Genomic DNA, 72,089 nt, shown 5'->3' on the forward strand with positions numbered 1-72,089 from the left:
ATACTGGTAGCTATGGATTTAGTACCCGATGAATGAACTTTAGAAGCTATGGAATTAGTGTTTTAGGAATAAGCATTGGCAGCTATGGACTTAGTGCAAGTCCTATAACCCTGGAAGCGAAGGACTTCAGAATGAACAAATGCAGGATAGATGACCCTTAGGGTAGAATCTTAAGAGTAAGGAAGATAATGGGGATGGGTAATTGGGTTGATTGTTTGATTGTTTAAACATAATAATTATATTAGTGTGGGTTGAAAACCCTATGTACTCACCAGGTTTCCCAACCTAACCCAATCAGTTTATTTATATTACAGGTATTGATATGAAGTCACATTACACTAAGAGATTATAGAGATGTAGATCAATAGTGTAAATAAAAGTAAGTTTTGTTTATGCTTATGTTTCTGTATTGACGATGACATCCCAAACATTTTAAAATGAATAAAATACGTTTCTTCAAAAATGTTTTGATAACGTATTTATCATGTTTTTTTGGGAATAAATTCCGCAATATTTTTATGAAAAGAAGTACTCTGATTTTTACAAAGCATAAACAAAATCGGTCTTTTATGGCCGTGAAAAATGGGGATATCATAGGTAAAGTTGGAAAATTTACCCTTACGAGTGTATTGCTAGTATGTAGATGAAGTTTGGAGCAAAGATCTGAAAGGTAGGAGCTTAATCCATTGGGATGGCTCAATCAGATAAGGGAACTCGACGAGTCTAGGGAAGGACTTGACAAGTTGAAGCAGACTGTCCCGATTATTATGACAGAAAGAACTTGATGAGTCTGTAGAGGGACTTGACGAGTTAACTCAGTCAACCATGAGTTTAAGAATTTCATGGACTCACCAAGTTAGGAGACAACTCAACGAGTTGGGTTGAATGGGAGTTGACCTTGACTTTGACCTTGACTAGGACATTGACTTTGACCATGGATAAAATGGTCATTTTACCCTAAGGATGATTATCAGATTTTGATTAAGTATTATTATGGAATTGATAGCCGGAGAGTCGCCGCCTCGCCGGAGCAGCACACAGGGATTCCTCACTCGAGTTTTCAACAGTCAATCTTGCAAGGTGAGTTTCATGTTAGTAGGGACGGGTCGAAGGCACCAAGGCTGGCCCGTATTTGTGATATGTTAGTAGTTGAGTGTGAGCGGGGCACAAATCTCATAGCAGTCTAGTATGGGTGGGGCCTAAATCTCATAGTATTATTTGAGTATAGTTATATGATTGTTAGATAGATATACTTGTTATCTGTGTGATACTTGTATGCATGTTAGTAGCGGAGTGTGGGTGGTGCTCGAATCTCCTAGACCACAGAGTGTGGGTGGGGCCCGAATCTCCACGAGAGTGGGCGGGGTCCATATCTCCTAGTTGCATGATATTTGTATCATATGTGGTAGTTTGGGGAACTCACTACGCTTCATGCTTATAGTTTTCAGATTTGGTTTTAAGTACTTCCACTAGCAAGGGAAGGGCTCGGGATGATCGCATGGCACACACCACAGTTTCAGCCTGGGATGTTTAGACTCTGATATTTGTCTCATGTGATTTTGACACGATACTTGACATGATGTTTGAGATACATGATACTTGATTTTCTTTATGACTATGGATAATTTGTGGTTTTATATTAAGTTTCAAAACGAAAATTTTGGACCATATTTTTGGGATGTTTCAAGTTGGTATCAAAGCCAAAGTTTGAGGTATTCGGGCACACTCTTGGGTGTGTCTGAACTCAAACTAAGGAGTTGGTATGGAATTTTTTATAAGAAAATCATTTTAGGAACAAGAACTTTGACAAAAAAGAAAAGAATTTTGAAAAGAGAAAAGAACTTTGAAAAAGAGAAAAGGGTGTGGTGCATGCAATCAGCCAAGCTCAAGTAAGTACTCACAAATTACCCATACAGGTTTATGTTATGATATGTTTATCAACTTTATAAGAACAACATGCTATATTAGGACTAAGGATCTAGGAAGGATGCCTTATGTGCCTGTTATATGTGTATCAACTTTATTAGAAATGCATGCTAGTACAGATTAGCCCGTATGATAGCAAAAGTACTATATGTTTGATTATGAGTAGTCAATGCCCGAATGATGCTTGCTCTATGGTTTTAGGAGTTCTAGTTGTCTTTTACTAACCAGTAAACGAATATGTTAAGTTACATATTGTGAGGACTAAATAATTTCAGACGGTTAGGTCAAGATCTATTCCGTAGCTCTTGTTTGAGTCCAACCGTTGTAGGGTAGGATCTCTCATTCGAAGAATTATCTAGTATGAGTGATATGTAATAGTATTCGCGAGCTAGTTAGGGAAAGATAACATGGAATTCTTATGCAACTGATGGCAGAGAGTGGTTTGGTGGTTACCCTAGGGCATGAACCAGTAGTAGTAGAAGGGACTTGGCGAAGTCAAGGCAGTTCTTGAGGAAAGTATAGATAGATGTGGAAGGTAGTATAGGACCGTACTACTGAAAGCAGAGGATTCGTACTCGAATGAAGGAAGGCTGAGATGAATCCAGGAAATTTGTAGTATGTATGATCCCTCGAGATATGATTTGCATACTGATGTTTGTTTTGATGTGTTTTAGTATGCTGGTTCTATGCCCTAGACCAGCAGTTGGCAGTTCAGGTGCCGGTGAGGGATCAGGCTCAAGCTTTGGAGCTGAGCAGCTAGACGAGTAGACTAGGGAGTTCATATCCTCGGAGATCATGCACATCATACTAGACCAGATTCCTGTGATATTTGGCACGATCAAGGAGGGCATTATTGACCTTTTGGATGAGAGGTTAAGTCCTTTCCACACTGAGGTGGCAGCCATGATGGGGTCGCGCACGCTGACTTTTAGGGAGTTCAAGGCTTATGGAGCTCCCGACTACCATGGGGCTCGGGACCCCATTGTGAGTACTAGATGGTTGGAGGATGTCGGCAATGCATTCCGTATCAGCAGATGTCCCGAGGGGGACAAGGTCCGACTTATGTCCTATCTTCTGAAGGACAGGGCACGTGATTGGTGAGAGGAGGTCGGATAAGCGATTGGTGATGATACAATGTTAGATGCGATGACCTGGGGTGATTTCACGACTAGGTTCAGGGCCGAGTTCGCACCTGTTATTGAGGTGCATCAGCTAGCTAGGGAGTTCCAGGATCTCCAGTAGACAACAGAGACAATGGTGGAGATCACTTCCAAGTGTAGGGAGAGGGCCCTTCTTGTTCTGTAGTATGTGGCGGACGAGGAGATGAAAAGGCCCGATACCAGTAGATGTTGAGGAGTGACATCCGACAGTTTGTGAGCCGGTCCAGCTGCAAGATGCTGGAAGATATGATAATGAGGGCTTGTGAGAGGGAGATTGATTTAGAGATGGATAGGAAGAGGAAGCTAGAGGCAATGTCTGGCATAGAGGGATCGAGAAAAAAGTTAAAGGTAGATTCCCGAGGGAAGGGCCAGTAGGGTCGAGGATGCTATGGCAAGTGTGGCAGGGGGTATGAGGGGCCGTGTAGGGCGGGTAGTTCAGGTTGCTTCAAGTGCAGCCGAATTGGACATGTCAGCATGGATTGTACTGCTACTACCACCACCGCTACATCATCTGATATGATTTGCTTTTAGTGCAATCAGAGGGGACACAAGAAGTCCCAGTGTCTGAGTTTAACATCAGCAGGACAGGTGGTGGCACTCACTCCTACCACTTTGAGGATTACAGATGGCCGTCAGGGCCGGGCTGAGGCGCTAGTGGTGAAGAGCAGATCCTTCCAGTTGACAACAGAGGAGGCATGTGCATCCCCTAATGTGGTTACGGGTATGTATCTTCTCCATTATCTTTTTATTATTTCTGATTATTACTCATGTTTGTGTGTTTGTTTATAGGATCGTTCTTCGTGAAAGAAATATCAACTATGGTACTATTTGATTCGGGGGTTACCCGATCTTTTGTGTCGCTCGCACTTAGCAAGCGATTTAGTAGAGCTCCAGGGGAGCTAGATTGTCCCTTAGATGTTGAGATAGCAGATGATAGGATTGTCTGAGTTTCTAGGGTTCATCGAGGATGTACTCTACAGTTATTCGATCAACAGTTTTCAGTAGACTTGGTTCCTATTCCCCTACGTGGGAATAAGGTTATAGTGGGTATGGATTGGTTGACCCCCAATGGGTCAATGATTGATTGTGAGCTGCAGCTAGTGAGGGTTTGCACTCCTAGTGGGGGAGAGCTAGTGATTCAGGGTGAGAGGCCACAACATGGACCGATTCTCTGTTCAGCAGTGAGGGCGAGGCGCCACCTTCCGTAGGGTTACGCGGGATACATCACTATGTCATGGATACCCGGGATAAGGGTAAAGCGACAGTTGATGATGTACCGGTAGTACAAGAGTACCCGAACGTATTCCCGGAGGATTTGCCTGGGGTACCTCTGGAGAGACAGGTTGAGTTTAGGATTGACCTGGTCCCTGGTGCGGCTCCGATAGCCAATGCACCATATCGGTTGGCTCCTCCTGAGATGCAGGAGTTGTCTATGCAACTACAAGAGTTGCTAGACAAGGGTTTTATCAGGCCGAGCAGTTGACCATGGGGAGCCCCGATCCTGTTTGTGAAGAATAAGGATGGGTCACATCGCATGTGCATCGACTACCGAGAGCTGAAAAAGGTAACAGTGAAGAACCGTTACCCACTTTCGAGGATAGATGATTTGTTTGACCAACTTCAGGGAGCATCTTGGTTCCCCAAGATTGATCTACGAACAAGATATCACCAGATGCAAGTCAGGGATGATGATGTGCATAAGACAATTTTTAGGACTTGTTGTGGTCATTATGAGTTCGTGGTGGTGTCGTTTGGGCTCACCAATGCTCCAGCCGTGCTCATGGACCTCATGAACCGAGTGTGCTGACTAATGTTGGATCGATCTGTAATAGTTTTCATTGATGAGATTTTTGATTACTGATCACCTGAGAGAGGTGCTAGAGACACTGAGGAGGGAGAGACTTTTCACAAGGTTCTCCAAGTGTGAGTTTTGGTTGTGCGAAGTGAAGTTTCCTGGGCATCTTGTCAACCAGAAAGGTATTCTAGTCGATCTGGCCAAGATAGAGGCCATGATGCAGTGGGAGATTCCGAGGTCTCCAACTGAGATTCGGAGTTTCCTGGGTCTGGCAGGGTATTACAGGAGATTTATTCAGGACTTCTCCAAGATTGCAGTTCCGTTGACCCGCTGACCAAGAAGTTGGTAGTTTTTCGCTGGGGACCTGAGCAACATGCAACCTTTGAGGCGCTCAGACAGCGATTGTGTGAGGCAACGATTCTCACCCTGCCAAAGGGTGTAGATGACTTCGTAGTTTACTGTGATGCATCGATCACAGGCATGGGAGCAGTTTTGATGCAGCGGGGTCATGTGATAGCTTATGTTTCGAGGCAGTTGAAGACTCACAAGGCTAACTAATCGACACATGATTTAGAGCTAAGGGTTGTGGTGTTCACCCTCAATATTTGGCGTTATTACCTCTATGGGATCTGTTGTACAATTTACACGGATCACAACAGTTTGAGGCACGTCATGGATTAGTCAAATCTAAACATGAGGTAGCGTCGGTGGTTAAATGTGGTGAAGGACTACGATTGCGAGATCCTTTATCACCTGTGCATGGACAACATAGCGGCTGACGTCCTGAGATGTAAGGCAGTAGCGGCCACGATCTAATACATCTGTATGAGGATGACAGTGATTACTCCATTGATGGAGCGGATCCGAGAGGTGCAGGTCGATGGCCTGAAGGAGGAGCATCGGAAGTGAGAGCAGGTTATAGGCCAAGTCGCTTCCTTTGATTATGACAATCGTGCGTTTTTAACCCTACATGGGAGGGTCTGGGTACTGTACTAGGGTGAAGTACGGTAGATACTGATGGACGAGGCCCACAAGTCCAAGTTCTCCATCCACCCCGAGCCAACAAAGATGTGCAGAGATCTTTGACTCCATTATTGGTGGCCCTGCATGAAGCGGGATGTAGCCTGATATGTAGAGAGATACATGACCTGGAGGAAGGTCAAGGCAGAGCACCAGAGGCCTCATGACACGATGCATCCATTAGACCTGGTGGCCCTGTGAAAAAAATAAAGATTTCTATTAGAACCAAATCACATGTGAAAATGGTCTGAACAAAACTTTTCAAAGACAAAAACAAAAACATGTTTGGGAAGTAAAAAGTGAAAATTCAAAAGTTGTTAATCAAACCAAAGAAACTATTTTGAAATCTCAAAAGACAAAAATACAAGTTTTTAATGAAAGTGTTCAAAATTTTGTTAGTGAGGAAGGTATTCCGACTACAAAAACTTGAAACAAAGTTTATTGGAAAAATGTTAAGGCTTTTCAAAAACAAAAAGTTTTTAAGAAAAAATCAATTAAACATGTTAAGAAAATTTCTCAAAATAAAACTTCTGACATACCAAGTCCTCTCAAAAGCCAAATAGTTTTTGAAAAAGTCAAACTCATGTTCAGAATCAAGTTCGATCTCAAAATGTTCAAAAGCAAGGAAATGAACAATTTGTTCAAAATCAACGTTTGAGAAATTTTGGTCCAAATCATGAAATGGAAGGTTTGATCAAAATCAAAAGATTTTTGTTCGAAATAACGAACAAAGAAACTCCAATCCGACTAATGTACAAAGACGTTTTTAACAAGGACAAAATGTTTTCAATCGAAGTGTTGTTGGTTATAATAATCAATATCATAATCGATTCCAACATTCACCAAAACCATCTTTTCCAAACGAAAACTTGAAAAAATTTGATGTTCAAGGGAAGATAAAGGAACTTTTTAAGCCCAAAAATCCTTACTTTCCAAATCCTGAGTCGAAGCAGAAGGTGAAAGCATCTTTTGCGAAAGGTAGAAGTGATGTGAAAAACATCAATCATTGGCTCGAGGCTAAAGGAAAACAATATCAGACGAGAAAGTATTGCCAAGAACAAATCAAGTCGGCTTGTGAGAGTTACTTAAATGACTCAATGAATGTAAGTTCATCATCACAAGTGTCGAATCCATCTGTGAAAAAGTGGAAAGAAATTCCCAAAAAGAAGGATGAAGGACATCGAACTGAGGATGGAAAAGAGCAAATCAGTGTTGAACCTTTCCCATTGAATGATAACATTTCAATGCCAAATCTGTTGAAATTGACTTAACTGATAGTTTAAAGTCAAAAGTTCGAAATTGGGTACTTGGTTCATCCTTTTATCATGCATTCCAAACTAATGTCCAAGGACCCAAAAAGCCTTAGGGACCTAAATTCTTCTGAATCGTCGCAGGTACTATGTGACGAGCAATACGATGAACATTGGTACATTGATAGTGGTTGATCTCGTCACATGATTGGGGAAAGGAGAATTCATGAGACTATCGAAAGTTAGATAATACAGGAGTAGTGAAGGTTGGTAACAATAACAAATGTAAAGTCAAAGGATATGACAAGGTGACGAATGGAAATTTTATAGTAAATAGATTGGCATATGTCAAAGGCTTACAACATAATTTGATAAGTGTTTCACAACTCTTTATAGGCACTAGAAATTGAGTGATTTTTGGTGAATAAGGAAGTGTCCTCTCTAACAAAGAAATGAAGGAGGTTCTTCTTAAGTCAAAAAGAAAGTGAGACATGTTCACACTCGACATGAAACCTATAGTTAGTGTTCCCTCTGTATGTTTATTATCGAAAGCTTCGTTAAACCTTAGCTGGTTATGGCATTGTCATCTTTCCCATCTGAATTTCAAAAATCTCAACAAGCTGGTTTTACATGATTTAGTTCAAGACTTACCTATATTAAAATTTGAAAACGATTATTTATGTGATGCTTGTGAATAGGGAAAGCAACATAGACAAGGTTATCCAATAGTAATCAATTCCAAGATCATCGAACGTTTGGAACTTCCTTACATTGATCAATGTGGACCTTCGACTGTTGAGACTCTCAATAAGAAGTACATATTGGGCATTGTTGATGATTTTTCAAGGTTTACTTAGGTTTTCTTTCTTCTACAGAAGTCTAAAACAAATCAAGTGATGATTAATTTCATCAAAAACATAGAGTTGAGCTTTAGGAAGAAAGTTCAAAAAATTAAGAGTGATAGTCATTTAGAATTAAAAAATTGGATTCTTGATTCGTTCTTGAATGAATTGGGAATTTGGCATAACTTTTCATCTCCTTACCGCAATAAAATGGTGTTGTAGAAAGGAGGAATCCCTCTCTATGCGAAGCTGCTAGAACCATGTTGACATATACAAATCTACCTTAATATCTTTGGACAGAAGCAGTTTCGACAACGTATTTTACACAACATCGTTCTTTTATTCATCGACATTTCAACATCACTCCTTATGAGATAATTAAGAAACGAAAACCTAATGTTAAATTCTTCCATGTTTTTGTAAGCAAGGTGCTTTATAATGAATCTCAAGGTGTAACGACTTGTTTCTAGTATGAATTTATCATTCCAATTATTTATATTTTCTTGTATGTAACAGCCCGGAATCTCAAGTATTGTTGAAATTATATTTATGGGGTGTTTTAAGGGGGGACTCGGCGAGTTGGAGCCAGACTCGCCGAGTAGGATCGCAGACCTGGTCGCGGGTTCGCGACTGGACTCGACGAGTCAGATAGGGACTCGGCGAGTCTGCGCTGTTTAGCGAAAACCCTAGCCGTTTAGGTTTGGGACTTATAAAGGGGGCTTATAGGCCGTCATTGTTCGTTTTGTCCTTCTGAGAAGAACTCTAAATCGATTGTGTGCATCTAGATCAAGATTAAAGGCCATTGGTGATGTTGAAGGAGTTGTTGTGCAAAGAAGAGAAGGGCTTGGCTAAAGGAACAACAAGGGGGTCACATTCTGAGGATTGGGGACACAGAGAACACATTATCCAGGTAAGAATTCGTGTATACTTTGCCATGGTGATGTATTTAGAGGATTAGGGTTTATGGAACCCTTTTATGGATAGATTGAATGTTACCCTTGTTCCCCAAACGATTGTAACCCTGTATTAGGACCCTTGGAGGTCCAGAACATCCCATGTCTGTGCATTTTGGGAATTGGTGAAGGTTTTGGATTGAAATCCTTATGCCTTAGGTCAACATGTAAATTATAAGTCTTGGGGTGTATCATGAGCACCTAAATGAAGACCTTATGTAATGGACCAGTCGAGGAAGGCCAGACCTATGAATGGTCGGAGCAGTTATGACCTTAGGAAGCAGTTTGCGCGACTGCATGGCATGGACTCGCCGAGTCAGATGAGCAGACTCGGCGAGTAGCTTGAAGAATAACTGGGATTCGTCGAGTTGTTCATCAGACTCGGCGAGTGGAGTCGGGGTGGCCCCGCGATTCTTACAGGAGTAACTCGTCAGGTCAAGGAGGATACTCGACGAGTAGAAGGGAAAACTTAAAGGATTGGAGGACGACTAGACTCGCCGAGTCGCCAGAGTACTCGCCGAGTCCGGTCGAGTTGACCGTGGACTGTTGACCAGAGTTGACCTATGTGTGATTTCTTATGGTCAGTTGTCTTGAAAGATAAAAGTATCAATAAGAGAATACATTATCCAGGGAGTTTGAAGCTCGGCGGATCAAGTGCAAGTGGTTTCAGGAGTTGCTAATTTCCAGTATCCACGAGGTGAGTCTTCTCACTATACTGTACCCGGAAGGGTTTGGCTGTGTGACCGGAAGGTCGGATATGATATGTGTTATAAGTGCTATAAATGGAAAGGTAATTGCTATGCGTGCTATGTATGTTATGTGGGCCGGAAGGCAGTATGTTATGTGACCGAAAGGTCGGATATGATATATGATATATGTGCTATATGTGTTAGGATAAATGTATTATGTGCTGTGTATGTTTATGGGCCGGAAGGCAATATGTTCTGGGCCGGAAGGCAATATGTTATGGGCCGGAAGGCGAATATGTTATGGGCCGAAAGGCATTTATCTCATGGGCCGGAAGGCGTTGTATTGTGGACCGGAAGGTCAGGGCCTGGAAAGGCGTATATGCGTAAGTTGTATATTGGGGAACTCACTAAGCTTCATGCTTACAGTGTTTTGTGTGTGTTGTTTTCAGGTCTATTCAGTAACACGGGACGGCACCGGCTCGATTGTACACACCAGAGAAAGAGTTATGTTTTGGAGGATCCTGGTTTTCTATTCAAGTGAAAATGAACTATGATTTGTACTTTAATTATGAATGAAACTTTAAACAAGTGTTCTAATAAAATGATTAATTTAAATGAAAAATTTTGCCTTGAAAATCACGGTGTTACAAATTGGTATCAGAGCCTTGGTTTGAGGGATTCGGATGCGCCTTCGGGTAAATCTGGACTCAAATTGAGGAAGTAAGAAAAAGTTTTCAAATAAATAGTTTTCTAAAAGAGAATAAGAGTTCAAAGAGAAAGCAAGAAAGAGCAGTGTGTACAATCAGCCAGAGCCAAACGGTGATTTCCCAAAATACCCTTACTTTTGTGTTATGAAATATCTATGATGCACTTTATGAGATATTATTGCATGCTAGAGACAGGCTAGGTATTTCATATCTTAGGACTAGAGTGGCCTGATTTGTGATGCCTTAGCCTAGGGTTTGTTGTTATATGTGCGTTATGCTTTTGAGTATGTGATGAGTGAGAGTATCCAATTAGAACGCACGAGGGGTAGAGTTACAGAGTTCAGGGGTATTTCCGAGGATGAGCCGAGAAGGTGGAGTTATCACAGATAAGGAGTCCTATGTATTCTTCGATGCTCGAATGCTGCTTGCTTTGTGCTTTGTGGAACTCTCGATGATGGGAGTCAGCTACTAAGTGAGTATGACGATATTCAGGAGGTAGATGGCTGACATCATTAGGAGCTCTTCAGCAGCTGATAGCAAAGAAGTGGGAGGACGACGAAAGAGACTAGGGAGTAAACCTAGCCAGATGAGTGCGCTGGTAAAGTAGAGGATTTCGCTAGAGAGCGGGCACGTGCGATGGGATTGGTGAAAGAGCAGGTCGAGCAGCTACTTAGGAGCTCTGGGATGGTCCGTGTGGAAAGTATGGGTAGATGTGGCAGGTAGTATGTGTTGGGTTTTAGCCATAAGAACTTTCCTATGTGCGCATGCAAAACCCTAATGCTTGGATCTAGGCTTCCTAATAAACATGCTTTTGAATCCAAGACTTCTAATAGCTAATTAGGCTAAATAACAACATTAAAACAGATCTAGAATCATACCTTTGAGTTCCTTGTTGATCTTGTTTGTCTTGGAGCTTCTAGAGTCACAATTGTCACTCCTCTAATGGCTTACAAACACCAATAGCAAGCAAGATGATTTAGGAGAGAGGAGAGGGGAGGAATTCGGCCAGAGTATCCTTGCTTTAGGTTGTGTCTAGGTTGTACACGAATTCCACATCCCAAGGGCCTATTTATACTTGTAGACTCCTTAAGGGTTTCACCCTAAACCCTAATTGGATAATCTTCTCTTAAGGCTATCCAAATCCATTCCATAGATAACCATATGGACGATTTGAGCTATCCTAAAGCTCTTAGAATCCGTCCAAGGTCAATCCTAATGGATTTACAGTCTAAAGTCTAACTATCAAACAATTGACAGTTCATACCCTCTTATTTAATTAATCTCTTTAAGTCACCAAATTAATACCAATTAATTTATGACTTATATTAATCAAATAACTAAATATTATTTCTTATAATATTTACTCTCTCTTAACAAATCATCCTTCAAGTTGCTATGGTGAAGGCAACCCAAAAGGACCATGCACCACCGAATATAGTTATAGCCTTAGACACTATTCCAACAGTCTCCCACTTGGATAAGTCTAGTAACTATACAAGTACAATACGGTTTGCAATCGTAGCTCTCAAAGACGCTGTCAACTCTGATCTAATCAATCTTGTCCTTCAGATAAGGGATCTTACAGTCCTCTGTTAGATATCATGCTGACAATCCTATGGAATGGTTAGTCTAGCATTTAGATTTCTCGATCTTCGATTTATTTGACATAGAACTTAATCGAACACATCAATTCAGTTCTGACCGGGCCTGGCACATAAGTCAAATCAAATCATCGAGTGGCCAAGATATCTCTTCTATCCTCATAGGATAAAATCTACAGATAAACTTCGACTTATATGCATTTACTTATTCATTAACCAACTATACACAACAATGCGTTTTATAACATCAAGTTACTGATGCGTTTTTCGCATTATCAATGCACAATCAATTAACAAATAATAAACCATATATCTAGGTTTTAAGACCATATGATATTATCGTCTTGCGATCACCTTTTATATCGTATTCCATAAGGTGATTCCAGCAAGCGCGGGTTTATTCCAATGCTCAAAACTAGTTCATAAGCACTCATGAACGTTGCAGCAACCCTTGCTATGTCTAACACCATTTAGACACTCTACACACCAATTCATGACAATCTTCATTCATATCTACTCCCAACATATGAACAATTGTGGACCATTTGAATAATTCGATTATTCCTAATAAACTCAATTATTCTGGAAGTCAAAACATGCAAAGTGAAACAATAGTTAAACAATTAACATGTGATAGTAACTTTACTCATAAATAAAACTCCTTTATTTAATCATCAAATGTTAATTACATTTATCTATTATACGTTTCTAATACTATCTAATCTATGCTAATATCATCCTTCAGCCTAATACTCCTAGCATGCTGCAAGTGCTTAACCCTACTCAGTCCCTTCGTAAGCGGATCTGCTGGGTTATCTTCTGATGATATCCTCTTCACTACGAGTTGTCCTTCTTCTACACGATGTCTAATGAAGTGATATTTTCTGTCGATATGTCGAGATCTACCATGATCCCTCGGTTCCTTGGTCAAGGCAACCGCACCTTCGTTATCACAGAAAATCTCCATGGGCTCCTTTATGGCCGACACAACTCCAAGATCACCGATGAAGTTCTTCAGCCATATTGCCTCCTTCGACGCTTCGCTCGCTGCGATGTACTCTGATTCGCACGTTGAATCAGCTACGGTTTCTTGCTTGGAACTTTTCCATGTCACTGCTCCTCCATTTAAGGTAAAGACCCAGCCCGACTGCGAACGGTAGTTGTCCCCATCGGTTTGAAAGCTGGCGTCACTATACCCTCGCACCTTCAAGTCATCACTCCCTCCAAGGACTAAGAACCATTCTTTCGTCCTCCGAAGGTACTTAAGGATATTCTTCACCGCAATCCAATGTGCTTTGCCAGGGTTCCCTTGATATCTGCTAACCATGCTCAAAGCGAAGGCTACATCAGGGCGAGTACAAGTCATAGCGTACATGATTGAGCCAACTGCGGAAGCGTATGGTACTCGGCTCATTTCTGCTATCTCAGCTTCGGTACTCGGACTTTGAGTCTTACTCAACTTGGCATTTCCTTGTATCGGTAATTCTCCCTTCTTTGAGTTTTCCATACTAAAACGTTTTAGTACCTTCTCCAAGTAAGTATTCTGACTAAGTCCAATTAGTCTCTTACTTCTTTCTCTTACTATCCTTATTCCCAAAATGTAAGAAGCCTCTCCGAGGTCCTTCATAGCGAAGCACTTCCCGAGCCAGGACTTAACCTCCTGCAGAGTCGGGATGTCGTTTCCTATGAGTAATATGTCATCGACATATAGAACGAGGAAGCTTACTACACTCCCACTGGCTTTGACATATACACAAGATTCGTCTTCGCTTCGTACAAATCCAAACTCTTTGACTTTCTCATCGAAGCAAAGATTCCATCTGCGAGACGCTTGCTTAAGTCCATAAATGGACTTCTCAAGCTTACACACTCTATTCGGATGCTTCGGATCCACAAACCCTTCTGGCTGAGCCATGTAAACATCCTCAGCCAACTTTCCGTTAAGGAAAGCGGTCTTGACATCCATTTGCCAAATCTCATAATCATGAAATGTGGCAATTGCTAGCATCACTCTAATAGATTTAATCTTCGCAACTGGTGAGAAGGTCTCATCATAGTCAACTCCGGGAGTTTGAGTAAAGCCCTTCGCAACCAATCGCGCTTTATATGTGTGTACGTTCCCATCCACGTCGGTCTTCTTCTTGAAGATCCACTTGCACCCTACGGTCTTACGTTCGGGCACGTAATCAACCAAATTCCAAACTTGGTTATCGTACATGGATTGGATCTCGCTATCCATCGCCTCTTTCCATTTTGTAGACTCCGAGCCTGCCATGGCTTCCTTATAGCTATTAGGTTCATCAAGATTTACTAGTGTACCATCACTAATATACGTGTCCCCTTCGGTAGTAATATGAAAACCATAAAACTGGGGATGAACTCTAACTCTATCGGAACGTCTAAGAGGTAAGGATTCGTCAATCGGTTCAACCGGAGTTTCCTCCTCGGGTTGAATGCCAGCGGTAGAGGTTCCTTCATCTATCGACTCTTGAATCTCTTCAAGTTCGATTTGCCTCCCACTGTCTCCTTGGCTTATGAGTTCTCGCTCTCGGAAAACTCCTCTCCTCGCAACAAAGATAACATTATCTTTCGGTCTATAGAAGAGATATCCAAAGGAAGTTTGCGGGTATCCGATGAAAATACATCGCTCACTTCGAGGTTCAAGCTTGTCGTGAGTATCTCGTCTTACGAAAGCCTCGCAACCCCAAACCTTGATATGTGCCAACGAGGGAGCTTTCCCTGTCCACATCTCGTGAGGTGTTTTGGCAACCTTCTTGGTAGGGACTCGGTTAAGGATATGGGCGGCAGTCTCTAAGGCATACCCCCAAAAGAAGATAGGTAGTGAAGCACGACTCATCATAGAGCGAACCATATCCAATAAGGTTCAATTAAGCCTTTCTGCCACACCATTCAGCTGCGGTGTCCTAGGAGGCGTCAATTGCGAAACTATTCCACACTCCTTGAGATACTCGTGGAATTCAAGACTTAGGTACTCTCCTCCTCGATCGGATCGAAGCATCTTGATTTTCCTACCCAATTGATTCTCCACTTCATTCTTGAACTCTTTGAACTTTTCAAAGGTTTCTGACTTTTGCTTGATTAAATAGATATACCCATATCTACTATAATCGTCGGTAAAAGTCACATAGAAGCGGTTCCCATCCTTCGTGGTTGATCTAAAAGGTCCACATACATCGGTATGTATTAGGTCTAATAGTCCCTCACCCCTTTCACAAGTACTCGTGAAGGGTGACTTAGTCATCTTTCCAAGTAAACAAGACTCGCATGTGTCATCTTCCCTAAGGTCGAATGACTCCAACACTCCATCCTTTTGGAGTTGGGCTATGCGTTTCTTGTTGACATGTCCAAGACGACAATGCCACAAGGATGCTTTATCCATACTAGTGGAAGAATCAATATTCAAAACATCATTTCCTAAGTTATCAACAATCATAACAGTTTCATATATTCCATTACATGGTATAGCTTCAAAGTAAAAGACACCATTTAGATAAGCCAAAATAGAACCATTCTCATTATTAAAATAAAATCTAAATCCTTGTCTATATAAACCATGAAATGAAATGATGTTTCTAGCCATTTCTGGCGAATAGCAACAATTGTTCAAATCTAAAACTAAACTATTCTTAAGCACTGAAGAATACACTCCAATCTTGGTCATAGGCGACGATCTTCTGTTCCCCATGATTAGATTGATCCTTCCTTGCTCCACATCCCTACTTCTTTTTAGTCCCTGCACATTAGAACAAATGTGATAACCACAACCGGTGTCAAGAACCCAAGAAATAGCATGATTAGAATCGTTAGATTTTATTGCATATATACCTGCGAAAGATGGCTTGATCTTTCCTTCCTTGATGGCTTGCAGGTAGTCCGGGCAGCTTCGCTTCCAATGTCCTATCTTGTGGCAGTGGTGGCACTCTGCCTCCTTCGGGTTAGAGCAGGGCTTAGAGGGATCAACTTTGGTCCCACTAGAAGAGGAACCATCTGGGGCTTTCACCTTTCGATAGTTACTTGAAGAAGCTTTCCTCTTCTTTCCCTTCCCTTGACCAATAGCCAAGACAGGAGCAGCGGATGGATTGGGAGTCGGTGCAACAGACTTGTCCTTGAAATTGCTCTCAGCAACCCTCAAGAGACCTTGGAGTTTACTTAGAGTGACCTCCTCTTTGTTCATGTGGTAGGTCATCCTAAATTGATTGTACATCGGAGGCAACGAGTGAAGCACCATGTCGATCGCCAAGTCTTCGCCGAAGTCAACATTTAACTTGCGAAGGCGGTCGACATACCTTTGCATCTTTTGCAAGTGCACGGTAAGAGATTCTCCATGACCCATCTTGGCGGAAATCATGTTAGTGAAGATCTCATAACGCTCTTGTCTCGCGTTTTGGTGGTACCTCTCCAACAAGTCTTGATGCATCTCGTATGGATACATGTCCTCGTAGGACTTTTGGAATTCGGAGTTCATGGTGGCGATCATGATGCAATGTACTTTCGTTGCATCTCGCTCATGGGTTTCAAAAGCGGTGATTTCGGCGGGAGTAGCAACTTCGGGGTTGATTTTCTCGAGCTTCTCGTCGAGGACATACTCTTTATCCTCATAGCGAGCAATGGTGCGAATGTATCTTATCCATTCGCCAAAGTTCGTTCCATCGAAGGTGACCTTTTGGCAAAGGCTCATCAACGTGAAAGAACTAGCAGCAACGTTGTTTGCGTTTGACATCTATAGAAAGGACAAAGATAGATTAGAACAAGAATCCCTAATTATCACCCAATAAGAAAAATTAGGGCTAGGATCCAACAATAACATTTACATACTAGAAAAGGGATGCCGTAATCCAACATGCAAATAAATTGAAGGTAAGTGAATGACGATTCACTAATTCTCCATCACAAAACTTAAACTTTTAGTCCTAAGTGTTTTTGAGAATTCCTAGATTCGGATGAGATTCATTGAACTATTCAATGGCATGTTTAAATCTCGATATGCCCCTCTTGTTTGTGACTGGGATGCCGAGGATCACAAAGCGGGTGTGAATTACCATGCAAATTCACATGGTGCCTTCATTGTAACGATCACCTATTCGATGTGCCGGTAAACCACACACGCTCCATCGAACTATGATAAACAATGAATCACCCTTTGCCACCTTTGCTTAGAACCAATTAGTGTGCCGGTAAACCACACACGCTCCACTAACATCTTAGCAAGGTGCAAAGTGTAATTTCATGGGATTGCATCAATTCACTTTTCCTAAAGTAACTAAGATTGGGAAGTTTTAAAAGAAAGTTTAGTTACTTCGTATTTCTTATTATACTTTTAATGAGAGGATGAGGTTGCCCTATCCTACCCGTTCGGCTAACGACCCTCCACCAATCAAGCAAACGGTGGGTGTGAGTGTACACCCATTAAGCGCCATTTTATAGGCCGCAACCTTATACCCACCTTATAGATCGGCTTCGTGAATGAGGCCTACTAGCGGTAAGACTAGCATTTAGTTATACATATATATATTATTCTAGTAATCTCATATAAGTATAGGGTTATATTTTAAACTTTTAAAATCTAGGGATTGAAATTTAAGTTGTCTAAATTAGAACTTTTAATCACAAACATAAATTTCAAAACTATAGGGTAGGTTTTAAACATTTAAAAACATGGAGGATCAAATAACAAATAATTTCAATTAACAATTAATATCTTAATTATCTTTATTTGATTTATCTTTGATTTCTTTGAAGATAATTACCAAAAAGAATCAAAATAATTAATTAATTATCATATAAGGAAACTAAATATTTAATTAGTTGATAATTACCTTTAACTAGATCAAGATAACACTTATATTTATCAAGAAATCGGATTCATATTGATCTAATTAGTTTATGGAAAGTTTGGATAAGATAAACACAAAGAAAACCCGAATTTGGCCCTTCCTGACGCTTGGACTCGCCGAGTGCCCAAAGGGACTCGCCGAGTCAGGCCTACTCGACGAGTCCACCTTGGAACTCGACGAGTCAGTGACTCAAAACCCAAAAAATCGAATTTTGCAGGTTTGTTTCAGTTATTCAAGCAACAATTTAAAGAAAACCAATCTAGGCTCTGATACCACTGTTGGGTTTTAGCCATAAGAACTTTCCTATGTGCGCATGCAAAACCCTAATGCTTGGATCTAGGCTTCCTAATAAACATGCTTTTGAATCCAAGACTTCTAATAGCTAATTAGGCTAAATAACAACATTAAAACAGATCTAGAATCATACCTTTGAGTTCCTTGTTGATCTTGTTTGTCTTGGAGCTTCTAGAGTCACAATTGTCACTCCTCTAATGGCTTACAAACACCAATAGCAAGCAAGATGATTTAGGAGAGAGGAGAGGGGAGGAATTCGGCCAGAGTATCCTTGCTTTAGGTTGTGTCTAGGTTGTACACGAATTCCACATCCCAAGGGCCTATTTATACTTGTAGACTCCTTAAGGGTTTCACCCTAAACCCTAATTGGATAATCTTCTCTTAAGGCTATCCAAATCCATTCCATAGATAACCATATGGACGATTTGAGCTATCCTAAAGCTCTTAGAATCCGTCCAAGGTCAATCCTAATGGATTTACAGTCTAAAGTCTAACTATCAAACAATTGACAGTTCATACCCTCTTATTTAATTAATCTCTTTAAGTCACCAAATTAATACCAATTAATTTATGACTTATATTAATCAAATAACTAAATATTATTTCTTATAATATTTACTCTCTCTTAACAAATCATCCTTCAAGTTGCTATGGTGAAGGCAACCCAAAAGGACCATGCACCACCGAATATAGTTATAGCCTTAGACACTATTCCAACAGTATGGGCCCGTACTACTGAAAGCAGAGGACCCATACTTGATACAGGGAGCATTCTGAAGGTCCTAAGGAACGGATTGAGGAGTGATGCTATGGTTCGAGTACCATACATCGGAACCGGTTGAGGAGTGATGCTATGGTTCAGGTACCATGCATCGGAACAGATTGAGGAGTGATGTTATGGTTCGAGTACCATACATCGGAGCAGATTGAGGAGTTATGCTATGGTTCGGGTACCATACACTGGAGCATATTGAGAAGGGATGTCATGGGATGAGTACCATGGTTCGTAGTAAATGATGCTTGTGATTATCTTATTATCCAGTCATGATCGATGAGGTAGAGGTCGGACGCTATGGGTTTTAGGCCTGTATACCATGATTGAGTATGAAGAGGCGTCCCTCGAGAGGAAAGGCGAGTGCATATCAGAGTATTTTGGTAAGGAGTTAAAGGAAGAGGAAAATTTCGGTCTGAGTTGAGCAATCAGTCGATAGAGGAGAGGTCATCTCCTAGGTGAGTGGTGCTATTTTGTTCGTGTGCAAGACATGGGAGGCCTGATGTTTCAGTTTTGGATTTGGGAGTACACCCTGCAGGTCGTTATCAATAATGATTTCCTCAGAGTATCAGGTAGCAGGAGTACCGCGAGGCAGTGACTTATCGGGAGCAGACAGTCAGTGGGGACTGAGGTGGTCGAGGACCACACCACACCTAATTGAGAATAGTAGGTTGTATTATAGTGGTAGCAGTGGGGAGTTCAGTCGAGTTTTGCAGTGCAGGGAGTTTTTGTCCATGTTGGGAGTGGGTCCCTGTCCTTGGGACAATTCCGACGTTGGAACATTGGTTGATGAGTTGAGGTGAGAGTAACGATGATTTTGCGGTGCAGTCTATGAGCCAGGGATGTTATTGAGCAGTTGAGATGCTTAGTGTTAGATTGGTATGGGATTTGGAACGATTAGAGGCAGTCGTGATGAGAAGTTCTTGAAGAGTTAATCAGAGGTTCAAAGTATAGAGGGTTGATTGATTTCCTTAAGGGGGAATTATCGGGCGTTGCGTAGCATTCTCCTGGAGCAGGTGCGATTTCGCTGGTGGAAAAATAGTCGTGGGTTGGTTGTGTGCTAATTGGTAATGGTTTGAACCCTAAGTGGGGGAGAACCGGGTGCAGTATGTAAAGCAAAGATTTGTCAAGAGTAGTTATAAGTGGAGTATAGAGATATGCTATAAGAAATCATGAGACTAGAGATGTCGGTGATCGAGGAAAGGGGTCAAAGTGAGTTAATGCGGGAAGTACTTGAGGAGGAGGACGAATGTATCCATGACAGGTGATTGGTGTTGTTGCAAGTAGATAGAGAATGACTGGGCGGCCAACTCCCGGGGTCGGTATGCGTATCCTTGTTTGGATCTTGAGCGTCGGGAAAAAGAGTTTCGGAGAATTATCAGCATATTTCGTAGCGTCAGCGTTTTCTCGTATTCCAATCGAGAAATTATATGCACCGAAGTTGTAATGGGAAAAAAATGTAGATCTCATTATGGGGTTCAGAGGAAACGTATTATTGTGTTGATATGATGCTTGGGGCAGGAGATCAGTGGTTGTGGCAGGATCTTGTGGTGTTCTGTTGGGGTACTCTGTGATATCCGGGTATGATATCTTCATTTCGGAGTTACTTGTGAATCCTGAATTGAATCGACGTGTGGCATATCAAGTATCTGTGAATCTAGTGGGAGTCCTTCGAGTATGGGCATCCAGGGAGATTATTTGAGAGAGTGGATTTTCGCAAGGATGGGCATTTGTTACGTTGATTGCCTCCAGAGTCTGTGATGGATATTCGAGCCGTAGTACTCCCTACTCAGAGGGTGTTGTGATACTGCGTGGAGTTGCAGTACTCACTAGATGGCAAGAGAATTTCGATGTTGGAATGTGTTTCGAGCAGTGTATGATGTGGAAGAGTTGGGTTTGAGTAGCCCTGGTATTGAGCCCTTGGAGCTTGGATGTTGAGTAGGGGGCGAGACGGGGGTCTCCGTCTCTGTCAGGAGATGTGAGGAGATACGCAGGGAATGTACGGAGCAGAAACCAGAGATTAGAGTGAGACGATCCTCGGTGGGATTGTATTTTTCTCGCATGAGGAAAAGGGGATTTCGTGACTTGCGTGTCACTGGGTCGGGATAGTGGTCACGGGGAGGAAGTTAGTGGGGTATTTGGATCATGTTATGGGTGACCCTTGGGGGCTCAGCTGTGGAGCCAGAAGCTGACCTGGTGCTCAGTCTCGAAGAGGGATATGAGAAACGAGCTAGAGTTTATCATGATGATGCCTGAGGACACTTTAGAGAGAGGGAGCGATCCAGACGCTCGAAGACATGCTTCGGGCATATGTACTAGATTTCGGAGGAAGCTGTGGCACGTATTTATCCTTGGTTGAGCTGTTGCATAGGAGGTGATGTCGAACCCTCATTTGCTGAGGAGAGGTAACGCATAGACCCGAGAGTCCTTGCGAGCAGATCCAGAGCATGTGCGATACATGGAGTAGTGGCAAGGTCGTCAAGCGGATTTCCCTAGGTAAGGGAGAGGAAGGTATGTTGGGACTAGTGCAGCATGTGTATGCGAATACAAGAAGGGAACTCGTGAGAGTTGCTCTGAGAGTGCGAATGGGTCTCTCAGTCGTTCCGAAATGGATAAAGTGGGTTTTGGATCGGGGATCCGGTGATTCATGGTTTCCTAACCCTTATGGGTCGAGTGATCGTTGAGATTTGGAGCAGAATTGCATCGTGGGTGATTCTCGGTTACAGGGAGTAGTGGGCAGTACAGAGATCGTGCTTCAGTCGACAGAGCAGATTCAGCAGGTTAAACAGAGGTTATTGATCGCCTAGAACTGACAGAAAGTTATGCAGACAGACGCCGGTACGAGCTTGAGTTTCAGGTCGGCGACTTCGTATTCCTGAAGGTCTCTCCTTGGAAAGGAGTGATTCGATTCAGGAAGAGGGACAAGTTGGGGCCCCGGTATATTGGACCTTTTCGTGAGATTGTGAGGGGAGGACGGGTGGCCTACCGTTTGGAGTTGCCAGCGGAATTGAGATAGATCCACGACACTTTTCATGTGTCGCAGTTGAAGAAGTGTATAGTCGATGAGTCAGCAGTGGTTCCACTAGAGAACATTTAGGTGGATGCGAGCTTGAGTTAGGCTGAGAGACCAGTGGCCATCAGGGATCGGAAGATCAAGTTTCTGAGGAACAGGGAGGTACCTCTGGTGTTGGTTCAGTGGCAACCCCGGAAAGGATTAGAAATGACTTGGGGGTCGGAACGTGAGATGCGGGAGCAACATCCGGAACTATTTTCAGAGTAAGACTTCGAGGGCGAAGTCTGATTCTAGTGGGGGAGAATTGTAACAGCCCGGAATCTCAAGTATTGTTGAAATTATATTTATGGGGTGTTTTAAGGGGGAACTCGGCGAGTTGGAGCCAGACTCGCCGAGTAGGATCGCATACCTGGTCGCGGGTTCGCGACTGGACTCGACGAGTCAGATAGGGACTCGGCGAGTCTGCGCTGTTTAGCGAAAACCCTAGCCGTTTAGGTTTGGGACGTATAAAGGGGGCTTATAGGCCGTCATTGTTCGTTTTGGCCTTCTGAGAAGAACTCTAAATCGATTGTGTGCATCTAGATCAAGATTAAAGGCCATTGGTGATGTTGAAGGAGTTGTTGTGCAAAGAAGAGAAGGGCTTGGCTAAAGGAACAACAAGGGGGTCACATTCTGAGGATTGGGGACACAGAGAACACATTATCCAGGTAAGAATTCGTGTATACTCTGCCATGGTGATGTATTTAGAGGATTAGGGTTTATGGAACCCTTTTATGGATAGATTGAATGTTACCCTTGTTCCCCAAACGATTGTAACCCTGTATTAGGACCCTTGGAGGTCCAGAACATCCCTTGTCTGTGCATTTTGGGAATTGGTGAAGGTTTTGGATTGAAATCCTTATGCCTTAGGTCAACATGTAAATTATAAGTCTTGGGGTGTATCATGAGCACCTAAATGAAGACCTTATGTAATGGACCAGTCGAGGAAGGCCAGACCTATGAATGGTCGGAGCAGTTATGACCTTAGGAAGCAGTTTGCGCGACGCCGAGTCAGATGAGCAGACTCGGCGAGTAGCTTGAAGAATAACTGGGACTCGTCGAGTTGTTCATCAGACTCGGCGAGTGGAGTCGGGGTGGCCCCGCGATTCTTCCAGGAGTAACTCGTCAGGTCAAGGAGGATACTCGACGAGTAGAAGGGAAAACTTAAAGGATTGGAGGACGACTAGACTCGCCGAGTCGCCAGAGTACTCGCCGAGTCCGGTCGAGTTGACCGTGGACTGTTGACCAGAGTTGACCTATGTGTGATTTCTTAGGGTCAGTTGTCTTGAAAGATAAAAGTATCAATAAGAGAATACATTATCCAGGGAGTTTGAAGCTCGGCGGATCAAGTGCAAGTGGTTTCAGGAGTTGCTAATTTCCAGTATCCACGAGGTGAGTCTTCTCACTATACTGTACCCGGAAGGGTTTGGCTGTGTGACCGGAAGGTCGGATATGATATGTGTTATAAGTGCTATAAATGGAAAGGTAATTGCTATGCGTGCTATGTATGTTATGTGGGCCGGAAGGCAGTATGTTATGTGACCAAAAGGTCGGATATGATATATGATATATGTGCTATATGTGTTAGGATAAATGTATTATGTGCTGTGTATGTTTATGGGCCGGAAGGCAATATGTTATGGGCCGGAAGGCAATATGTATGGGCCGGAAGGCAATATGTTATGGGCCGGAAGGCGAATATGTTATGGGCCGGAAGGCGTTGTATTGTGGACCGGAAGGTCAGGGCCTGGAAAGGCGTATATGCGTAAGTTGTATATTGGGGAACTCACTAAGCTTCATGCTTACAGTGTTTTGTGTGTGTTGTTTTCAGGTCTATTCAGTAACACGGGACGGCACCGGCTCGATTGTACACACCAGAGAAAGAGTTATGTTTTGGAGGATCCTGGTTTTCTATTCAAGTGAAAATGAACTATGATTTGTAATTTAATTATGAATGAAACTTTAAACAAGTGTTCTAATAAAATGATTAATTTAAATGAAAAATTTTGCCTTGAAAATCACGGTGTTACATTGTAGGACTCGGCGAGTTGGAAGCCTCAACTCGTCATGTCGTGTTGTTTTTGGTTGCAAAATTTAATGAGTCAACTCGGCGAGTTAGCGACTCGGAAGGAATCCTTAGTTTTAGGGTGTTGCATCGTATTTAAAGGCCTTAAGTCCCTTGGATGGCCTCCTTACCAGCCTCATCTGTTCAGAAACCCTAAAATCAAGCACCCCCTTCCATTCTTGAGTGTATGAGCTTGAGGAGAGCATTAAGTGTTCATTTTTGGTGTATATTGAAGGAGCGAAGGTAAGTAGGTGTTGCTTGATTTGAAGAAGGAGTTTTGGATCCAGAATCTCTAGCCTATTTGCCAAGTTTTTGAGGTATCAAGTTCCCATCTTGCTTAATAATTCCTTAGATCTCTTCTTGGGTTAGATTGTATGCTTTTAGCCATGGTTGGGTGATTGTTGGGGGTAGTAGCACGTCCCAAGGTTTATTCTGTCAGATCTAAGGCCTTCATGATCTCTTTTGGCATAAAGGTGCCAAGTTTATGGTCTTAAGGGCATTATGCATCTATTAAGCCCTTCTTTTGGCCTCTTTTGAGCATTTCGAGCCTCCCCTAGTCATGCATGAACGTAAAGTTGGAAACTTTACGTGGCCATTCAGCCTTAAGGGCTAGATCTGTAGTTTAGGGCTATGCTTTTGGTGATTTAGTGCTTAATCATGAAGCCCTCACACTTTTAAGCCTAGGGTTTGGGTTTTGAACCCATTTTGGTGGTTCCTAGGGGTAAAGTGGAAACTTTACCCTTCTAGATGCCATTTTAGTTGAGAACTGAGTGGTGAAGCTCTTAGTTTCGATAATGTAGGCTAAATGGATTAAGGGTTTGGGTTTCTGGCAACTCAGTGAGTTTATTGGTGAACTCGGCGAGTTGGATCGGTTTTCCCAGTTTTGCAAACTGATGAAGAAACTCGGCGAGTTGAAGGACAACTCGGCAAGTTGAGTCAACTGGGGCCGTTGACTTTGACTTTGACTTTAGCCTTTACCAAGTTTGACCTATAAGTGCTTTTGGACATTTTGAGTTGCTGTTGTGACATGCTCGACAGGGGATTGGTTGTTCGTAGACGGGTTTGTCTGGGAGCTTTTCTTGTGAACACAACATAGAAGGATCGTTAAAGGACGACTGGGGTTCTCCCGGGACGTCACTCCGACGATCAAGTTAATCCTTAATAATAGGGAATTTTTAGGGTAAATTGTATGGAGAATAAGATGGATCCCTTCCTTGAGATGGAAGAGATCCTTTTATACATGTTTCTGAAGGAACGAAGTGACTCCCCCATGTGGGAGTGAGACGTGGCACCCTTTTATTGGGTGGTGTATGAACACAATAACTAACTGCTAGGTGACGTCAGTTCTAGACATCACCGGGCTCTATGTCATGACCTGATTGGTTGTGATAGAATGAGAAGATTAGAAGGGGTATTCTTTCCTCATGAGGGAAAGTGGGCCACCAGATCAACACTGGCCTACCCAGGCCAATGCCGGGTACCTGCCTAGACCCTGGCAAGATAGCGATTCGCTAGTACTTTCCGTTAAGTTTAACGTGCCCACCTACGGTAACGTTAACAAGTCCCTTAGACCAGTAGGCTTTTACATTTGTGACATAACAGAGTTGTTCCGGTCTACTTGTAGGCATATGGCGTGTGGTTATTGCTAGTTTATGCGGTTTTCAGGATAAAATTATTGTTCTTCAGCGGCTTCATCATGAGACGGTTCGCTACACCTTTAGTAGCATTTAAGCCTTTGTTCCTCCAGGTGTTTCCTCCTCACTCTCTGCCTTTCTATTTTTACTTTCTTCCTTCCAAGAACCCTTTCGACTTTTTCTTGGTGTTCTTCCATGGCTAGTGATCATCCTTCTGGAAGGGATCTTACTGCTGAAGAATGGGAGTCTTTTCAGTTCCGATTTGGGCTTATCTCCGAACAAGGGGTTCAAATTCCTCTTCCTGATGCATCACTCTATAGTCCTCCAGATGGCAAGGTCGGCATTCTGATTGCCTTATCTGAGGCAGGCCTGCGTTTGCCTACTATAGACTTCTTCAACCTGATCATCTGTGAATATGGGTTTTTTGTGAGGGAGCTGACCCCAATTGCCATATGTAACATCTAGAATTCCAGGTATCATTTTGTAATAATTTATTTTTTCAAAAGAAGGACTCGACGAGTTGACGCCTAGACTCATCGAGTAGGATCACAATTTGCTGACTGGATTTAATGAAGGACTTGACGAGTCGGGTAGTCGACTCGACGAGTCTGTGTTGTGAGCAAAAACCCTAAATCCTTGGGTTTGTTCCCTATTTAAGGGATCTTATGGCTCTCATTTGCAGCCACCTTCATCCTTGAGAGCACCAGAGAACCAGAGAGCATAGAGAGGGAGAGAGAGAGAGGAAGCCATTTTCATCATCTCTAGTGTCATTTTGAAAATAAGAAGGAAGGAGGGCATGCTAGACGGATTAAGGAGCTCAAATCTGCTACCATTTTATCAGAAGAAGCTACTAGAGGTATGGATCTATGCTCAATCTCGTGTTTATGGTGATCTACATGAATCTAGGGTGTTCTTATCCCTTCGTTAGCTTGTATTCGAAGCTCATAAGGTACCAATGTGGAATAGCTCTTAGATCTGGACCTTAAGAGGTCTAGAGAGTCCCAACTAATCTGCTTTATGCTGTTCGATTAGAGGTATGAACCTAGGATGCCATTTTAGAAGCTATTTCACCAAAAGAAGCATTATGGACGTTGCATGAGTGCAAAGACTGGACCTTTACATGATTATCGAGCATTGGGAAGTCAGATCTATAGGTTAGAGAAACAGATCTGACCTCAGAAGGCCAGATGAGTGTGGTTATGGAAGAAACTCTCCGAGTCCATAAGAGAACTTGACGAGTCGAGTCGGGGTTGCCCCGCGATTCATGACCAGTGGTAACTCGTCAAGTGGAAGGTTCACTCGACGATTCGAGTGAGGCTTTAGAAGGATCCAGAGGACATGCTTGGACTTGTCAAGTCACCCATGTGCACTCGACAAGTCTTGTCACAGTTTGACTGTTGACTAGAGTTGACTTCAGTTGACCTTGGGGTTTTGGTCAAGTTGAATCTAGAGAGGCCAAGAAGGGGTAGAATGGTCTTCTACCCAATCTTTAGGGATGAGGACTAGAGAAAGTATTGATTAGAGATGTTGTTATTTTGATAGGAGGAGAAGGCTAGGTCGAGTCATCGAGCTAGAGATTATATGACATCGTACGAGGTGAGTCTTCTCACTATAGATTACCTAGAGTGGTACCTATGTGCAGAACAGAGGGTCTTATGTGTATGTGTATGTTTGTGATTATGTGAAATGTGTTATATGTATGCTATGTGATATATGGACCGGACTAGAGGGTCTAACGACTCATGAGGCCAGAGGGTCCTCGATCAGACCGGACCGGAGGGTCCAACGAGCTAGACCAAACCAGAGGATCCAACGAGCTACGGGACTAGAGGGTCCCGCTGGGACACATTGACCGGAGGGTCATACCGAGTTATAGCCTCGAGTGGCTTACGTGTTTTATGTGGTATTTTGGGGAACTCACTAAGCATTTACGCTTACAATGTTTTGTGTGATGTGTTTCAGGTACCAGTGAGGATCACGGGAAGGCGTCGACATGATTTTTACACACTGATGGAGAATTATGTATTTTGAGATTCTAGGATATGTTTATTTGAGATGAAATGTGACACTTAGGTTTTTGAAATGAATTATGTGAATTATGTTTGTTTCCAAATAAAAATTGTTTTAAAATTTTCACGTTGTTACACCATAAACAAGATAGTGGGTTTTGAACTCCTCTGTCGTGCCCTAGGCCGCCAGCCAACTGTCCCGACGTTCAAGAATTCTTTCAATGCTTCCACCCAGTCTGGGACCTGGACCCTATCTTGCAGGTGGGGAGTCCCTACCCTCATTCACGATAAGAAATCCAAGAAGAATTGGTAGGGGAAGTTTCTGTGGGTGAATAATGATCTCGTGGTGCTTGCCTACCCAAGGACAAAGGCATATGTTGACCACATTCCAACACTTTTTGGTGCTAACAAGGAACTGGCTGATGTCCTAGAGAAGATTAACATCAATGGTAAGGTCTAGCTCAACTGTTTCTTGGCCGCCGGCGGGATAAGCATTGCTTGGAGGGATCTTGGGAAGATACCCGAGTTTTTCGTTGAGAAAGAAGGTATGACATTTCTTCTTCTATTTTCTCTTGCCCTCCTTTCCTCCATTTTTTCTTAGCAAGGTGCATTAAGATCAGTGTTTCAGTTAACCGCTGCTGTTTTCGTTTTGTTGCCGGGTGTGGAGGAGGTTATTTCCTTGGAGAAAGCTCTTCAAGGTTTATTTGACGGTGATCTTCAGTGTCGTGACGTCGACCTTATATAGGCTCTTCCATCCCCTATTTCTGGATGGGGAATCGAGGTTATCATAGGTTTGGAAAGTGCTATTAGCACCATCAAGGATCCAGATCTGCAGGATGTTGTTGTTATTGGCACTTCTCAGAAGGATCCTACCCCTTCCGGGTCCCCAAGGAGTCTCCGTCATGTTAAGAGTCGATTCGCTTTCGTGGAAGCCTCTTCTGGCGGCAGTTCTAATACAGTTAGCACCGATCCCCCTCTGCTCAAGAAACGTAATATGATTTTCTTGCTAGGTTGTTCAAAGGGTTCCATCAGTGCCCCCGATGAAAGTCCTCCCAAACTAGTGGAAGGGTCACACAACAGGGTGACTGAACCGCCCGATTGTATAGAGAAAGGAAATGCCGGCACATCCGACCCTGATCCTATTATTGGGGGAGCCAAGGCAAAGACTAGGTCTTTTCCTTCACATGGTCTCGTGTCAACTTCTTCTGGTTAAACATGAACTATTCCCCGTTTTGCAGGGTCCCGTTCAGGTGTCTACATGGCATCTTGGAATCTAACCCCTAGAGACCTCGTTTCTGATCATGACACTGCTCTTAAGTGGTGTCGTCATGCCTTTCCTCCTACCACGACTGGAGCTTTATCTATTTTGGCGGATGAGCACATGGTCGACGGTCTCCGCTATGCCGCTGCCCAAGTGTCATCTTACTTGGTTTTAACTGCTGAGCGTATTTCCAACATAGAGTATATCCAGTCTCAAACAGACAAGGTGAGCATTGAATATGCAGATCTGAAGGCACAGGTGGCGAAAATGGAAGCCGCCAAGCGCAATTTGGAGGCCCAGCAAGAGGTGGTATTGTGCAAGAAGGCAAGCCTGAAAGAGCAAGTGGCCATGCTGGATGAGGCAGTGAAGCGCTTGAGTGATCGTGTGGGGGTCCTGACCTTGGAAAACACCGGCCTAAGCAAGCGGACAAAAAAATTAGAGGCATACCTAGTTGAGGAAAGTGCTACTAGGGGGTGTTGGAGAAGGATATTTTGTGGATCCTTCACGATGGACTCAGTCACGTTGTGGACAAGGTGGTTGAGAGCCCTTACTTTCTCAAGGGTTTGGTTCATGTACAGATAACTTGCGTTGCGATAGGCGTGGAGAAGGGGGAGAGGGATTTAAGAGAACTGGTGGTTTCTAGGGAGTTTAATGCAATGGTAGATGTGGACTTGGCCGCCAAGACTAGGTAGATGGATGACGCCCTTGCGGCGTTCACAGAGACAAACTTTTCCAGCTATCTCCGACTTGGTGACATAGGTTTGGCCGGGCTCAGTGATCTTTGTAAAGATGCTCAGAGTGATGGCTTAGGTCCTGGCCCAAGCTTTCCACCTGACGATGGTGATGCCCCTGCCCATAAGTGATGTTATTTTCCTGACTTGTTTTTATGTAACTTATGTGGACAATATTTTCTATTTCTTTCTCTTTTTTTTTTTTTTTTTTTTTTTTTTTTTTTTTTGTCTTTGTTGCCCTTAGTGGTAGTCTTAAAGTATGGGAGTCCGACAATTTGACAATGTTTGCTTTATATTAATGGATGTGAATGTTCCCTATTATCGCATACATTCTTTTGTTTGATTGCTTTGGAATGGTTTATGTTGGCCATCACGTAGTATTTATGTAGGGCTTGCTTAAATCCCTGGTCTGGGTCCTTTTTCTTGTGGACTCTTAATGTTTTACTTATGCTAGTCTTTGAGAAATTTGCTCTAAGTTGCTGCTTAAAGACTCTAGGTGTAGCCAATATCATCATCTTGAGGCTAACCTGGCTATTCTTTCATTACTATTAAGATTATGATTCTTCTACACTTACATTACATGTTCTTTGGCACGTTTTGGTTTTGGGAACGTTAGTTAGAATGCGAGTGATGAACATGTTCTAGGGGATAGGTTATGGACCTTTTTTATATATAAACCCCCTGGATGCCTCCTTATATCGATTTCACTCATGTGACATTGGATGATCAGTCCTTGTTGTCACATGGTAAACTTACACAACCTCTTTATTTTATTTTTCAAGATTGAAAATAAGGAGCATCTGAATTACACTCTCTTTTTTCTAATTTTTTGTTGGAATGTTATAAGATTGAAAGCGGTGAAGTAATTTTTGTTGGTTAAATTTACATTTCGTAACTAATATACGATGCTTTTGCTGACATTTAGTTTTTCTTTGACACTCATTTTAAGAATAAAAATGATGCAGAGTCTGCGCGTTCCATGTCATTGGGATTGTACGCTTGTCTTGGGATTCTAGTATGTAAGCACCATTCGTATGGGCTTCCACAATTTTTACGGTCCCTCCCAAGTGACACTAAGTTTACCCAATGGCTCGGTAGGGCTGGACTCATTTTTCCTTAGCACCCATTCTCCAACTTTGAAATTCTTGACCTGGACTTGGTAGTTGTAATAGTTCTCGGTGCGCGATTTGTACAATGCTTGGCGCATCTGCGCAACCTCATGTTTTTCATCTTACATGTCTAAGTCCTGGTGTCACCTCCCTTCGTTGGCTGATTCCTCAAAACTATCTGTTCGTAATGAGCCAGCCAATATTTCCAATGGGATGATTGCTTCCGTCCCATAGGTTAGGCTGAATGGCGTTTCTCCCGTGCTTGACCTTGTTGTGGTATCGTATAGCCATAACACTGTTGGGAGCTAATGTACCCAGGCGGACTTTGATCTGAGTAACCTCTTCTTCAGACCATTAAATATGGTTTTATTTGATATCTCAGTTTGTCCATTGTCCTGGGGGTGTGCCAGGGACATGAACCGGCGGTGAATTTTTTTGTCTTCACACCACTCTTTGAAGGGACTCCCTTCAAATTGTGTGTCATTGTCGCTTATGAGAACTCTGGGTCTACTAAAGTGAGCCAATATGTTTTTGACCATGAATTTTATCATTTGTTTTCCCGTTACAGTGGCTAGCGGTTCTGCCTCTATCCACTTTGTAAAGTAATCTACGACAACTAACAAGAATTTCACACCCCCTGACGCTGGTGTGAATGGCCCCACTATGTCAATACCATTGATGGAAAGGCCAGGGGGTGGTGATGCTGGTCAATGACATGGCTGGTTGATTTTGGCAAAGAGAGAATGCCTGGCATTCTTTGCATTTATTGGTTAGGGCTATTGCCTCGTTGTATTTTGTTCGGCCAATATACTCCTAGGCGGAGTACACACTACAAGAAAAAGACACTTTTACGACGCGCAAACCACGACACTCACTGATTTATGTTACACAAAAGAGAGTAACATTAAAAAAGTGTCGTCACTTCAAAAAAATCTAAAGATTTAGGTCACGCATTATTGCGTGCCCTTAAATTAGTGTCTAAAAAAACACGGAGGGCACCTATAATAAAATGCATGTCGTCTAAGGCTGTCGCTTTATAAATTTTAATGGAACGAGCGTTCCATCCTTTAATAGCAGGGGGGAAATGAGATCCTAAAAAAAATTAAAAACCCCGCGTTTCATCCATATTTATAGGGTTTCCATGTAAACCTTAGACCTCATTTGCAGGTTTTGTTTTCTGATCAAGTTGTTGCTGTTCGGGAAGAAATAATGAATTCATCCTCTCCACTAGCCAACAACCTTCACTATCTCCTTCTCATTTTCTCTGTAAACCCTAATCCGCCTCGACCACTACCGAATCCATTTTGTTTATCTTAAAGGAATAACGCAATCAAGCTCGTATCTCAGATCAAGTACTCCGACGTGGAGTTACGAATTGAGGGCCCGCTTTAGGCTCATATCCTCGCTGACGTGCATCATGTGATATTCCAGACCACCGAGGTTTGATCGACTTGAGGGCTCGGCTCGGAGGCTGGAGCAGCGGCTTGGGTCCATGAAAATCGGAAGAGGTGGTGAAGGATGGTGGTTGGAGGAGGCGATGAATAACATGAACGAGGAGTTCTCTATTCGCTTCCTCGTCTCTCAAGCTTCATGATCCTCTCCTCTGCTTCGAAATTCTTTCCGATCTCATTTCCTCCATTCACGACGAGCCCAAGGTCTACGCCTGTCTACATTTCTTTGTGATACGTATGATTTGTTTCGGTTCACTTTTAATATGATTATTTTTTTCTGTTTACGTCACTAAAACATGTTGATTGTGAAATTGATGACAAACTACACCCAGTTATTTGAACTCCTTTGGACTAATTCTTAAAACCAAAACTTGATGTTGTCTAAAGCTTGAATCTAGGAAGTAGGGTTTGAATCTCATAAGTTAAATGTGGACTCTTGTGCGTCATTTGAATAATTAATTTGAAATTATTAGGAGTCTGTACTTCTGTGGCAAAGGAAATACGACGATGCACTCTTTTCTCTGTAGGTTCTTGGTGCAAGGCGCCATGTGCGTCATCTGGCTTCTACTGCAATGGGTAAAATCATTTATAAAGGGGATAATATCTCAACCTACTCAAGAGTCAGCAGCCTTCAGGGGTTCCTCTCTGATGGAAAGAAGAATGAAGCCTTGCGAATAGCTGGTATGTCTATTTATTTTATGTTTGAATTTGATATGCATGCCTATCTTTGATATGTATTTTAGTTAATTCCTAATGATTACTCCTAAAATATCTTTCAATATATGATTTATAGTACAATATTCTCATTTCTGTTATATATTGACAATTGTGACAGCAACAGAATTATTAGTGAACTTCAGCTGCATAGAGGGTAGAACATATATTATTAAATATAAATATTTTACCAAATTTTTTGTTGCATACAAAATGAAGCATACATGCATTCAACATGTAAGTTTATTCAAAACAAGTAGAACTTTTACCATGTTTGCTGGTAGTGGTGTCATTGTAACCTTGTAGATGGTTGGTTGTGTATGTTGGTAAGATTGATTGATTTTTTGTTTTAAAGCTCCATAAAACTTGTGTCTTAATAATCAACTGATGAAGTTACTTACTCCATTGCTTACTTATTCATCTTGTTTAGTTAATCCCCATGACTTGATATAATTTTTGTTTTCATTTTCTTGTTATCTGTGTGAGTTTCTGCAGTTTGCTTAGGATTTTGTGAGGCGAGAGGCTTTGCAGATGCTTAGAAATTCTCTCGAGGGTTCATGTGGCAATGGCTCTTTACCTACATATGCAGAAGCATTTTTCATAATCATGCGAATGGGTGTTGGAGACAAATCATTCATTGTCCGGAAAGCTACTGCAAGATGTTTAAAATCTCTTGCTAGTATTGGAGGCCCAGCCCTAGGAGTTGGAGAGCTTGACAATTATGCCTCTTACTGTGTCAAGGTACCACTTTCTTAGTTACTCTGTGTATCTTGTTGCATGAGGTTAGACTTGAAGAAGTTGACTCTTACCAAGGAGATGACTCTAGATAGGAGGGTGTGGAAGCTTAAAATCAGGGTAGTTAGTAGTAGAGTAGCTTTAGGAGTAGTCTAGACCCTAGGTGTCTTTCTGTTAAAATTTGAACCCCATTGCATCAGTTTTTTAGTATATATAATATTTTGATAGATGTATTAATTTTTGCAGCAAGTGGAACCCATTCAAAGGTTTTGCGAATAGGTATAACCTTTTCATGGGTGTTCTTCTTACAGGTGAAATTTATCTCTGTTACTAGTTTTTCGGATATTATCTACAATATCCATCTCTACTTGTTGCTATTGGTTCTCATTTACCAGACTTTGTAAGCCTGATTGTTCAAAAATGTTCCAGAATGATGATATTATCTGCAATATTCATATCCAATGGCATCTATTCAACTAACGCCTTTGTCCACCTGCACCGATCTCTCTCTTCTTGTCTTCAGAGTTTTCTGATGTCGGAAGACTCTCTCCGTCCGGTGCTCTACTGGAGAACCTTTTTCATCCTCATCTCCATCGATTTCCGTTGGTTCCGATTTCGACGCCAAGGTTTTTCGGCATAATTTGACCAGAAGCAAGAACTACAACTGGAAATGATTCGGGCACAAGAAGGAGACGCTTGAGCTAATGAGTCAGGAGTATAACAGTAATAATCTTATCCCTTTAGCTTGTTTCAATTAGTTCTTTTTCCTGAATTTGAGATAATTGAGCATTGAGAATTTATAAATTTGATGCGACTTCTGATGTTGTTAAAATTTACTTATCTCATCTGCTAATTTGTCTACGACTGGTAAACTGATTGAGATCATTTTCTGGTCAACGGAGTTTCCAACACCGATGTTTATGTTAAATAATCGTTTTAACACGGTGTAAGCTGTCTTATAGCCTAAAATTCTAATGATTGATATGTATTTTGTTTAAATTGAATTTTTATAGGTGACATAATAAAGACTTTGAAGGAACTATGAATATACATGGGGAAATGTTACTATAAAGCTTGCAAAAGCTTATGGATTTTGCTGAGGTGTTGAACGTGCTGTCCAAATTTTGCTTATGAAGCCAGGAAAAAATTCCCTGATGAGAAGATTTGGATCACTAACGAAATTATTCACAACCTGACTGTTGATAAGGTACTAGTTTAGTTTCTTTGGGTAAATTCTATAGCATACAGTTTTGTGGTGATTTTCCTCCAGTAATAAACATTTTTAAGGGTCTTTTATTTGTTCTGTTTTCAGTTGATCCCTGAATGGTGATGTCATTTTAATAGATTTTTGTTGATTCCTAAGTGAAAGTATTCTTTATTATCCCTACTTCCCTCATATGAATGTATCTTGTAAGACTTCACATATTTTAACATATGATCATTAAAGTTTTTAACTTTTGTAATGCTAGAGGCTAGAAGAGATGGAAGTTAAAGATATCCCAATTGAGGATGAAAAAAAACAATTTGATGTCATTGATAAAGGCGATGTTGTAATTCTGCCTGTTTTTGGAGCTGCAGTAGATGAAATGTTGACTTTGAGTAACAAACAAGTACAAATAGTTGACACAACATGCCCTCGGGTGTATAAGGTGTGGAATACTATTGAAAAGCACAAGAAGGGGGATTATACTTCAATCATTCATGGTAAGTATTCCCATGAAGAGACAGTGGCAACAACCTCTTTTGCAGGAAAGTATATCATTGCGAAGAATATGGATGAGGTATGCTTAATGGGCTTCTTCTTTTGAAGTGAAAAACACTTTTCCACATTGATATAATTATATTAAATAATATTTTATTACTTGATCCAGACAACATATGTGTGTGATTACATTCTTGGTGGTGAACTTAATGGATTTAGCTCAACCAAAGAAGCTTTTCTGAAGGTAATTTGTTTATTATAGCATCTTACTTGAATAATTTTTTCCTGTTTACAGCATTAAACTTCAAAAAATCTACCCAGTTATAGCAATGTCTGCCAAATACCAAGAAATTTCACTACTATAATTGGGTTATTTTTCAAATTTGAATGTCCCAAAAAGAAAAAAAGTTGAAAGTACAATGTTGTAGTTTGGTAAAAAATTTAAAAGTACAATGCTTTAATATGAAAAAGATCGAAAGTAAAATGAATGTTGTGATAAACTTTCAATTCTTGTGAAAGCTGGTGTGGCGAACCAAACTACAATGTTGAAAGGAGAAACAGAAGAGATAGGTCAGTTTTTTTTTGTTTCAAATAATTCCTCATGTTACTTTTTATATATAAGTTATATCATTAACATACTTGGTTTCTTTTTTCCTTATTTCAGGGAGATTAGTAGAGAGGACAATGATGCAGAAGTTTGGATTCCCCTTTACATTACAGAAGGTGTCCCTTGATAGCAATGTAGTATTAGGTTATATAGTTAGGGAAAACCTCTTAATAACAATGTACAATTAGATCCCCTTAGTATTAATGTATTACATTTTTTTTGACATGATGTTGTTGGATGAAATTGATTGTTTTGGTATATATTTGTTTACATATTTTTGTATTACGCGTAAATAAGTATCGTAAAGATGCTTCTTAAATGCATATTGTAAATGGTTACTAAAGTTTATGACACGCAAATGTGTGTCATCTTCATTGATACGCATTGCGTATCATAAACACGCGCGTTGTAAGGTTACGACACACAAATGTGTGTCGTCTTCCTTTATGACAGGGCCTTCCTTGATACGCATTTCGTGGCATAACTTTGCGTCATAAATGCGTGTCGTAAATGGGTGTCGTAAATAGACAACACGCAAAAGTGTGTCATCTCTCGTTATGATAGAGCCTTCCTTGACACACATTTGTGCGTCGTCTGAGCGGTTTACGACACACATTTCTCGTGAGCGCTCGAGCACCTTCATGCACAGCGGCGTCCCCAGAATGACTTTCTTCCAGGAGCATCTGCCCCTCTGTCTTAGAGATGCATTTTAGCCATGGGATGAAATACCCTCTTCGATACAGTTTGTTGTCTCTGATTGTGAAATGTGACACCCTGATGCTGACTTTCCTCACCTCTTCTGGGTCGTCCGGGAGTACGCCATGATGCAAGTAATCGACGTATGGTTTGGTCCTTTTTGGGATAGTCGAGACTGTGTTGACCTTTTGGTTATCAATGCTTCTTTTTGGGAGCACTTCGACAAACACTTTCATCCACCCTTGCATTTTTTCCACAAGAAATTTGTTTTATGGAATTTTTTTTAAATGTGCTTGTTAAGATGCGGATTGCATCTAGGTATTTCTACATCCTTGAATCTTTTGCTTCATACGTTCAGTTTATCTGGTTTGTGATAAGTAATGAATCACTGAGGGATGTTAACTGCTTTGCACCAACTTCCTTTGCCAACATCAGGCGTGCTAGAAGTGCTTCGTACTCCGCTTCATTATTAGATACCTAGAAATTAAAGCACAGTGCGTATGTGATTTCTTTTCCCTTAGGGATTTGGAGGATCAAGCCTGTGCCTGAGCCTTCATTTCTTGCCGCACCGTTATTTTATAACTTCCAAAGTTCTTTGTCGGCTTCAGGTTCCTATGGGTCGACAAAGATTGACGTCGGTACCTCCTTGATAGTGTCTGGGATTTCGACTAGGAAGTCTGCGAGGGCATGTGCCTTGATGCTAGTGCGGGGGTGAGAATTGATATCTTGCTCGCCTAACTCTATGGCCCACTTGGCCAGGCGCCCAAAAATTTTCGGCCTTAGCAGGACTTGCTTTATCAGATAGCTGGTTAGGATATCCACCTTGTGCGCATGAAAATATCATCGTAACCGCCTGACAGCGTATACCAAAGTGAGGAACAGCTTCTCTAAGGTCGGGTAATTGACTTCTAGCCCTTGCAAGGCCATGCTCACAAAGTGTATGGGGACCTGCTTGCCTTCCCTTTCCACCGCCAACACGGAGGAGATAGCTTCTTCCAAAACGGAAAAATACATATGTAGTGTCTCCCCTAGTAACGGGCAAGCGAGAGCTGGTAGTTGGTGTAAGGCGTCTTTCAGTCTCTGCAGTGCTTTGTCTGCCTTTTTCGTCCATTTGAACTACTTTTTATCTAAGCACCCTTTGAGGGTTTGATATAGAGGAAGTGCCTTTTCGGCCGATTTGGCAATGAATCTTCCCAATGTCGTTAGCCTACCGTTGATGTCTTGTACACCCTTGAGGTTGTGTGTAACATCCATAAAATTCGAGCCAATTTAAAACTTTTTAGATCATTTAAAACCATTTAGTCATTACAATTTATTTTCAAAATAGTTTAAACATCAGAGTTCCCAGAAATCATAATCATCTATCGAGGAAGTGTACGGTCACGCCTTCGCATTCCCGCGGCCATCCGCTGAACCTGAAACAATAAACTGAAACCATAAGCCTGAAAGCTTAGTGAGTTCCCCAAAATACCCATAGACACAATAATACACATATAATGACAAACATCATACTATGGGTCCAATCATCCATCGAGATGGAATACCCCAAGCCCTCAAACATCGGGTTGGAATGCTAACATACAATACATATATAATCGATACTATGGGTCCAATCATCCATCGGGATTGAATACCCCAATCCCTCAACCATCGGCTTAGAATGCCAACATACTATGGGTCTAGTCAACAATCAGGTTGGAATACCCGAGGCCCTCAACCATCAGGTTGGAATGCCAACATAACCAATCAAACATGTGCCCTTATATCAGATAATCATATAACAATCTAAAAGACAACATACTGGGGTCCTATCATCCTCGAGATGGAATACCCTCAACTACCAATCAATCATGTGCACATATAATAGGTAATTACATAACAGTCTATAGACAGACAAACCAATCTAACATATCGCAATAACATAACAACATCCTATCTACCAGTATACTAATCTATCAGATCATAGCAACATACAACATCCTATCTATCAGGATACTGATCTAGCAGAACATAACAACATATAACAACCCATCTACCAAGATATCGAGCTAACAGATCATACTAGTGACAATCCCAAATAACAAATCAAAGGGACGACATTGGTGCCTTACACCCTTGAGTACAGTGAGGATAACTAACCTCGCAATGTCGATCTGAGCTGAAGAATCGAACTCCCGAATCCCTGCCTCACCAACAATCCGAACTGTCCAAATAATAAATACCAAGTCATTACACAACATAACAATCTTGACTAAGGGGGGGGGGGGGTCCACACAATCCGTCATGCCCATTCTCTTTATTGGGCCAAGGCCCAATGCCAATATCATAACCTTGAAAGTCCTTATGCAAAGCCCATTATTGGCCCAATTTACCGAATTGGGCCCAACCCCTAATTGGGCCTAATTCCAAGATACATCATCAAGACTTGGCCCAAAACATAATATTCATAAAGTCTAGAAAAGGCCCGAATCCAACTAGTCCATAAACGGCCCAAAACTCGAAGCCTAAATGCCAAAGGCCCAACAGACGACGTACGCGGGGCGTACTCATAAAATGTTGATCACCATTGGGGTGGTTGACCCAGTACGCTGGGCATACGTGGGCCTTTTGTTGGGTTTTTTTTGGTATAATACAACATCATATGGTGTACATACAACCCTAAATACATTGGATCTATTTTTTCTCTATTATACTTGCAAATATCAATTTTCCAAGGTATTGTTCTAACTAGCATAATATGAAGAACATATAATATAGATTCTAGTAGAATTACATACCTCTTTGTTGTAGCTTGATTCCATGGAGCTTAAGAGCCTAGTACCTCAAGTGTGACACCTCAAATGGTTCACTCAACATCACCAACATCTTGGAATAACTTGAGAGAAAAGGTTCCTATGCTCAAATTGGCTAGCCCTCTTGTGTACACACACTAGTGCCAATTTCTTGAGTCATGGGGTCCTTATATATGGTGACTATTAGGGTTACACCATGTAACTCATTTCTTTCCATATTTTTCACGCTCCATGGGTTAAAACCTCCATGGAGTATCCATGGGTTTAGCCCAACATGAAGAACTATGGATCATAAGCCCACATATATAACAATGAATGATTTACACAATCAATCCCCATATATTTAATTATTCTCCTTTTGATCACATAATTAATTCCAAATTACATCTTGATCAATACTAATTAAATAATATGATTTCATATTAATATATTAGAACTTATAATATATTAGCAAATCATAATTATCCGTTTCTCACAAAAGTCTATCCAAATTGTTCCGATGCCATGCAACCCAAATGGACCATGCCAATCGGGTCAAGTACATACCAATTATATTTATGGACTTAGAAACTAATCCAATAGTCTCCCACTTGGATAAGTCTAAAACTATTATCGAGTATGACTTCGAGACCCGACTAGCAATCGTAGCTATTGAAAGCTGTTGTCGAACTCTGAACAAATCAATGACGCTTCCATTAGATAAGGGATCATATATTCCTCCATTCTAGTTATCATATGTACTAAGACATGGATTATAATCATTCTCTATGTCCATTTGTTGTTTCCCGATTTCTGATTTATGACGACCGACTAATTGAACAAATCACATTAGTCCTGGCTTGGCCAAGCACTTCGGGGTGTCATTACTAAATCATCGAGGGGCCCATAGATATCGCTTTTATCCCTTCAAGGGTAAAAGGAATGGATAAACTTTGACTCATATGCTTGTTCTACTACTTGTTGAATCATACACAAAGGCATTTTTTTATAACATCGAGTTACCAATGCGTTTTCGTACAATCAATGAATAACCAACTCATAGGTAACAAGTCATATCTCTAGCTTTGAAGAATATAAGATATTATCGTCTCATGATCACTCGTGATAATATCCATGAAGTGATTCAAATGAGCGTGGTTTTAATCCAATACTCAGAGCTTATGATCACTCATGAATGTTGCAACAACTCTTGCTATGTCCACTACCTTGGACATCTACAAACCAGCTTCATGATAGTCATGATTCATATCTACTTCGAACATATGACCGACTGTGGATGGTTTGAATAACTTAGTCATTTAGGAAGAACGACCTTGTTATTCTGGAAGTCAAAACATGCAAAGTGAAACACAAGAATAATTGAATCCAATATGGTCTCAGAACTAATGAATATAAATAAAACACCTTTTATTTACCACCATATTGATTACCCATCATTCATTGCATACTGTTTCAAACTATCAACTTTATACTTGAATTAAAACAATAGCTTTCCCATGCTCCGAGCATGTACGCTATGTTTTCTAAACACTAATCATGCCATACACTAACTATGCACACTATGTTTTTCCAAACATTAGTTATGCCATACACCAAGAATTCCAAATCCTTACCACAAATGCAAGAATTCCAAATTCCTACCATTTTCCTAAATCTGTTAGATTCTAAACTTATATGCATTGATCCTCTTGTAACGATTATGCATAGAGTCACTAAGACTTTTCAACTGACATTACAGAGTATTCCAATGGAGATCAACTCCATGGAAATGAAGTCTCACATTTAAAGTACATTGCTTTGAACGTCCTTCTTGTATTAAGTTTCCTAATCTTACACAGATTTAATGAATAACTTCCACCTATGGGAACAGTTCCATATTCCCATTTTGACTATCACTCTTGAACAAGAGTTGCCTCTTTTCAGAATATGTCAATATGGTCCTTCCGCAATTTAGCACTATACTTCCAACTGTCCCTGGGCAACTAATCTTTGGTAAACCTTAGATTGTCCTCGAAAATTGGTTTATCAAATTAGTCATATCCAATACTTTTTCCCTTTTAACACTCTAGGCATTTGGAAAAATTTAGAACATATGAATATTATAGCACATGCAATCGATCCTGATGAGATTATAGAGTCTTTTAATCTATAAAGATCGATTAGATCTTGAACAAGTAAATAAACAATGACGGTTCAAACACAGTAAAATAATAAAACAAGATTGAATCAAACGAGTCGAATGATTAAAACAAAATCCTCAGAAGAGCTCGATCAAGAACATCAACTGTAGAGGATTGGAAGGTTACAAGTATTATCAAATAAACCTTTAGTCGTCTGGAAAATATCGTATTCTCAGATCTCTCAAACCTTAACCTAATATGCATGCAAGCATAAGCTTATATACAAAGCATAAAAGACATACGGTTGGACAGGCCCAAACCGTAATACAAAGAAATAAAAACAAACGAGCCCAAAAGACGCAATCTTCTAAGCCCAACAATCTCCCCCTTTGCGTCAATTTGGGGCGAGATGTTCAGTCTGTCTTCAAAGCAGATGGCTTCTTTACCGTTTGAAAAATTTTCGGTATCAAAGCTAGAATATGATGCCTGAAGGTAATATACCAACGAAGCATATCTGTAAAGTTCTTCTTATCTGCTGTTGAGTTCTGTTTGCATCGGTGAATGATATTGATGATGTGCTCCAGACACTCTGTAGAGAATAGATGCTTGTCTACCAACGCAAACAGAAATTTGTGCTTATCCCCCCTTGTGAACATAACTGTCAGATTGGAAGAATCAATCTGCCCCAACTTCATTTTATGGACATCTCCGGTTTTGGAAGTGGGCTTGACAGTCGGTTTCTTATTCATCACCTTTGCTATTTCCTGATCCATAGTGGCTAGCTCATGGACATAGGAAGCCAACATTCTTTTAAGATGAGAAAGAATTGGTTCATATTCTCTCTGGTTGGAGAGAAGAATGTTGTATAGCAAGATCCAATCGTGGGGGTTCAGACTGGGAAGATCTGCCAGAGAAATAAGATGTTCGGTGTTGGCAGTTCCTCTGTTGATTTTGAAATTGACGTTTACAAATTTCCCAGCCTGGGTTGGTTTCAGTACCTTGACTCTTATAATTTTCTGGGCACTCCAAGTCAAGTACTGAGGTTGACCGAATTTCAGATAGAAATCGATAAGCTCCCTGTCAACCTTTGGGTTCGGATGAGGGACGTTTGCAGTGACATCAAAGCAGTGAAAAGTGAAGGCTTTACGCGTAATGGGCATGTCGAACTGCGAGTCTTTGGAGTTTTCACACTCAAAAGATGCAATCGGTTCCAACAAATAAATAGAAGGAAACTCAATTGCTTGAGTGATGAGTGTGTCTCTGTCCCAATCTGGGAACAGAGTCTTTTTAGCTTGAATTGCCTCCTCATCCTCCCGGATTTTCCTTTCTCTGGCTTCTGCCTCACAAGCTATCTTCAATGTTTCATCAAGCTCTCTGTCCCGTTTCTTGCGTTGAAGAGCTTCAGTAATGGTTTCATCTGATTCTGATTCGCTCTCAACTAGGACATGTTTACCAGAACCCGAAGCTACATTACCCTTCGGTTCTTGTTTGGACATACCTTCCTCTCCCCCTTGTCTCGGAAGAACATGCTTCTCCGAGACACCCTTCATTTCACTTAGGATAGTGATCGCCGGAAGGAGTTTCGCCTGGAGATGCTGACGAATAGTGAGGGTTAGGAAGGGATCATGGGAGTCAAGAACAGCGGTTAACATATTTTTAACGTCACCAGCGCAACTCTGAAGAACTGCCCGTTGAGTTTAAAGTAAAGTTATTTCTTGTTGTGCCTGGGCCAGTTGAACTTTCTGTAAGTCAATAGTTGCCTGGTGCTTGATAACTTCTTCCTTCAGGGTGCTCTCGGCTGCTAAAGAGGCAAAACGTGAATCCAAAGATTTGAGAATTGAAGTGGATTCAGTTTTGAGGTCAGCACGCAGAGCCTCAAATTTCCTGGTTTCTCCCTGAAGGGTGGCTGCGAACGAGTCTACTGACGCTTGAAATTTGGAAGCATTTGAATCAGCATGAGCCTTGAGAGAATCAAGAAAGATCTGAGTTGTATGAACAACCTCAGAAACTTCCTTAGTGGCTTTGGAGCATGAGGCTGCTGAATTGTCTACAGCGTCAGTAGAGCGATCCAAGGCTTCGGTGTAAGTCTGGATTGCTGACTCGATGAAAGCCTTCAGCACAGCACCCCCATATGCTTTACTGTCAGCCAGCAGACTATCGAGTTTTGCGTGAATCTCTTGAAGTTGCTGACTTGACACAGGGGTATCTGTATCGGTGTCGGTAGGGATCCGGTAAGGGCTGTAATAGATGGAATCAAATTCATCATCATCACCCCCTAGGGTAGCACCGGAGTTGGAAGATGGAGAAGGGGAGGATTGAAGGTTGATGACCGGGGTTTCAACCACATAAGCAGCCCCCGTATCAGATACGTTGACCGTTACTGGTGGTTGGGTTGTGGTTATGGTGATAGATTCTGTGATAATAGGTTGGGAGATAGAAGATAAAGGTTGAGAAATGGTGAAAGGAATAGTGGTTTCGGTTGTGGTTTGGGAAATTGATGTTGGAACAGAACTTGAGATGTTCTGTTTGGGTGATTGGGTTGGGGTTGAAAATTTTGGGGAAGTAGGAGGAGAAGGAGATTTGGTAATTTGGGGAGATTTAGGTGGGGTAGGTGAGTTTTGTGGAGACGAAACGGGTGTAGTTTCGGGTTGAGGATTAACGTCTGGTGGGGTAGGTGAGTTTTGTGGAGACGAAACGGGTGCAGTTTCGGGTTGAGGATCAACATCTTCTGTTTCGGATGGTGCATTCTGTTTTGATTCAGAAGGAGATCCTTTGGCTCTTTTAGCCATCTTCTTGACCTTTTTCGATCTCGGCTGAGAAGGTGCCTTTGCCTCGGATTTGCGTTTGGAGGACCTTCTCTTTTTCTCCTTTTGGGGTGCGGGTTCCTTCATCTCAGCCTTCTCCTTTTTGCTCGCTCTTTTGCCCCGGTTAGCAGGCTGATCCAGAGCCTCAAGAGCTGCACGTTGTTCCTCGGAAAGAACCCTAGGAGGTAGGGGGGTTCTGGAGCTGTAGTCCGCCATAATCTTGTTGTGGGGCGTGACACATCTGTACATGGACTCAGGGATTAGTCCATAGTGGAGGAACTTACTTGGATCTGAGAGAATGATTTTCTTGGTGTGGTATGTGGCAATTGAAGCCATAAGAACATCCTTCATGACAGGGATGTCAAGAGAATCAATGGCTCTCCTGGTGATGAGGGTCCAAAACCTGGCGCATGAAATTTCTGAGTGCCTTGCGGTAGAGTTGAGACTCTGAACCACTTGAGACCAGAGAATCGACCCATAGTCCAGATTGATCCCGTTGTAAAGCCCATACAGCATTGTGAGAAATCCTTTGCTAGTGGTGTCGGAACCACCACATCGCTCCGCTAAACCCTTAATTAAAAGGGTAAGCAATCCATTCCACTGAGATGGAAGACATGATTTCTTGACTTTGCCAACAGATGTTAGAACATCTGTATACCCCATCTCGTACATCATCTTAAAGATTTGGGCGGTTGTGATGAAGTCTGGTGAAATAACAGAAGCATCTACGGCAAGCCCTAGAAGAGAGCAAAACCGTGCTTTGGAAACGGAAGTCTTCTTGTCGTGAATAGAGAAGTAGATACGGTCTTTGTGTTTGTCATAGCTTGCTGTGGAGTAGACTTGAGATAGCAGGGACATAGGAACTGCCTCCACCTGCGTTAATGCCAATACCAATGGGGAATATGTGAGGCATTCCACCACGTAGAGCATATATGAGTCATAGACGTATGGAGAAAACTCTATGATCATGTTCTGATTTGGTTTGATTGCAAGAAAAGAAGAAGAAGCAGACTGATCGTGAGTGGAAGAAGAAGTCGCCATTGTTGAGTTTTTGGAAGAAGATGAACAGGGGCAACTTTTTCAGAGAGATAATGCTTTGAGAGGTAACTTCCAAAGAACACGATCACGTCTTATTTATACCGTTCTCAGGAGAGAGAAAATCGTGATGATTAGGAACCCAAAACGTCGCCTGAAAAAGCGCGATTAGAAGTTATGGTGTATTCAATGAAGACGTCAGCACACGTGGGGCTGAAACGAATCCTTTGCACGCGCCCAAATCTTTTTCGTACCGTTTGAAATCCCTTGTGCCCTTGTTTGGTTACAGTTGAGACTTAGAACCATGTGCCAAACAGTAATTAGAATGTGGGAAAATAATTCCGTGCATAAGAGTGTGAAAGACAAGGAAATAAATCTAATGTGTTTGGTAGTGCGTGTTGTCTAAATAAAAGACAGAAGGCAGAAGATTCCGGGCAAGAATCGCTTCCTTCAGAGTCAAGAGAGACCTGAAGTGTTTGTGTGGTTTCCCGAGAAATACGATCAGTTGTTTTTAGAGAAACAATGAAAGGCATCTTCTGATGATGGCTAAGAGGTGGCTGAACTCAATCCAAACATTAAGTCTTGACATAAAACTTAAGTGTTGGTAGAGTTACCTGTGAGACCGATGTGATCTGTTGAACAGGTAGGTGGGAAGTATTCTGTGATGGGAATGATATAGACAGAAATCTCAAAATAAATTAAACTGGATCTCTTTGGGAAGAAATGTCTTAGGACGAGACAGTTTCATAAAAGATCACTCATAAAGAAGATTTCCAAGTAAAAGCTTGAGTTAATAACTCACCGTCAATTCTATTTAGGTGTTGGATTTTGGGTTTCACTGAGAACGTGGTAATCGAATCTAAGATCATGAACTCAGATGTTGTGCAACCATAAGCCTCAGTGGTAAAGACTGAGAGCATCAAGGGTTACTTTGGGGAGCGAATGTAAGTGAAGAAGTTGAAGAGATGGTTAAGAGACCGAAAGTACCTTCTGCTACATAAATGGGACAAAGCAGAGCAACTCATGTTTCAGATGAGTAAAAGAAGGTAGCTCTAGACCAAATATGAGAGAATAGCCTGATTGGGAAGAAACGATAGGTATTGATCGAATCATTAAGGCATGCTCGAGGTCATAGAGGCTTGGGACAACATACAGCAGCAGGCTTCTAGGGACGTCTAACTAGTCTTATAAGAGAAAAACATACCTGGATGAACGTTCCATAAGGCCATACTTGTATTCACTTGAGCAAGAAGTACATATAAAATATTTTTGAAATTTTGAAATTTACTTAGAGATAAATAAATACTGAAAGACAAAATATTTTTGTTAATTTTTTAATTTTCTGAAAAAGGAATAAAAACAGAAAGATAAAATATTTTTGTTGAATTTGAAGTTTCTGAAAAAGAAATAAAAAAACAGAAAGACAAAATTTAGACAAGGAAAAGTAGTAGAGATTAGGAAGAACCGAGCGGTTTGATTGAATGAGTGCCTATCTTGTAGAGACAGAGAGAGACCGAGCGATCTGTTTGATTTGGTTCCGTTATGTTACTAGAGCAGATAGCAACAGAGCGTTCTGCTAGGTTCGGTTCTTTGATTTTGCCAGAGCAGAGAGTAACCGAGCGGTCTGGTTGATTTGGTTCCGTTATGTTACTAGAGCAGAGAGCAACAGAGCGTTCTGCTAGGTTCGGTTCTTTGATTTTGCCAGAGCAGAGAGTAACCGAGCGGTCTGGTGGATTCGGTTCCTTGATTGTACTAGAGCAGAGAGCAACAGAGCGTTCTGCTAGGTTCGGTTCTTTGATTTTGCCAGAGCAGAGAGTAACCGAGCGGTCTGGTTGATTCGGTTCCTTGATTGTACCAGAGCAGAGAGTAACAGAGCGGTCTGTTAGGTTCGGTTCTTGAATTTTACCAGAACAGAGAGCAACCGAGCGGTCTGTTAGGTTCGGTTCTTGAATTTTACCAGAACAGAGAGTGACCGAACGGTCTGTTAGGTTCGGTTTTTGAATTTGACCAGAACAGAGAGTGACCGAGCGGTCTGTTAGGTTCGGTCCTTTTTTTTTTTTTTTTTAAATAGAGACATGAGGATTTGGGACCGATTCTGCAACCATCATGCCTAAGCCTTGCAATATCTGATTGAATGATGCTTCAGGAAGAGCTTTTGTAAAGATGTCAGCCAGCTGATCAGTGGTTCTTACGAAGTGAACTTCGACATTTCCATCTTCCACATGATCTTTGATGAAGTGATACCTTAGTGCTATGTGTTTGGTTTTGGAGTGTTGCACTGGGTTATGACAAATCCTAATTGCACTTTCGGAGTCACAATATAGTGGGATCTTCTTCATATTGAGTCCATAGTCTCGAAGTTGACTTTGGATCCAAATCACTTGTGATGTGCATGATGCGGCTGCAATGTATTCTGCTTCGGCTGTAGATAGCGACACGCATGTCTGTTTCTTGGATTGCCAGCTAACTAACTTCCCGTCAAGAAATTGACATCCACCGGTCGTGCTTTTTCGGTCGAGTCCACATCCTCCAAGGTCAGCATCAGAATAGGCTTGAACGAAGAAGCCTGAGTTGGATGGATACCAAAGACCTAAGGAGGTGGTTCGCTTGAGATATCGGAGGATGTTCTTCACTGCAAGCATGTGAGGTTCACGGGGGTTTGCCTGAAATCGAGCACAATAACACACAAAAAACATGATATCAGGTCTGCTAGCAGTAAGATACATTAACGATCCAATCATTTGACGATAGAGCGTGATATCAACAGCTGGTTTGTCTAGAGATGGGGTAAGCTTAGTGCCGAATGCCATTGGGACTTTGACTTTTGAGTCTCCCATCATACCGAACTTTGCTAGGAGAGTCTTCGTGTAAGCTTCCTGATTAATAAAGATGCCTTCGGGTCCCTGTCTTATGTTTAAACCAAGGAAAAAGTTAATAGGACCCATTGAGCTCATTTCAAACTTAGTCTCCATCAGCTTTCTGAATTCAGCCGTTAAGCTTGGATTTGTGGAGCCAAAGATGATATCATCGACATAAATTTGAACTATCATAAGGTGGTTACCTTCCTTTTTGCGAAAGAAGGTTGGGTCAACCGAACCTTGTTTGAATTTAGACATCTTTAAAAATTTTGTAAGCGTTTCATACCAGGCTCTCGGAGCTTGTTTAAGGCCGTACACAGCTTTATCCAGAATATAGCAATGATTTGGATGCTTTTCGTTCACGAATCCAGGAGGTTGCTCTACGTACACCGTCTCTTCAAGTTCTCCATTGAGAAATGCACACTTGACGTCCATTTGGAAAACTTCAAAGTTCTTGTGAGCAGCATAAGCTAGGAATATTCTAACAGATTCTAGCCGAGCTACTGGAGCGAAAGTCTCTTCATAGTCTATCCCTTCCTCTTGACAATATCCCTTGACCACCAGACGAGCCTTGTTCCGTATAACATTACCTTCCTTGTCCATTTTGTTCCTAAAGACCCATTTGAGACCAACAACCGAAGCATCTGGAGGAGTTGGAATTAGGCGCCAGACTTTGTTTCTTTCAAATTCGTTCAACTCGTCTTGCATTTCTTGAACCCAATCAGAGTGGTCGAGAGCAGTGTTAACTGTCTTTGGTTCAACTTTTGATACGAATGAATTGAACATGCAAAACTCTACCTTTGAAAATAAGGAAGTCTGTTTTGCCTTCAGTTGTGATCGGGTCAGAACCTTTTCAGATACATCCCCAACTACTTGAGAGACAGGATGATCTCTAGTCCATTTGATAAGAGGAGGGTAATTTGGATCAACGGTTAGGTCTAAGTCGGCATTGATTATTTCTTCTAGTTCAGATTGGCTATCATAACCGAGTGTCACATCGTCATGTTCTACCTCAGTTGGTGTACTTTGGAAGATATGAGGTTCGTGTGATTCTAGTGGACCTGAGCTTGCTGGTGTTGAGACCTCTTCGGTTGAAGTTGTGGAATTTGGCTCCCCCTGGACTTGAGCATTTGGCTCCCCCTCGATTTGAGTACATGGCTCCCCCTCGACTTGAGCTTCGTTGGAAGGAGAGTCGTTACTGATTGATTCTTCTCCATACATTCTCCTTGCAGCATCTTCAACAATCTGCTCCATATGATCAACTTTGTTATCTGCTGCACCAGCTTCAGAGAGTGAAGCATTCTCTGGTTCGTCAAAGAGCTCCAGAAATGTCTCAAATAGATTAGCGACCGAGACTGTAGTCATGCCATTTGGAGGAAAGATTTCCCCAGTGATATTTTCTTTAGCTTGTAGCTTCTTGACATAGTTGTCGTCAAAGGTCACATAATACGTCTCTTCAATTTTTCTTGAACGCTTATTTAGGACCCTGTATGCCTTGGATGTGAGAGAGTAACCCAGGAAAATTCCTTCGTCGGCTTTGACATCAAACTTGTTGCGGTGTTCTTTGGAGTTGAAGATGAAACACCTTGAGCCGAACACATGGAAAAATTTCACATTTGGCTTCCTGTTGTTCAATATCTCATATGGGGTGAGTGCGAACCTTTTGTTGAGATATGACCTGTTCTGTGTAAAACAAGCAGCGCAAATAGCATCAGCCCAAAAATAAAGAGGTAAAGAAGCAAAACTTAGCATAGTTCGGGCAGCTTCACACAAGGATCGGTTTCGTCTTTCGACTATTCCGTTCTGTTGTGGTGTGTAGGGAGCTGAGAAATTATGACTAATTCCCTTCTCTGCAAGAAACTCTTCAAACTCCCTGTTCTTGAATTCGAGACCATTGTCGCTTCGGATGTTGCGGACAACCTTTTTGAGCTGTACTTCAATTTGCGTAATAAACGTTTTCAGCTTTTGAGTCGCTTCAGATTTGAGCTTTAGAAAGAACACCCATGTAAATCGAGAAAAGTCATCAACGATAACAAGAATATACTTGCTACCACCGATGCTTTCGATAGATGAAGGACCACACAAATCAATATGAATTAATTTGAGTGGTTCAACAACTTTTGTATTGATAATAGATGGATGACTTTGACGACTCTGCTTTCCCATTTCGCATGCAGCACATAGATGATCCTTGTCGAACTTGAGTAATGGAAGTCCCCTTACATGACCTCCTGTAACAAGACGATTGATATCTTTGAAGTTAAGATGAGATAATCTTCGGTGCCACAACCAGCTTTCATTGGATTGCGCTTTTGACAATAAGCATACAACTGGATTTCCTTTGATGGGTTTCATGTTTAAGGGAAACATTTCACCCTTTCGCTCTGACTTGAGAATTATTTTATTTGACTTTTTCTCTATAATCTCTGAACCTTCATCATCGAATGAGACTTTGAGACCTGTACCTCCAACCAGTTGAGATACACTAATGAGGTTGTGTTGGAGTCCTTCCACATATGCCACCTTCCTTATTGAGAAATCCCCATTGGTTATCATTCCGTATCCCTTTATGGTGCCGAAAGAATTGTTTCCGAACTTGACGTTGCCACCATTTGCAAGCGATCTGTACTCCCTAAGCTCTTCTTTCCTTCCTGTCATGTGACGTGAGCAGCCACTATCAATGTACCATTCTTCGTCGAACTGCTCGTCACTTATAATCTGCAAAATTTAGAGAGATTTAGGAACCCAAAGTTTCTTGGGTCCACGTGAGCTTTGCATGAAAACAGGAGCAATAATAGAGATATCAACAAGATAAGTTCTTTTTACTAGAGTTGTTTTATCTTTCCTTTTAATGGTGTACACTTTTATTTTGTTAAGATTAGTAGAGTTAGATTCGGTCTTTGATGTGGATTTATCGACTTTCTGCTTCCACTTTTGCTCAGTTGATGAATGAGATTTAGAACGAGATTGATATGAAACTGAGGATGAAGAAGAATTGGAAGAATGAAAAGAATCAGACTTAGAAGGAGACTTTAGGTGACCCTTTTGTTTTTGATCATTGGAGGGACCGACCTTAGAGTTTTGAACTCTTTTGTCTTCAGAACCGAACCTTTGTGTTTGGTTCGAGCCACTTTTGGAACAGAACCTTTGGTTCTGGTTGATATCCTTTTCAGAACCGAACTTCTGCTTTCGGTTGTTGTCCTTTTGTGAACCGAACCTCGGCTTTCGGTTTTTGGGACTTTCAAGCTTTTCTTCAGGAATGTCTTCATACTTTAGATTCTTGTCTTGATGAGTGAAGTATGCATTCTGGGAACGCCAAAATTGTTTCCTTTCCGAAAGGTTCTTCCGGTATCTGATGTTCCTTTCTATCTTCCTGTTCCGCATCTGAGATGGTTGATGATGAACATTTGCTTTTGTTTTTGCTGACCCCTTGATCGGTTCCATTTGAACTGCGGTGGAATTACTTTGAGCTGAAGAAGCCGAAGGAATGGTTTCTGTTGGTGAGTGAACATCCTTCTGAGGAGTATCTTTTGTACCACTAGTGCTCGGCTCACTGAAGTTGTTTGGCTTATTCAAAGGTTCGGGTATATATCTTCCTTTGCTCTTCCATGAAGTTCGTTCAGATAAACCAATGGTTTCGTCTGCATTATCAATAGGAGCTTCCCAGAAGTATTCATCACAGCCATCAGCATTGTCTTTGTCTACAATGGCTGCAAGTTCGGCTGTTTGATGTTCAGTTACTCCTGTTACCTTGTATACTTGATTTGGAGTAGTCCTGACCTTTTGATACACAACAGCTTTCTCAACTAATTTTGGGGACTTTTGATGGGACAACCGAGCGAACTCTACCGAATTTTCAGAAATAAGATTCTTGTGATTTTCTGGCTCGGTTTTAATAAATTCTGAGCAGTCAACCGTGTCCTCTACAGAAATTTCACTCATATTGTCATCCTCATCAAGCTCAGATGCATTTTCAACATCAATTTTGTTTTCTGAGCTTACTTTGGTGTTTAAAGAGTCAAATTTTTGCATGGTTTCGGTCCTCAGTTTAAGTCTGTCATTTTCATCCAAAAGATTTTTAAGCATGAGCTTGTGGTCTTTAGATTTAATGAAGGACTCAATTTTGTCCAGTCCATACATGTAGGTGGGATTTATGTTATCAGATGATATCACACTTTCACAGTTATAAGCTTCGGCATCGATTTCATCTTCCTTAAATTCCAGGAAGGGCAAAATCATGCGGTGAATTCTTTGGCCTATTTCACAATCCAAGTGGAGCTGAGTAATATTAGAATACAGACGTTTAGCAATTAAACAAAAAACATTTCGTTGTTTTAACAATTTCAAATTGTCTCTTTGCAAATAAATGTTTTCATCTTTAACTCTGACTAATTCCGATTCCTTTAACTCTATCCACATTCTCCGCTCCTCACTCTTCGACGCTGCCCTGCTCAATTGATCAGTTAGGTTAGAATTTGTGACCCGAGTTTGAGTTAAGCTACTATCTAGATGAGATATTCTTGTATTAACACCTTTTAGTTCTTTCTCATAAGAGGATGATGGTATTTTACATGAAACAAAAACAGATTGTACCTTCTTTATCAGTTCATCAAGCTCATTGAACTGCTGGCTGAGTGGTTTGGCTGTGAAGCACATATCCTCTTTTGCATTCTGTCCATCATTGCCTCCATCGGTGTTGTATCCCCTCAATTGAGATACGTCAGAAACCATAAGGCATTTACCACCACTGCCTTCTTCCTTAGACACGAACGCCTTTCCATGAGTAGGCTGCCTCACTTCCTCGTCTTCTGAGTCAGTAGACCAAACTTCCGTGCTACCGAACTCATCACCTGGAACAGAACCCTGCACAATAAGGGCATTACAAGGCGGGTTAGCAGCAGACTTCTTCTTTCTCAACTCATCTAGCCTTTTCTGCAACACAGCTTCCTCATCGTTTCCATCATCTTTCTCAGCCATTTTCTTGAGGACACAGTCCTTAGCATAATGGTTTTTCCCACCACAGTAAAAGCAGCTCACTACAGAGTCGCCGTCAACCTTTGGTTCCTTCTTGTGCTCCTCAACTTTCGGTTCATTAACCACCTTTTCTGAGCTGTAACTTCCCTGCCAGTTTCGGTTTTTGTTGCTGGGAAATTTCTTCTTTATGAACCTTTTGGGATTGGATACCATCAAGGCATAATCTTCTGATGTGAGATCATATTCTTCCAGGCTGAGGTCTTCATACTCCATAACGGCTTTACTTTTTGACAAGAGAGCCAACGAACCGAGACCGGAAACGACATTCTTTTCTTGCACCACTTTTTCTCTTGAGACTTGAGAATTCCTACCAGTTTCGCCAAAGAGTATGATTTAAATTGCTCATGGGCTTTAACTGTGGAAACTACTGCTCTCCACTCAGACCTTAGACCATTCAGGAATGTAACTTTCTGTTCGATGAGCTTCCTTTCGATATCATGTTTGATCATCTTGCTGAGAAGATGATTGAAGCGATCGAATGTCTGGGTTACAGATTCTTCAGCCCCTTGTCTAAATTCACCAAACTCAGATAGAAGCAGAGTTTGAATAGAATGTTCGAGATCTTCGTCTGTAGAATACAATTCACGAAGTCTGTCCCATACATCCTTCGCCGTCGTGCAAGAGCTAACCAATCTGAATGTATCGGACTGAAGGGCGAACCGGATCAATCTTAGTGCTTTGATATTGCATTGGAACTTGTCTTTTTCATCTTGTGCAATGTCTTTCACGTCCTTAAGCAGATCATTGTATTCTTTTTGAGTTTTAATGACTCTGGACGTTGCAGAATGAGAAAACGGTCCGTTGGTGATGGCTTCCCAAATCAAATACCCATTTTCCTCTGACCCAATAACGTAGTCTTCGAAATGATGTGCCCATACTTCATAATCGTTGGTGTATAAGATCGGAATCCTTGTCGTCGAACCAATGCTGTTTGAAATATTGATAACGTTTGATTGTGTCGCGTCCATTATGATCGTAAAAACCTGTTCAAAGATCAGACTTGTAATAAAGCGGATTAGGGCAAAATAATAAATATCAAGATACGTCAATAAAGATGACGGCTCAATAAATATTAATGATTGCGGAAAAACCCTAATGAAAATCTTTTTCACAGAAAAGATGTGTATCAATTACACAGCCTCCTGCTCTGATACCAATTGATGAGATTATAGAGTCTTTTAATCTATAAAGATCGATTAGATCTTGAACAAGTAAATAAACAATGACGGTTCAAACACAGTAAAATAATAAAACAAGATTGAATCAAACGAGTCGAATGATTAAAACAAAATCCTCAGAAGAGCTCGATCAAGAACATCAACTGTAGAGGATTGGAAGGTTACAAGTATTATCAAATAAACCTTTAGTCGTCTGGAAAATATCGTATTCTCAGATCTCTCAAACCTTAACCTAATATGCATGCAAGCATAAGCTTATATACAAAGCATAAAAGACATACGGTTGGACAGGCCCAAACCGTAATACAAAGAAATAAAAACAAACGAGCCCAAAAGACGCAATCTTCTAAGCCCAACAGATCCTATATCCGAAGCATATGGGACACGCTTCATGATGTCTCAAATAAAGACATGATACTAGACCAGTCTTTTTACTATAATATTTCTATTTATATTTTCCAAGTTCTCATTATTCATATTATGAAAATGAATTCCGTAATCATAATCGAATTTTAGAACGCAAATAATGGACTCATATATAGAATTTCCTTATGTTGAGCCATTCCAACACAAAATTCATATATATATATATATATATATATATATATATATATATATATATATATCCTTGACTAAAGATGATTAAAACCTCAATCTAATCTTTTAGAATTGAAATGAAGTAGTATTTCCTCTCCCTTAATTATAGCAAAAACAATTTTTCCAACCCCTGCAACTTCAAGAATTGAAACTTTGTTTTCTATAATTAACATTACTAACTTGCAATACTTATCATAATTATCATGCTCCCACTAACATGGTGATCATTAGCATAACACTTATGCTCCCACTAGCTTTGACATGTATCAAAAAACAGTTGGACTTCTAGGAGGTCAATACTTTATTGACTTTCTTACTAAAGTTTAGATTTCTGATACGAGATTTCTTTGACAAGACTTTATCAAAATCATACACCTTTTCTTAGATAGCTCACATGTGTGTCTAAACAATTTCTGAACTATGAAAATGGATACCGTAATCATAGTCTCAATTTTTTAGACCTTTGTCATTTCTCATAAGTCCATGTTAGTGTGCCAGTTAACCACACATGCTCCAATAACGACTTTGAGAATGCAAACATTTCAATTGATATCTACTTAAAATCTTCTTAGTGAAAGCGTTTCCTCACCATCATTTACATGAATCAGAGAGAAACCTTATGACACATAGATTTTTTATGGTGTAAGTGTTCCTATCCATGTGAATTTTTCAAAACCTTAATCACAAGAATATGTCAACACAATAGGTTACAAACCTCAAGTTGTGTGCTAGTGATTAACAATAAGTTTACTCTTGATTAATTCTTGAAACAATTGGCCTTAGTTGGTCTTTGTTTTATCCAAAACATCACAACTTACCAATTTCAAAGGTACACGAGTAGGAAACTGTTACTCTTACATTTGACAAGTGTTATAAACCTTTCTTTAAGATATATCACTCAACTTACAGTCTTGGAGTATGACTCTAAGAATTGTTTTTGAACGAAGTATGACTCATCATCTTGATTTAACCATTCCAACAATTCAAGATTCTTCTTCTTAGTCATAAGAATGCACTAAGATTTCCTTAGAGGACTAATTGTGACATGATTTCTAAATCATTAAGATGATCACAAAACATGATACTAAAGTAATCTCCCATCTTTTTAGATTTGAGAAACTTTTATCTTTTTGCCTAATTTGATTCTTCTCATTCGTTCTGCCATACATCGAAACTTTTCCAATGTTTCAAAATTATACTTAAACTTGTAAGTATAACCATATTTACTAGGCTTTAATAAATTAGGATGAATAGTCTTATCGATCTTTTGTGGTGGACTTGATCAGTGCACCAAAATGTGTACTCGATCCCTTAGTCCTTCACTTGACTCACATATACATGTGAATAAGGAATTAATCTTAATTTTCCAAAGGTGAAAATTCTCATTCATCATACTATAAAACTTGCATGATTTCCAAGTTTCTATCCAACTGAAACCTTGGGTGATGAGAATATTTACTTATTTGGTAAATTGACTCTACCACAAATGAAAGAATCAAATTCATATTTCCATTATTTCTAGAAATATACAAACATAAATTTTCCATAAGTGGCATTGCAAGGACATATAAAATAAAACAAAATTTTATTTATTTATCAAATACAGAAAAACTTTCCTTACAATGCAACTTTAAATGGAAACTATGCTATTACATATTTCCTAGCAATCTATCATAACTCTCTAAGTAGTAACTCAAGAATCCGATCTTTGAACCATGCGATTGAAATCCATCTTCGCGATCAGATTCAACATACTCTTTTTCTAAGTTCCCTTCCCTTTGCTTGATCCTGCCATACATTAAAAATGTATTAAGAATCTTCAAATAGGAGCTTAATAGAGTTAGATAGTGGACTTACCTGAAGCAGAGTCAAGCTTTTTGACTAGACCTTCTCTCAGATCTTTCAGGTAGTTAAGGCAGCTTCGCAGCCAATGCCCATTGATTTGGCAATAGAAGCATATGGACCCTTTGGGAATGGCACACATGACTAACTCAGACTTAACCGTTCTATTTACCATTTGGTCAACCGAGTTGACTATGACTAATCCATTTCAATTGGGAAGAGAAAGCTTTTATGGATATCCAATGTTACCAATTGCCAATGTCCGTTGTAGTTTGGGATGTTGATCTTCTAATCAAATTTGTTTTACTAGTCCTCCAAATCATTGCTAATTCAGCAGCACAAAGCAAATCGATAAGATCATTAAGGGTCATGTCATAGTCTTTTACATAGTAGTCCATAAAGAACTCATTATGTCTCCTAGGAAGTGATTAGTTAACATCCAACTTCATCAAGACTTTGACACCCAACTCTTCTGGCTTGTAAATATGTGACTTCATCTCCAAGATGTGAGCACACATAGACCTTTCTTGCCAATAGGACTTGAGTGACCTTAAACTTGTGGGTTAGAGAGAATAATTGGAGGAGGTGGAGGGAGTGAAGAATGATTTCCGGGACATTATCTTCATAACGAAAACTTGTTTTAAGAGTTTTTGGGAAGATCATAGATGTCTGAACCAGAAAACTTTTGGGAGATATTCAAGATAGTTGATTTAAAGTCCTTAATATAACACCCAATATGAAATATTAAGGCTAGGACCCAACACAATATTTTATAACTTGGAAGAGGGATTCCGTAATCCAAGCTATAGAATATTTGAAGGTAGGCGAATGACGATTCACCAATTTCCACCATGAAAAACGACATAATATATTAGGTTTTAATTGGATTTAAAAATCCTAGATCTTTTGAGATTCATTGAACTTTTCAATGGCATGTTTTAATCTCGATTGTGCCCTCTCAGGTTTTGCGACTAGGATGCCGAGGATCACAAAACAAGGTGTAAATAACCATGCAAATATAATTGGTACCCTTAATATTTACCCCTCAATATGTGCCGGTTAACCACATGTGCTCCATCGATACTATGATAAACATTAAGTTACCGTTTGCCTACCTTGTTAAATCAAGCTAGTGTGCCGGTTAACCACGCGTACTCCACTAACCTACTTAAGCAAAGTGCAAAGTGTAATTTCATGGGCTAGTACCAAATTCACATTTTCCTAAGTAACTAAGATTGGAAATTTATAAAAGGTTTAGTTAATTTATATTTATCATTAATACTTTTAATGAAGGGAGAATTCTAGTCCTTTTCCTACCCGTTCGGCTAACGAACCTCCACCAGTCAAGAAAGCAGTGGGTGAGAGTGGACACCCATTAAACTGCCATTTTATAGGTAGTAACCTTATACCCTCCTTATAGACCGGCTTCGTGAATGAGTCCTACTAACGGTAAGACTGACCTGCTCTATATATATATATATATATATATATATATATATATATATATATATATATATATATATATACACACACACACACACACATACACACACACATTATTAACTTATAATACTATAAAATATAAAGGTTGAATTTTAACTTTTAAAATTCAAAGGGCTTAGCTTGGAATTAAAGTATTCATGAGAGAAACTTTACAAATTCCAAAACTCGAGGGAAAGTTTTGAAACTGTTCAAAACTCTTTGATTTTCATAACTTATGAGTTTAATTAATGTTTTAGAGACTTAAATGAAGATACTTCTGAACATCCATAACTTGAGGACAAGTTATGGAGTTCATAAAAACTATTTATTAGAAAAAGACTCTTCATTTTGTAACCTATAGAATTACTTATGAGTTTTAAGAATCATAAATATGTCTTTTCATATAACTTGAGGACAAGTTACAAAAACACATTTTATGAACACTTTGTAGATTCATTTGGATTGAAAATAACTAACACAAAGTTTTTTTTTCATTAATCTAAATTAACCCATAAAACAAGGTAACAAAATAAAAACTTATGGTAATGCATAACTTATGGAAGTTTCAAAACTCTTAAGATCATAACTTTTAAAAAAGACTTTTGAGTTCTAAAATTTTATGAAAAAATTTGTAACTCCTTTAAAAAATTTTGATCAAACTTTTAAAATAAATAAAATAATCATATCATTCTATCTTTTAATAAATTGACCTAATTCAACTCTTGTAGTAAAATGACTCAAATTTTACAAATAATTAGTTTTCCATAAAATCAAGTAATTATCTTAAAATTTGATAAACTTCATGTTTTTTTCCTTTTTGTTTTCCACTTTGAAAATCAAACATTTGCATCAAATATACTAGAAAACAACCCATGACTCTGATACAATTGTTGGGTTTTGTGGTATAATACAACATCCTATAGTGCACATACAACCCTAAATACCTTGGATCTATGTTTTCTCTATTATACATGCAAATATCAATTTTCCAAGGTATTGTTCTAACTAGCATGATATGAAGAACATATAATATAAATTCTAGTAGAATTACATACCTCTTTGTTGTAGCTTGATTCCATGGAGCTTAAGAGCCTAGTGCCTCAAGTGTGACACCTCAAATGGTTCACACAACATCACCAACATCTTGGAATAACTTGAGAGAAAATGTTCCTATGCTTAAATTGGCTAGCCCTCATGTGTACACACACTAGTGCCAATTTCTTGAGCCATGGGGTCCTTATATATGGTAACTATTAGGGTTACACCATGTAACTCATGTCTTTTCATATTCTTCATGCTCCATGGGTTAAAACCTCCATGGAGTATCCATGGGTTTAGCCCAACATGAAGAACTATGGATCATAAGCCCACATATATAAGAATGAATGATTTACACAATCAATCCCTATATATTTAATTAGTCTCCTTTTGATCACATAATTAATTCCAAATTAATTCTTGATCAATACTAATTAAATTGTATGATTTCATATTAATATATTAGAACTTATAATATATTAGAAAATTATAATTATCATTTTCTCACAAAAGTCTATCTAAATTGTTCCGATGCCATGCAACCCAAATGGACCATGCCAATCGAGTCAAGTACATACCAATTATAGTTATGGACTTAGAGACTAATCCAACAGCTTCACCAAAACCCTAATAAGTTCTTAATGGGTTAAGCTCTTAAGCCCAAAATCCAGATCCATCAACCAAATGTGCTATAGGAATATAAAGTCTCGAACTTTACCACTTTGGACATCCATAAAGTTCTTAACACATGGTCTTAATCCATTAAGACCTTCCCACTTCATGCATGAGACAAATCTAGCTATTGGCACACCATTTTTATCACTTAGGACCTCTTCTAAGGTCTGAAAGGACAACTCATTTCATCCAAAACATAGCATGTACCATTTTGGGACTTTTGGGACAAGAATGCTTCCATAAAGCTAAAATGACTAGATCTATCTTATACAAGTATGAAGTTCCAAGCTTTTTACCTTATGGAGCTCCCAAAATAGATGAGGAACCAAGATCCTCAAGCCAATCTTCCCTTCTTGGCTCCTTGATTCACAAGCTCCTTCTTGAAGGCATCAAAAACACACTTATAAGCTCAAGAATGGTCACTAGGAGGCTAGGGTTCTCTCAATACGGCTTAGGGAGGGTGTGGAGGCTGAAAGAGATGGGAGGGTATGGTCCATAAGGTGTTTAAATACTCCACAAACCCTAAAAGTTAGGGTTTCATCCTAGCACAAAAAACTTGATGTGTGTAAAACTAACTAGTTTTAATCCTACTAACTTAAACACAAAGACAAACACACGAAAGGCAGTGTACCTATCGATTAGCAGTTTAGTTCAGGTAAGTAGGGTATCGAACACAGGTAATGGTAAACAATTAAAATAGATGCTAATATTATCTAAATAAAACAAGTAATAGAAAGGGGGTTTTCTCTAGTTTTGCAAGACTAGAAACTTAAACAATTAACTAAAACTTAAACTAAGAAACTAAGAGCTAAGCAAATAAAAATCAACTAAATTCAATAATAAAGAGGACTTCTGTTTAGGTTCGACTCATTTGTTCCCATGGATGATTTTAATGTATCGGATTAATTCTTCATTGGCTACCGATTAAGATAATTAGGTTCATGTTCGCTATTCCTAATTCTTAGAAAACAAATTAACTCAAGCAATGGCCAGTTGTCTAAATTAACGGGTTTCCTAGATTATTGATTCGAGTTAAGTAAGACTTGTAGTGGTTAACTAAATTGGCCTTTCAATTAACCTCTTGTCGATGTTCATCCAACAAGCTCACACATTAACTTACCTATCTTCTAGTTAATTCTAGTTTCACATTCGTTATTCCTAGACATACAACTATGTGGTCACGTAAATCATATGAAATTAGCAACTAAGAGATGTTCATACAACTTAATTACTGATTTATTAACAAAAGAATAGTTATTGTTAACACATAAGGTTCTTTAACAAGCTTAACAAAACATAATCACCAATTAAAATTAATCCTAATCAAATAATCAATCCATGTTCAAAAATTCATCTACCTAAACAGAAGTTATGAGTTTTTAACTCATGATTACAGCAGAAACAAGCACAAAAACGAAATCAAATGGTAAAAACATAGTTCAAACAAGAGATTAGGTAAGAGTAAACTTGATTTTGACTTGATTCTCCTTAAAATTGAATGTAGGGTTGATTCCCTTGCTTCCCATGCTCTAGCAGCACCTTTAGTCGACAATTGGCCTCCAAGGGTTCATCTATATGCTAGGGTATCGATCTGAAAGTCCCTTTATATAGATTTTCACAAAACAGGGGCTACTCGGTGAGTCCAGTGACCTACTCGGCGAGTCCATCACTTAAAACCCGTGTACGGCAAGTCAGCGCGTCCAGAATCGCGAAACTTCTGACCAACTCGGCAAGTAATCGACCCTACTCGCCGAGTACGTTTGGAATCAGCATTTTCTCAAAACACGAAAGTTGTCCGAAATTGTTTCTACTTTTCAGAACATTTTGAATCTCGTCAATCGGAGTTACAATTCATGAGATATGGCCAAAACACTGACGAGGGGTCTAGCTGTCCAGCAACATCCTTCTTTCTTCAAAATCCAAGATCCAAGCTTCCAATCGCCAGTTCCGCTTCCTTTTCCATCCGAGCATGTAATTATTGCTGAAAAATGAAATTCTAAACTAATTAATCACATTTTGTTCACTAAATGAGACAAAAACAACATAAAGTAATAAGATAATGCATGGATTTTATAACTAAATATGCCCATATCAAAATACCCCACACTTGACTTTTGCTTGCCCCCAAGCAAAACTGAATTTTAACACATTAGAATCATATAAAACAATCCCAATCAAACCCAACCATTATGCCAAGACTGCAACGCATGCATTTGTGTCTAAAATTTTTCCTAAAGAACCCCCCATACTCCAAATACTCACAATCCTCATAAACATTCGCCCACTTTTTCCGAACAATGCTCATTTTATGCATCCCTCCGAATCCATCCTCAGAAAACCTCTTAACCTCAAGGTATTTTTGGTTGAGCAACCCGAGCATACATAATCTAGACAATTACAATTTATGATACCACATTGGAGCTCTTTGGAATTCTTCACTTAATTGACATTTGATCTTTAATTTCTTTGAATTCACCACCTTTGTTGTTTGATTGTTGGTATCTTCAACTTTTTGAATTTCTTCGGAATTTTCGATCTTCTAATTTCATACTTAACTTTGATGCTCCAAAAATTCTTCAAACTTTTTCTTGTAATTCTCTCTCTTTTTTTTACATGTTCCTCACCTTTTTTTTTCACTCAAATCCCTACATGCTTAAGCAGGGGCGCTCAACTTCAACCTTTATTGGTTAACGATAATAATTTTCCTGGATACATTTCTGGTACACGATGCTAAACATATTGCATCCTTCAAACTAAGCGAGGTCGTGTTTTTGTCCCATGATTTTACTGGAATAAGGAAGCCACAAATGCACTAGAACGTATATAGGCTCAACTAAACATTTGGGTTTTCATGCAATCATCAAATATAATACTAGCATGATCCCTAATTGCTTTACCAAAATTTTCTAAATTAATCTTAGCAAATTTTATGCAAAACTTTAAAAATTAACTAAAATTTCAAGATTTTTGAAATTTAACTAGAATTTTAACTAATTTAACCAACCCCCTACCCCACACTTAATTTATGCAATGCCCCCATTGCATATTATGCATGATAAAGAACAATAAAATAAAGAGGGAATTGGAACAAACTCCCCTGGGATAGTAGTTGCAAGGTTGAACTTCTTCATTTAAAGCTCCATCTTCAGCTGACTTTAGACATAGGAACAACTCATCCATGCCTTGGGTGTCATTCGTCTCGTGTGGTTGACAGCTCCAAATATGTGGGAAAAAGCATCTTGGAATCGCCTAGAAATGGTCTTCAAAAATATAGCCAATTGCCACCTTGAATTGAATCAAATCGTCGACTCAAAGATAAAAGAATGAGCAACCCGTCGAGTTTTATGTGGAGACACGCCGAGTTGAATCATCATATGGGCAGAAATCATGAATTTTCGCTGGAACTCGTCGAGTTATAAGGGTGCACTTGATGAGTTTCTGGCTCTGATCGTGCAAATTCTTCTTTCTGCTTCAGGTCTGTTTTTGAGGTCAAAGAGGGTATTAAGGTAATACATCTCCTTAATTTCTTCAATGAAGAAACTCCTTTTTAACCGTTAAAACCATCGGACTTATAAAATCACTAAAATCTTCTAATCTTCTCGTCTACGACTCGACCACTCACTTTATTTCCTCACGCTTTATTCGTTCATTCTATCCTTCACCCTATATTCTGAAAAGATCAAAAACAAAATACCAAGTAATAATAAAAATAAATCAAACTAAAAATACTAAATTATCCCTACATACTAGAAGTTTAGAAAGAAAAAGAAAAGCAAACTCTAATGACGGGTTGCCTCCCGCAAGCGCTTCTTTTTGTGCGAGTCTTTAGCTGGACTCCCAACCTAATAAACTTCTATAAATTCGATGCCATTCCATCCATTGCATTAAATATTTTCTTTGGACCAATTTGTAAAATTCGACTCTTTGCTTCAAAAATTGGCCAAACAAGCTTGAACTCATAAAACCCAAGAATATTGACAAGGGTTGGAACCGGTTGGATACTAATCATAAATGGATCATGCCTCAGAACTTTCTCCAAAGTTGGAGTCGTCACCCCATGCTTCGAAACACAAACCGGAAGAACAGGGGCCCACGTCGTGGTAATGGTCAAACCACGGGTTGGTGCCTGCAATTCATCTTGTTTTTGTTCTTCATCCGACCTCTCTGCTAGCAACCTTTCCAGCTCCTCCAAATCTCTTTCTGGATTAAATTCTCCGTCTAGTAGATTTAACTCTTGTGACTCAAATTGTTCTTGATCGTTAGACAAGATGTTATCTAACCATCTATCAAATTTCTTCAAATCATCATGTGAGTCATAGTCCTCATCTTTTTGCTCATTTACCTGCACTACTTCCTCAAGAAAAGCATCAAAAGCATCGAGATTTGGAAAATACATAATAAATAAAAATTAAACTATATAAAAAAATAATCAACAAATAAAAAAAATGATAAGGATTAGCAAATAAAATTAAATATTTAGAACCGTTCCCCGGCAACGGCGCCAAAAACTTGATGTGTGTAAAACTTGTTGGAATAGTGTCTAAGGCTATAACTATATTCGGTGGTGCATGGTCCTTTTGGGTTGCCTTCACCATAGCAACTTGAAGGATGATTTGTTAAGAGAGAATAAATATTATAAGGAATAATATTTAACTATTTGATTAATATAAGTCATAAATTAATTGGTATTAATTTGGTGACTTAAAGGGATTAATTAAATAAGAGGGTATAAACTGTCAATTGTTTGATAGTTAGACTTTAGACTATAAATCCATTAGGATACACCTTGGACGGATTCTAAGAGCTTTAGGATAGCTCAAATCGTCCATAGGGTTATCTATGGAATGGATTTGGATAGCCTTAAGAGAAGATTATCCAATTAGGGTTTAGGGTGAAACCCTTAAGGAGTCTGATAGTATAAATAGACCCTATGGATGTGGGAGTTCGACACATAACCTTAAGCAAGGAACCTCTGGTCGAATTCCTTCCCTCTCCTCTCTCCTAAATCATCTTGCTTGCTATTGGTGTTTGTAAGCCATTAGAGGAGTGACAATTGTGACTCTAGAAGCTCCAAGACAAACAAGATCAACAAGGAACTCAAAGGTATGATTCTAGATCTGTTTCAATATTGTTATTTAACCTAATTAGCTATTAGAAGTCTTGGATTCAAAAGCATGTTTATTAGAAAGCCTAGATCCAAGCATTAGGGTTTTGCATGCGCACATAGGAAAGTTCTTATGGCTAAAACCCAACAGTGGTATCAGAGCCTAGATTGGTTTTCTTTAAATTGTTGCTTGAATAACTGAAACAAACCTGCAAAATTCGATTTTTTGGGTTTTGAGTCACTGACTCGTCGAGTTCCAAGGTGGACTCGTCGAGTAGGCCTGACTCGGCGAGTCCCCTTGTGCACTCGGCGAGTCCAGGCGTCAGGAATGGCCAGAGTCGGGATTTTTTCATAATTATCTTATGGAAACTTACCTTAATCATATTAGATCAATGTAAATCCGATTTTTTGATAAATATGACTATTATCTTGATCTAATTAAAGATATTTATCATCTAATAAAATATTTAATTTCCTTATATGATAATAATTAACTATTTTGGTAATTATCTTCAAAGAAATCAAGATAAATCAAATAAAGATAATTAGAATATTAATTGTTAATTGGAATTATTTGTTATTTGATCCTTCATGTTTTAAATGTTTAAAACCTACCCTAAAGTTTTGAAATTTACATTTGTGATTAAAAGTTTTAATTTAGACAACTTAAATTTCAAACCCTAGATTTTGAAAAGTTTAAAATGCAACCCTATACTTATATAATATTACTAGAATAATATATATATGTATAACTAAATGCTAGTCTTACCGCTAGTAGGCCTCATTCACGAAGCCGATCTATAAGGTGGGTATAAGGTTGCGGCCTATAAAATGGCGCTTAATGGGTGTACATTCACACCCACCGCTTGCTTGATTGGTGGAGGGTCGTTAGCCGAACGGGTAGGATAGGGCAACCTCATCCTCGCATTAAAAGTATAATAAGAAATACGAAGTAACTAAATTTTTTTTTTAAAATTCCCAATCTTAGTTACTTTAGGAAAAGTGAATTGATTCAATCCCATGAAATTACACTTTGCACCTTGCTAAGATGTTAGTGGAGCGTGTGTGGTTTACCGGCACACTAATTGGTTCTAAGCGAAGGTGGCAAAGGGTGATTCATTGTTCATCATAGTTCGATGGAGCGTGTGTGGTTTACCGGCACATCGAATAGGTGATCGTTACAATGAAGGCACCATGTGAATTTGCATGGTAATTCACACCCGCTTTGTGATCCTCGGCATCCCAGTCACAAACAAGAGGGGCATATCGAGATTTAAACATGCCATTGAATAGTTCAATGAATCTCATCCGAACCTAGGAATTCTCAAAAACACTTAGGACTAATAGTTTAAGTTTTGTGATGGAGAATTAGTGAATCGTCATTCACTTACCTTCAATTTATTTGCATGTTAGATTACGGCATCCCTTTTCTAGTATGTAAATGTTGTTGTTGGATCCTAGCCCTAATTTTTCTTATTGGGTGATAATTAGGGATTCTTGTTCTAATCTATCTTTGTCCTTTCTATAGATGTCAAACGCAAACAACGCTGCTGCTAGTTCTTTCACGTTGATGAGCCTTTGCCAAAAGGTCACCTTCGATGGAACGAACTTTGGCGAATGGATAAGATACATTCGCACCATTGCTCGCTATGAGGATAAAGAGTATGTCCTCGACGAGAAGCTCGAGAAAATCAACCCCGAAATTGCTACTCCCGCCGAAATCACCGCCTTTGAAACTCATGAGCGAGATGCAACGAAGGTACATTGCATCATGATCGCCACCATGAACTCCGAATTCCAAAAGTCCTACGAGGACATGTATCCATACGAGATGCATCAAGACTTGTTGGAGAGGTACCACCAAAACGCGATACAAGAGCGTTACGAGATCTTCACTAACATGATTTCCGCCAAGATGGGTCATGGAGAATCTCTTACCGTGCACTTGCAAAAGATGCAAAGGTATGTCCACCGCCTTCGCAAGTTAAATGTTGACTTCGGCGAAGACTTGGCGATCGATATGGTGCTTCACTCTTTTCCTCCGATGTATAATCAATTTAGGATGACCTACCACATGAACAAAGAGGAGGTCACTCTAAGTAAACTCCAAGGTCTCTTGAGGGTTGCTGAGAGCAATTTCAAGGACAAGTCTGTTGCACCAACTCCCAATCCATCCGCTGCTCCTGTCTTGGCTATTGGTCAAGGGAAGGGAAAGAAGAGGAAAGCTTCTTCAAATAATTATCGAAAGGTGAAAGCCCGAGATGGTTCCTCTTCCAGTGGGACCAAAGTTGATCCCTCTAAGCCCTGCTCTAACCCGAAGGAGGCAGAGTGCCACCACTGCCACAAGATAGGACATTGGAAGAGAAGCTGCCCGGATTACCTGCAAGCCATCAAGGAAGGAAAGATCAAGCCATCTTTCGCAGGTATATATGCAATCAAATCTAACGATTCTAATCATGCTATTTCTTGGGTTCTTGACACCGGTTGTGGTTATCACATTTGTTCTAATGTGCAGGGACTAAGAAGAAGTAGGGATGTGGAGCAAGGAAGGATCAATCTAATCATGGGGAACAGAAGATCGTCGCCTGTGACCAAGATTAGAGTGTATTCTTTAGTGCTTAAGAATAGTTTAGTTTTAGATTTGAACAATTGTTGCTATTCGCCAGAAATGGCTAGTAACATCATTTCATTTCATGGTTTATATAGACAAGGATTTAGATTTTCCTTTAATAATGAGAATGGTTCTATTTTGGCTTATCTAAATGGTGTCTTTTACTTTGAAGCTATACCATGTAATGGAATATATGAAACTGTTATGATTGTTGATAACTTAGGAAATGATGTTTTGAATATTGATTCTTCCACTAGTATGGATAAAGCATCCTTGTGGCATTGTCGTCTTGGACATGTCAACAAGAAACGCATAGCCCAACTCCAAAAGGATGGAGTGTTGGAGTCATTCGACCTTAGGGAAGATGACACATGCGAGTCTTGTTTACTTGGAAAGATGACTAAGTCACCCTTCACGAGTACTTGTGAAAGGGGTGAGGGACTATTAGACCTAATACATACCGATGTATGTGGACCTTTTAGATCAACCACGAAGGATGGGAACCGCTTCTATGTGACTTTTACCGACGATTATAGTAGATATGGGTATATCTATTTAATCAAGCAAAAGTCAGAAACCTTTGAAAAGTTCAAAGAGTTCAAGAATGAAGTGGAGAATCAATTGGGCAGGAAAATCAAGATGCTTCGATCCGATCGAGGAGGAGAGTACCTAAGTCTTGAATTCCACGAGTATCTCAAGGAGTGTGGAATAGTTTCGCAATTGACGCCTCCTAGGACACCGCAGCTGAATGGTGTGGCAGAAAGGCGTAATCGAACCTTATTGGATATGGTTCGCTCTATGATGAGTCGTGCTTCACTACCTATCTTCTTTTGGGGGTATGCCTTAGAGACTGCCGCCCATATCCTTAACCGAGTCCCTACCAAGAAGGTTGCCAAAACACCTCACGAGATGTGGACAGGGAAAGCTCCCTCGTTGGCACATATCAAGGTTTGGGGTTGCGAGGCTTTCGTAAGACGAGATACTCACGACAAGCTTGAACCTCGAAGTGAGCGATGTATTTTCATCGGATACCCGCAAACTTCCTTTGGATATCTCTTCTATAGACCGAAAGATAATGTTATCTTTGTTGCGAGGAGAGGAGTTTTCCGAGAGCGAGAACTCATAAGCCAAGGAGACAGTGGGAGGCAAATCGAACTTGAAGAGATTCAAGAGTCGATAGATGAAGGAACCTCTACCGCTGGCATTCAACCCGAGGAGGAAACTCCGGTTGAACCGATTGACGAATCCTTACCTCTTAGACGTTCCGATAGAGTTAGAGTTCATCCCCAGTTTTATGGTTTTCATATTACTACCGAAGGGGACACGTATATTAGTGATGGTACACTAGTAAATCTTGATGAACCTAATAGCTATAAGGAAGCCATGGCAGGCCCGGAGTCTGCGAAATGGAAAGAGGCGATGGATAGCGAGATCCAATCCATGTACGATAACCAAGTTTGGAATTTGGTTGATTACGTGCCCGAACGTAAGACCGTAGGGTGCAAGTGGATCTTCAAGAAGAAGACCGACGTGGATGGGAACGTACACACATATAAAGCGCGATTGGTTGCGAAGGGCTTTACTCAAACTCCCGGAGTTGACTATGATGAGACCTTCTCACCAGTTGCGAAGATTAAATCTATTAGAGTGATGCTAGCAATTGCCACATTTCATGATTATGAGATTTGGCAAATGGATGTCAAGACCGCTTTCCTTAACGGAAAGTTGGATGAGGATGTTTACATGGCTCAGCCAGAGGGGTTTGTGGATCCGAAGCATCCGAATAGAGTGTGTAAGCTTGAGAAGTCCATTTATGGACTTAAGCAAGCGTCTCGAAGATGGAATCTTTGCTTCGATGAGAAAGTCAAAGAGTTTGGATTTGTACGAAGCGAAGACGAATCTTGTGTATATGTCAAAGCCAGTGGGAGTATAGTAAGCTTCCTCGTTCTATATGTCGATGACATATTACTCATAGGAAACGACATCCCGACTCTGCAGGAGGTTAAGTCCTGGCTCGGGAAGTGCTTCGCTATGAAGGACCTCGGAGAGGCTTCTTACATTTTGGGAATAAGGATAGTAAGAGAAAGAAGTAAGAGACTAATTGGACTTAGTCAGAATACTTACTTGGAGAAGGTACTAAAACGTTTTAGTATGGAAAACTCAAAGAAGGGAGAACTACCGATACAAGGAAATGCCAAGTTGAGTAAGACTCAAAGTCCGAGTACCGAAGCTGAGATAGCAAAAATGAGCCGAGTACCATACGCTTCCGCAGATGGCTCAATCATGTACGCTATGACTTGTACTCGCCCTGATGTAGCCTTTGCTTTGAGCATGGTTAGCAGATATCAAGGGAACCCTGGCAAAGCACATTGGATTGCGGTGAAGAACATCCTTAAGTACCTTCGGAGGACGAAAGAATGGTTCTTAGTCCTTGGAGGGAGTGATGACTTGAAGGTGCGAGGGTATAGTGACGCCAGCTTTCAGACCGACAGGGACAACTACCGTTCGCAGTCGGGCTGGGTCTTTACCCTAAATGGAGGAGCAGTGACATGGAAAAGTTCCAAGCAAGAAACCGTAGCTGATTCAACGTGCGAATCAGAGTACATCGCAGCGAGCGAAGCGTCGAAGGAGGCAATATGGCTGAAGAACTTCATCGGTGATCTTGGAGTTGTGCCGGCCATAAAGGAGCCCATGGAGATTTTCTGTGATAACGAAGGTGCGGTTGCCTTGACCAAGGAACCGAGGGATCATGGTAGATCTCGACATATCGACAGAAAATATCACTTCATTAGACATCGTGTAGAAGAAGGACAACTCGTAGTGAAGAGGATATCATCAGAAGATAACCCAACAGATCCGCTTACAAAGGGACTGAGTAGGGTTAAGCACTTGCAGCATGCTAGGAGTATTGGGCTGAAGGATGATATTAGCATAGATTAGATAGTATTAGAAACGTATAATAGATAAATGTAATTGACATTTGATGATTAAATAAAGGAGTTTTATTTATGAGTAAAGTTACTATCACATGTTAGTTGTTTAACTATTGTTTCACTTTGCATGTTTTGACTTCCAGAATAATTGAGTTCATTAGGAATAATCGAATTATTCAAATGGTCCACAATCGTTCATATGTTGGGAGTAAATATGAATGAAGATTGTCATGAATTGGAGTGTAGAGTGTCTAAATGGTGTTAGACATAGCAAGGGTTGCTGCAACGTTCATGAGTGCTTATGAACTGGTTTTGAGCATTGGAATAAACCCGCGCTTGCTGGAATCACCTTATGGAATACGATATAAAAGGTGATCGCAAGACGATAATATCATATGGTCTTAAAACCTAGATATATGGTTTATTATTTGTTAATTGATTGTGCATTGATAATGCGAAAACGCATCAGTAACTTGATGTTATAAAACGCATTGTTGTGTATAGTTGGTTAATGAATAAGTAAATGCATATAAGTCGAAGTTTATCTGTAGATTTTATCCTAAGAGGATAGAAGAGATATCTTGGCCACTCGATGATTTGATTTGACTTATGTGCCGGGCCCGGTCAGAACTGAATTGATGTGTTCGATTAAGTTCTATGTCAAATAAATCGAAGATCGAGAAATCTAAATGCTAGACTAACCATTCCATAGGATTGTCAGCATGATATCTAACAGAGGACTGTACGATCCCTTATCTAAAGGACAAGATTGATTAGATCAGAGTTGACAGCGTCTTTGAGAGCTACGATTGCAAACCGTATTGTACTTGTATAGTTATTAGACTTATCCAAGTGGGAGACTGTTGGAATAGTGTCTAAGGCTATAACTATATTCGGTGGTGCATGGTCCTTTTGGGTTGCCATCACCATAGCAACTTGAAGGATGATTTGTTAAGAGAGAGTAAATATTATAAGGAATAATATTTAACTATTTGATTAATATAAGTCATAAATTAATTGGTATTAATTTGGTGACTTAAAGGGATTAATTAAATAAGAGGGTATAAACTGTCAATTGTTTGATAGTTAGACTTTAGACTATAAATCCATTAGGATACACCTTGGACGGATTCTAAGAGCTTTAGGATAGCTCAAAATCGTCCATAGGGTTATCTATGGAATGGATTTGGATAGCCTTAAGAGAAGATTATCCAATTAGGGTTTAGGGTGAAACCCTTAAGGAGTCTGATAGTATAAATAGACCCTATGGATGTGGGAGTTCGACACATAACCTTAAGCAAGGAACCTCTGGTCGAATTCCTTCCCTCTCCTCTCTCCTAAATCATCTTGCTTGCT

At 40.3% G+C, this 72,089-nt stretch overlaps 1 pseudogene; it reads left to right on the forward strand.

Moving 5' to 3' along the window:
- The first annotated feature begins 7,241 nt into the window (after window positions 1-7,241).
- LOC145002470 (4-hydroxy-3-methylbut-2-enyl diphosphate reductase, chloroplastic-like) lies at window positions 7,242-37,111 on the forward strand (annotated as a pseudogene).
- The last annotated feature ends 34,978 nt before the right edge of the window (window positions 37,112-72,089 follow it).

Source organism: Lactuca saligna, chromosome 6 (genome assembly GCF_052625555.1).
Source record: "Lactuca saligna cultivar CGN05327 chromosome 6, ASM5262555v1, whole genome shotgun sequence".
Taxonomy (NCBI): domain Eukaryota; kingdom Viridiplantae; phylum Streptophyta; class Magnoliopsida; order Asterales; family Asteraceae; genus Lactuca; species Lactuca saligna.